General features: G+C 29.0%; 4 protein-coding genes across 7 annotated transcripts; 1 reads left to right on the forward strand and 3 right to left on the reverse strand.

Annotated features, from left to right (window-relative positions):
* Positions 1–16473: 16473 nt before the first annotated feature.
* Positions 16474–17905, forward strand: LOC111034865. The gene is made up of 2 exons (XM_022316267.1): positions 16474–17064; positions 17148–17905. Exons 1-2 carry the CDS (start codon positions 16956–16958, stop codon positions 17393–17395), a joined length of 357 nt encoding a protein of 118 aa, XP_022171959.1. The 5' UTR covers positions 16474–16955; the 3' UTR covers positions 17396–17905.
* Positions 17906–23875: 5970 nt separating this feature from the next.
* On the reverse strand, positions 23876–42184 carry LOC111034829 (contactin). 2 transcript variants are annotated; one of them, XR_002604590.1, is made up of 22 exons: positions 41737–42184; positions 39248–39477; positions 38885–39124; positions 38641–38794; positions 38388–38565; positions 38114–38314; positions 37942–38044; positions 36911–37092; positions 36274–36564; positions 35674–35811; positions 35223–35363; positions 34970–35139; positions 33969–34107; positions 33746–33883; positions 33236–33471; positions 32999–33175; positions 32746–32931; positions 32186–32360; positions 31142–31275; positions 30891–31074; positions 30051–30168; positions 23876–25727 (listed from the first exon to the last, which is right to left on the reverse strand). XR_002604590.1 is itself a non-coding variant. In XM_022316214.1 (21 exons), the coding sequence occupies exons 1-21, from the start codon at positions 41923–41925 to the stop codon at positions 25633–25635; spliced, it is 3681 nt and encodes a 1226-aa protein (XP_022171906.1). In that variant the 5' UTR covers positions 41926–42184; the 3' UTR covers positions 23876–25632. The 2 variants fall into 2 exon arrangements, 1 of the variants encoding a protein (XP_022171906.1); XM_022316214.1 differs by lacking the exon at positions 30051–30168.
* Positions 42185–45937: 3753 nt separating this feature from the next.
* Positions 45938–50049, reverse strand: LOC111034824 (52 kDa repressor of the inhibitor of the protein kinase-like). Of its 3 annotated transcripts, XM_022316205.1 has the most exons (12): positions 49608–50049; positions 49160–49249; positions 48968–49048; positions 48591–48836; positions 48339–48457; positions 48160–48275; positions 47707–48066; positions 47146–47639; positions 46925–47083; positions 46657–46846; positions 46171–46490; positions 45938–46081 (listed from the first exon to the last, which is right to left on the reverse strand). In XM_022316205.1, the coding sequence occupies exons 1-12, from the start codon at positions 49683–49685 to the stop codon at positions 45968–45970; spliced, it is 2367 nt and encodes a 788-aa protein (XP_022171897.1). In that variant the 5' UTR covers positions 49686–50049; the 3' UTR covers positions 45938–45967. The 3 variants fall into 3 exon arrangements, with proteins under 3 accessions (XP_022171897.1, XP_022171899.1, XP_022171898.1); XM_022316207.1 differs by lacking the exon at positions 48968–49048 and having other exon boundaries at positions 48591–48752; XM_022316206.1 differs by lacking the exon at positions 48968–49048 and having other exon boundaries at positions 49608–50048.
* A 2077-nt stretch (positions 50050–52126) lies between these two features.
* On the reverse strand, positions 52127–59246 carry LOC111034858 (SAC3 family protein 1-like). Its single transcript, XM_022316260.1, has 3 exons — positions 59019–59246; positions 57473–57562; positions 52127–56482 (listed from the first exon to the last, which is right to left on the reverse strand). Exon 3 carries the CDS (start codon positions 56351–56353, stop codon positions 52931–52933), a length of 3423 nt encoding a protein of 1140 aa, XP_022171952.1. The 5' UTR covers positions 56354–56482; positions 57473–57562; positions 59019–59246; the 3' UTR covers positions 52127–52930.
* Between the last annotated feature and the right edge of the window lie 1702 nt (positions 59247–60948).

Here is a 60948-nt window from a genome sequence, read left to right on the forward strand (position 1 = left end):
GTATAAGTTATGAATCGTAACTCGTACTGATCACAATAACAACAATTCACGGGTGATGACCGGGGTTTTTGAGCAAAAATTGGAAAATATTATGAACAAACGCATGTATGGCACGCGGGTAAGCTCGCGGGGGATGGTACGTGAACAATCGCATGTTTAAAGTACAAAATGCATTATTTATCCATACTGATGAATACAAGAATGACGAAAGTCAATGTTTTAAGGTTTTTTTTTTTGTATATAATTGTTAGCAGTGTATTATGACTTTCCAGACTATGTATTTTCAGTGTTTTTTTTTTGTATTGATACACGGTAAGTAGTCGAAACATAGCTTCGAATGTCAACTACAGTATTTTTTCTGGTGGGGAAGTGAATTGAGTTGGTGTTTAAGAGAAATCAAAATGGACAATTCCCAGGAGTTATCAAAAGCGGTGGGAAAAACGGAAATGTTTATGCGAAACTAGTTTTTGACAAACTCTATTTAGTTTTTTGATGTACTTAATTAAAAACCAATAACTTTAGGTAGATACTTTACATTTTTATCGGAAGTTTATATTACCACTGTCTATACACTATTAAATTTTCTCTATTTTTGAGCTATTTATAGGCATAAGAAAATTTCAATTTTTATAAGTTTTTTTAATAAATAATGTCTATAAAAAAGGTTCGCTTGTCAAAATGCTTAAAAATGTATTTTAAGGTTCCTCAAAAGTTGTTTTTAATGAAGATAAAGATAAAAAAAAGTCGATCGTAATTCCACGGTCATTTTTTATGATCTTCTAAAGTTAAAATTTCAACGAAATTCATCGAAATCACGAAAATTTGCAAATTATATTGATTTAGAGACTCATAAAAATTGTATACTTATACACTTGAGATTTAAAAATTGAATACAAGACTTTACATACTTTTTCCTACCTTAAACAAAAAATTACCGGGAGTTAAATTAATTTTTATGAGCATCCGACACTTGCGCAGGAGCTTAGTTGGAGCTCAAAAAAAGGGGAGGCTATTTAAATACTATATTATTGTATTAGGTACCTATAAAAGATATAACCGTAAATTACCACCCATCGCCAACCCCTCAGCTACCCAACCGAGTGTGCATAATTTCAACATTGGATTTTTAGGCTTAAATTAACTAATTCTCTTCAAACGATTTTCTTATTTTGTTGTAGTTTAAGAACATACAACCGTAGATTAATATTTTCAGCAAATGTTTATTTTATAATTTGTTATATATTATGATAACATTTTAAAAATATTTCGACTTGTTTAGTGCATACATTTTCAAATTCCATTTTTTTTCTATTATTGTCAATAAACCAATATTTTCATTAGGTCAAAATGCTTGAAAATATAAAAAAAGTACTCCATTAGTTGTTATAATAGCAGTTTAGAAACATCAAACATCCATACACATATTTTTTTTCTTATAAATATTTAAAGTTAAAATTTTGTTAAAATTCATTACAATTTTCAAAAATGTTCTTATTAGTTTGTAGTTTAGATTTTTGATGAATTCTTGATGAATAACTTTGTATCATTCATAGGTATACCTTTACAGAGTTATACTGCACAAAGCGACATTTTGACCATTAGATCCAATTTATAACCCTGCCAGTCGGTAAGTACTGCAGATAATTATATTATTCTCCGAATGGAAACAATAATATTAATAGTTTACTTTAATGGGAGGAAATGGTCATTCTTCCACCGATCGAATTTAGTGCTTTTCAATTTACTAAACGATAATCGGATGCAACAGTAATTTAGTATCATATTGTATTTATTGTTATTATTCACAAAACATTTCCAACACAGACATATTGTGCATCTACATTTGTTGATATAATATTCACATTTGCAGTTTTGGCTATATAAGAACAACAATTTTATATTATGTGTGGGTATGCTTTTATTTCTTAACGGAAACGTATCATACAACTTATGCTCAATAGAAGGAAATGAATCACTCGTTGCTTGTACAAACTATACAATTAATATTCACTGCGTCACATTCGATTTAGACCGACAGCAATTATCGATTGTCATTGCTTGAAAAAGAATTCCAAGAATTCTTTAAAGTAGGTGCTATTAAGTCTTATACTATATATATATATATATATATACTACACTATGAATAATAGCTTTTTTCGGAAACGGAAATATGGTGAAAAACCGATAATGGGCAGCATATTATTATGTTTATATGTTATAAAGCCATTATATAGGTATAGTGGGAAAATATACGATAAATTGTGTTTAATTAAATGACAACAGAAGACTGTACAACTACGCCGCAGCACATAATCATGTGACCCGATCTTTTGATAGAGCTAGATAATAAATTAATTCAACAACATTCCACCCCAACCCCATTCAGAGTTTTATCGAGTGAAGATATATTATCATCCTTTACAAAAAATATATACTGTTATATCGCGTTGAATAAATGTACATTTTATATCAAAATTTAGCCTTTTACTCTCGTCGGAGGTTGTTGTTGTATTTATTAGAATTCAGAATGAATAATAATTTGTGTATTGTGTGTTGCATTATACAAATTAATACAATTATACGGATGACTCGAGATGAGGAAAATGCGTAAAATAATATTATTTTTTGTCGGTGAAAATTTTAAGCTGAAGAACAATTCATTTAATTTTAGATTATATTATGTAAATCGACGGGAAACAGAAAAAATTACAAAATCAAAAATTAACCCAAATAAATAACCAATACATTCAGAGCCACTTACGGAATAACTTTTATTTTGTTATAAGTAGGGCTAGGGACTTCTGGAAGTTTTTATGTTTTTTTAATAATCATTAAAAACATAGCTAAGTAAAATGTAAACTGTTTCATGGCAATACGAATTTATATTTAAAATATATAGTTGCATATTTTGCATATTTGACCATTTTTCATTTATTGTGTATACAATAAATATTTTAAAATTTGTGTTTTCCTCGCTGGCAAAATGAATCTATGGACAGATATTAGTAGTAGTGATTTATATTTTTTTTAAGTTTGCGCCAATAAGTTCTGTAGACGTGTGCAACGTTCCTTTTCCAAATATAAAATTATTTTGGTTTATAACAGGAGGTCATCCATTCATTATTAAACCGATGATTATAATAAATTGTTATAATGTTTGTTAATTATGTAGTTTTATTTAAATTCATGAAATAATTAAATTTTTTTTTAACGAATAATAACTTCTTACAAATAAACTATGCGATATAAACCACAATATAAACCATTTTGAAAGCTATGGATTAAAAATAAACTTAAACCAAATTTTTACTCTAAAAACTCAGCAAAGCATACGTAGTTTACATATCATACGTATTTAACGAGGGTTATACATTTCCTTTAAACGTTTCTATTATTTTATTATTTATTATTCTAGAATATTACATTCATATTTCTCCAAACGTAATATAAACTTATTATTTATTGTAGAAAATTAACACGTACATAATATGCGGTAGATTTACTTGCGGTCAACATGTTTATTTTGGTTTCATTAATTTAATCACAACATACGACTTAGCGCTATATGATTTCTCTTTTTATATTAAAATATTAAGTTGATATAAGATATTCCTCGATGTAAGAAATCAATTTATTATAGTGTTTAACACTCACTCGTCGTATACGAAATATTACCTGAACATCACTGACCTATTAGTCTTGTACATTTGTGTAATTATAAATAAATAGCTATATATTAAGAAAGCAAAAAATTCGGGAAATTCACTCTGAAGTATACGAATCGATAGTAGGTACTTATCGTCATCGATTAGGCCACTGAAATAAATGTGTTAAGCTTGAACTCAATGATAAATTATTCTACACGAAAAACAATTATTAGAGAAGGAGACTGTAGTGGATCACCATATAATATAAATTACAGTATTATTATTTATTATTTTATATAGATAAATTCCCAGCCTAAAAATCCCCCCTTTCAAAAAAAAAAAACTGTAAATATTAATTAAAATTATACTTTACATTAGAAACACCCGTTCGTAAAGGTCTGTAAAGATAACATTTTCGTTTTTAAAGAAAAAAAATATTTTATACGCATATCTTTATGAGGAGCTGGGGAAGAGGGTAAATTTTTAAAACACCCAATTTTTTCAGCTCAATCGGTTTGAAGCAGTAAAATAAAAGTGTTCATTTGTAAACAAAACTAAAAACATAGTTTTGTAGCGAAAATAAATTATTACAATTCTATATAACAGACATATTATTATGTTATGATTTATGACTAAGACTAGGACTTGACTACGCTTAAAAACCTTAAAATATGCATTTATTTATTCCCTAAAAAATCACTACATTTAAGTAAGTCCTTGAAATATGCGTAATAACTTAAATATGCTTGAAATATACCCTAAAAACCTTAACATTTTGACTACACTATATATTATAAAACTACTAATAAAACTTTTATAGCTTATCGAGAAAAAAAAACGAAAATTCCATTTATTAATTTTATATTTATATTTTCTTATAATTCAAGAAGCTGACGGTTTATTTTTGGATTTTATATTCGGTTTACTGACCTAATATGCTATTCAATTGTAAAATTAGAACATGTTTTTTCAGCACTAACTCTAACTTCACAATGTCTACAAAACAATATTAATTTAAAACACAGATTTTGGTTACACTGACGAGAGAATAACATGATCCACACTAATTTCATTGAATATTCTTTTAGGTACGTATCTATACGTATCTCTTTTTTTTCCTATTTAAGTATAAGTATTATGTATGTTCAGAGTATTTATCAAAGGCGTTATCAAAGATATTGAAAATACCTATTTAAATGTCAGACTGATAACTGCAAACGGAAGATATACTCCTATAATTTTGGCTTTAACCCTTTCACTGCTCAATTCATTTTTTAACGACGAAAAAAAAATATATAACCGCCTTACGTTTGCTGTACAGTTGGAAAGCTGCCCACAGGTACTAAATTCACTATGCATACCAAATTCGAATGGGCTTAAAAATTCCATACCTACATTTACCTTCGTTTTCAGTTATATAATATGTTGGGTGGTCAATGCTAAAATCAATTTTATACACCAATATTAATAATTGTTGTTGGACAGGAAACTCCTTTTACATCTTTTCTTTATGTCAACTATCTATTTAGTCTTTATACGCAAAATTGTAAAACTGGTATTTTTAACATTTTCAAGTTAGGCATATTTTGAGTCTATAATGAAAACAGTATTACATACCTGATAGTTTAAGTCTATTTTATCACTCATAAAATATATTGTAAACTGTACAGTATATTGTGTAGTACAATTTTCCATGTTACATAATCATGTATAGGACGCAAATGATATTCCTACTTTTTCCAAGTGAGAGCAATCGAAACAAACAAATGCAATACACTGCAATAGTATTATCCTGTGGGCGTACAAAGACGTTTCGAATCAGAGTGCAGGAGTATCATGTTGGTATATATGACTTACAACAACATTTTCACGGTTTACATAGTGAATAAACTAAGGGTCGCGGGGGGGGGGGTGTAGGTTCCACCCCATGTGCACACATGCACCAAAGAACTCACCGGGAACTATCCCGTTAAAACCTGTAAAACTCTCGATCACACACTTAATCGAATGCATAATATCATTATTACCTATACCTATATTGAGTGCATGGGCTTAATTCATTTGTTTTTATACTTTATAGTTGTAGACATATACTTATACGTACACCTATCTACATTTACGATTCACCGCAAAGAGTACATAAGAATTTTAGAACCTTCGTTCTATGATATATATATATATATATATATATATATATCGTCTGTACATAGTATACATACTCAATTAATATATGATACATGGTATGCACGTATATAATATATACAACTGATACAGTGGAACTCAAATAGTTGACGATTTATAAAAGGACATAGCGAACCAGACAACGGTATACACAGGTATACATATACTTTAGTAATTTATATAATTTATATATATACGAGTGAACGAGTATAGTTGGTAAAGTTACGATACGTGCGTACATTATGTTCGTGTAATTTATTATATAGGCTTTTTTATATTAATTTTGTTGAAACGTTTTTTTTTTTTTTTTTTTATTAATTCTATGAAGATTCAAGTCGGTATTTTTCACCAGTTACTTTTTTGGACAACTCTCCGGCTGACCTCAGACACACGACACACATATACGTTTCCGTTAAACAGTTGTCCTCACGGAAACGTGTATGAATGTATAAATATGTAATGTGATGGTATAACAAAGAAAACGAAAATCCTGTGACGACGGAGAGGTCGAACCCGAGGAGTACTCATTTCCCTTCTGTCGACGACCCGCCCAACTATACTATAATACAAACTTTTCGGGTTATAAAAATGGACATTGAAAAACAATATTTATATACATTTTGAACTCTAAAAATCAATGAATAAAATAACGATATTATATACGATTTAAATTCCAAAAATCAATTGAAGTCCCATGTCTGGTTTTTACTTCTATTTTATCAACTAGTATAGATACGCCCATCTTTTAAATCAAATACTTGGATTGTAATATTTTGACGCAATACAATTTTCAGAAAAATATTTTGCTCCTGAATTTGAAATTAAAATCATCCAAAAATGAAAGGAAACTATAATGATCAAAAAATGAAAAAATATTATTTTGTTTCAAAAATGTTGTTTTGTAATGAAACCAGTCATGTAAAAAAAGGATTTCTATTAACATTAACAGCTTTAGAAAAAATAATCATCCTGGATTTTATACAAATAGGTATGCAGCATCTATTATAAATCGTCACAAAACGATTAATCAAATAATTTTGTCTGATATTATTAATTATTTTTAAGTATTATGTTCTCGGTGAATAATGTTAACCTAGGTTTAATTGATTATATTGTAACCCCAATGACTTTATAAAAAAATGTAAGAGTTAGGAACAAAACCAAGGAAAAATCAAAAGAAAATTTACCGAAAATAATTTTCATATTGCCTATACCGTCTAAACTAACGGAAGATGTTATTATTTATACCTGTAAAAGTGTAAACTAACGTTTGTATTTTGCATCTAATGTAAAAAATAATAATGTGGATAGCCGTTTAGTGATATCAATAAATTTAGTTTATTCTGTTGTATTAATATCTATACACCAAATTGATTGATTTTTACAAGTAACAGTTTTTTCTTTTATTGGAATGAATCGTATTCGAATAGTATTACGTCGAAATAGGTTACAAGCTCGTAGACTATACATAATTTTATCAATATAATAAAATCCGAAAAACTCAGCACACATATTATTATGTGAACGAGTGAATGAGATCTCCCCCTCTCCTCAGGGGATAGTATTGTATGCGTTACGATGTGTAACTGTGTAAGTACCTAAATAATATTATAATAATAATATATTAACGAAAACGAAATAGCGTTATATTATTATCATGTTCGTCGTTTACGAATACAACCGGATAAAAACGGTCCCGGGGACATTATACCGATGACGGTGGATTTATTGAAAAGAAAAAAAAACATCGCGTCATTGATATGATGTTATATTATATTATATTATATTTTTTCCTGCAGCAGGAATACCGAGTGCACTCGCCCGCCCGCATATTATAATACGTAATAAATGCGCTTTGTCGCGGTGGCGACAACGATATTATTATTGTACAATCCGTCCGTTTGAGATAAACAACAGCGAAAAAATCCAAAACAAAACGCCGTTTGCCCGTCATCAGATGTGTTACTATTTACTAAATTATCAATTCTCATGGCCACCAGTTTCGTAGGTTTGTCCGCCCGTATCGAATCGTCTTGGCGTAATATTAATTACGGAAACAACGGATCGCGGTGCCGTTACAAATATTAAAACATATTATTACTATATAATAAATGCATTTCAAGCCATCAGTTGAAAAACAAATTCGCTTATTTATATAGCATCATATTTATTATACAATATTATGGACGCAGTCGCATACGCAGACTGCTGTATCTCAACCGCGATCGGCATTGGTGAGGGGTAGGTTCTTCGATATTCTTGTAGGTATATAATAATAACGTACGATAAGAGCGTATATTATATTTAAGTACTTCTATAATATTAATATCTATATTATGTTAATTCGAATGCCGGTATCGGATTACCCACCGCACGAATTCGCTAGACGGCGTTGATTATTACATTACAACAATAATAATAATAATAATAATTTTACTGTCGTGGACAAATATTCAAACGATTATATTGTGTGGTGTGAACACAGTAAAATTATAATATTAAACACTCTGCCGAGGTGGGCATATATTGTACAGGCGGACATCTTCTATACTACGGTCCGGCCGGACAATTTCCACTCGACTCGTTCGAGGGATGGTTTTTTTTGCCGTTTCCCTGCTCCGTGTTCTCGTCGAAAATCACTGCGGACGATTCGAAAAATAGCTTCAAAGCATATTGTAATGTGATACAGGCGTGTTATTATTTTCACATAACTTGTGCGCTCAATTTCCAATCCGCACATCGTGCAAGCCCGCAATGTACTTCCTATTATATTATATAGACTTTCAAATTCTGACCACTTTTACTTACTGCCACGGGCGTAACTGTACAATGTAGGCCTTTCGATCAGAAGGAGATTAAGTCTCACCTAAAATCATTTTCACTTAGTTACATTTTTTTTTTTTTTTGCTCATTTTCACAATATCAATAAAGCTAGTTTAAATTAAATGCGATCGAATATAAACAAATCGACGAGATGTTTATATTTTATGACAATCGCGAAAGTATAATGCACTTAAGTAATATAATCGAGTATACTTATTGTACTCAGTTCAATGGCAATATATAAATATATGTATATGGTAAGTATTCATTGCCTATGTTTGATTCCTCGAAGCCCCCTCACTATAGTTACACGAACGTTTTCTCGGGAAAAGTGTCGACGCTCAATCAACGGAAAGTGCGTATCAACGAAAGGCCCAAAGCGTGCACCGACTGGTCGACATATTATATCGCAGTACCTATAAGAATTACAATATTAAACAAACGGCAACTTTGCCCTCTGGAGAAATAATTAGGCGACGGCGTTTCACACCAGTGTCGGTGTCGGAACTTTGAGGTTTAAACACACAGCTGTCGGCCATCCCGTGCAGGTCTATATCATAACATGTAGTATATTACTGTATGTATAGACCATATATCATTTCACTAACCCGTGGGAAGTTTGTATATTATGCATCATGACGGTTAGGACTGTTTGGAGGGTCGGGCCCCCCTGCCAACATATTAATAATAATAATAATATATATAACACACCATGTGCACGGTGTTTAATTTATAAAATAATCAAATATGGAATGAAAATAACTTTTAAACAATAACTATAACATGCACACAATGATTGTTGGGTAGGTGTACGACAATCAGAGATAGAAAAAAAAAATATTTTTGACAAAAAAAAACGGTGAAAGTGGACTCAACTGTTGTTGAGGTGACACAAACACACGCGTACGGCGTCCACCCCTGGCGCCACCTGTTGCTCTGTTTCACGCGTGCAGGGGAATAGCATCGCACCTACTGCAGCGGCTATAAAAGCGCCGACGTTCGAGTCATATCAACGGAATCTGGCCAGATGGTCATATACGCACCTACACAACACAATATAGACCGTAAATGCCTATATTGCATTATGCTATTTTAGATAAGGGAAAAATGTTATTCACCCCTCTCGCAACAGTCTCGAGAGAACAACAAGCCGCACGCCACCACCACTGTATATTCACTACTACGCCTTACATGCAAGAACAATACGTCCGTTTTAATTTGTAATTCGAATCGGACGCAATCAACCACTGAACGCCGCCACCCATCGTGTATAATATTCAGAGACGGGGCGGATATAATGCGGCGTGGTCCGCAATACAACAATAGTGTGTGTAGCCGTTGCAGAATAATATAGATCTATATCAAGTCGATAATAAAATATATTATATTATACCGTATTTATTATATACCAGTGCACGTCTGCGGACCGCCGTTATTTCAGTATGTGTGTATGAGCACCTTATTTTATCGGCACTTCACATCACAAATACAAATCCAGAAACGCACCGTAACGAAATATTCGCTTTAAAACCGTTAATTATAATTTGCCTAATATCATTAATGAGACCCTCGAATGTTGAAAATAATATATAATACGTATATATAGGGGTCAGTGAGCAATTGACGTTCCGTGGTTATATATATATATATATATATATATATATACGACACATGCGCACTAGTTATATATATATATATATATATATAATATATTGTTATAATAATTCATGGTTAACATATATTTTATCAAACGTCAACGGCCAATATTTTAACGGCTACACATATCTCAGGACTATCTGCAGATGTATGTATATCCTGTATTTCCTAACGGCGCGACTGTTGCACTGCCATCCACTAAACTTCCAAAGGGTTCTCTAAAAATCATTATGTCGGGAAAGCGACACAATAAAATTTAAAATGTAAGTAAGCACGACATATTTCATAATTTTTTTTTTTTAATGTACCATATATCGTTGTGAAATTGACTAACCAACAAAAAGTCTAAGTATAATATAATGGGCTTATACACATACAATTTTGCATAGAACAAAACGGTCTAAAACTATAAAATACAATAGCCAGTTATACCCATGTCCGTTTTGTACTGAAGATAGGTTCTGTGTTTTGCTTTAATTATTACTACTTAGTTTTAACTAAGTATACTGCACAGGAGTACTAATACATATATAGTGTGTGGTCTTAACCTACTAAAAGTGTGGGGTCATGTCCTGTATTTGATCACAACTCACAAGTGTGCAGTTTTCGGAGTCAGCGACTTAAATATAGATGCACAAACTGTTGTTTTTAGGATCGTCAGTGTGGTCGTAGTACCGATAACTATCGAATCATTTGGTCCGAATGTGTAGGTACCAGTGAATTTTTAGTTTTTACAAACAATACTCGCATCGTTCAACACATCAAATACTATATTTTATTTAAAAAAAATTATGAATCATGTTTTATGGTAATTTGTTATGCTTTGCAGCACGTAAAGTTTCTTTAAAAAAGGAATCAAGTTCAATTCCTGTTCCGACAGAAAAATAATTTCCTAAAGAAGTTTAAACTAAGCTCTGTAAATCTAATTGAATATTGTGTCTATACCTTTTATCTCGGTGTTTCCGCAGAAACTCACATCCATAATAATATAATACTTTATATTATAGTGGGTTATTAATTAAATAATAAACAATCATCAGCTCAAAAACTAAAAAAAAAACATTACATTCTGAACATTTCAATGTATAAAATCGAATTTATATACAAGAACTATTCGATATCAATATTTTAAAGTTATAAGTATTTTTTAGACTTCAACCTAGTTAATTAATTAAAAATATTTTTCTAAAATTAAATGTTTTACGATGATGTCAAATTATGCAGAGAGAATAAAATGTTCATGAACGTTAATAGTTTCCTAGGTATAATAATATAAGTGTTGGCTGTTAAGATAATCATTCTGTATATATAATAGAAACAAGTAAATATTACATAGGTGAGCGTTACGCACTATTTATGTTCTATACATTATTATATTATGCTGTGACGTAAACAACATGCCTACCTATTTTCGTTTTGACATCAACTACCTGTAATGTGGCGTGACCGCGAGCATTCTTGTCGTCTCTGCACCGCGGAGAGAAGTATATACCACGCTACGGACAGGCGATCGGATGGGTAATACTATAACAGTATTCTGAATGCTGTATAGGTACTTAATATTTGGATACTCCAGAGAGTATTTTTTCATCTTCTGAATGAGTATATTGTTTCATTCAACGCCGGTCACCGGGCACTTGAATACACGTGTAGTATATGGACGCAACGCATACAGGACCGTCTTGAATAATATTCTCAACCTTCAATTACGTACCTACCTCCTACCTGTGTAATATTATGCTAAACAGACGTCTCTTTTCTAATCGTCGTATGCCGTGTGTGTAGCGGACAGTTACAATTTCAACACCGTTTATTGTACGTAGGTACTGCGCAATACATATATTATAGTTACCACTTACCCGGTATATATGTGCAAATGTGCGTACATGCGCGTATACTGCAAACTCGTGTCCCGCTCTCGACAATATTCGGTATCCCCTCATTTATACGCATGTCTGGACGTAATACTTGAAACATTTTAATGGCATTCAATTTTACGTCATACGAATAATATATTTATAGATTACCATAAAGTACCCATCAGACACTGTATAATATATTCCGAATACTAATTTCGTCTAAATACTATATCGATACTAGGTACCCATTATACTTGCCTACGCGAGCATGCTCTATATTTATGGTACCTATGTGACTTTAATATTATACCAATATTGCGTTCCCTATGTTCTACGGTCAGTACACCGATATTGAGAGGCTCGATACAAAAACAAGAAAAAATGCACTTTTTCGAGGAGCAAAACAATAAAATAATTGCCGGCAAATGGGTGTAACGACCGGGTTAGTTCGTTATATACATAATACAAATACTAGCCTTTTTCCACTGCTTCACTCGCATATTATGGTAATTTGTTTTATGGTCAGTGTTGATGAGTAAAGAAGCGGGTTTAGGCTAACCGAGTTTCAAGAAATAATATGACTGTAAGAATATTATTTCCAATACACAATTTGCCACCCCATTTCACCCCAATAATAAGGGTTGAATTCCTAAAAAACCCATCTTAAATGAATTCTATGATAAAATCAATAAATAATATCTTCTATGAATTTCAAATTTCTATTCACACAGTTGACTTCAATCACATTAGACACTAGAGTGGTTACTTACATAATATATTTAATTTAAATGGCCAACGGATACTATTTCACGCAATAATTTATTGGTTTATCAGCCCTGAAGATGACGGAGCGAAATTGGTCTATATCAAAGCTGAATATGACTGGACACAATATTGGTCTATCAACCTTGAAAGGAGCTATAGTCTTATCGGCCTTAAACATTTTGCGAGCAATTCCAGTTAAAAGGTCATCTTAAGTGCGATTGGTAAACTCACTATTATACTTTTGAAGACCACGATTTATACCCGCCATATCAGCCCGTCGTGATAATAAAAATAACACACAAATTAAAATACGACAATTGAAAATAAAGGCATCTAACAATGATTAAAACTTATGTGGGTACCAGCTAGGTCACTCATTACTCATTAGTCGAAGGTAACGAAAAAGTCGACGTACACGCCAAGGATATTAATATTAATACACTGCAGCATCCTCAAGTCTCAACCACCATAAATAACACTTCGCTCATCGCTCATCAAGGAAACTGAGATCAACAGACTTTGAATAGGTCCTACTAAACTCGCCCACGGTTATAACTTGGTATCTCGTGAGTCGTATAATATGTAAGTCGTGCGATGTCATACTCTCCACCGAACAAATATATTGCACTTGCCAAATGTGTGTCAGCTACATCGAATCAATCGACAAAAACCGAATATCCGAAACCCTTGGACTTGACACCTGAACTTCCGATACTCGGCTCGGTATATCTTTCCCGCATCAGTATGGATTGGGCAAATTAATATGACAAAGCCGCTGTAAGTTTATAATTATTTTATTAAAATTCACTTAAAAAAAAAACGTCATCTTCCATTAAAAATGTAAAAATATTAATAAAAAAAAAAAAAATATAAGGACTTCAAATAGCCACGATACCGGAGGACATTTCATTGAATAAAAAAAAAAACCATGATTCCCAACACAATAGGCGGGCTATAGCGCATAATATCTGGTACCTAAGTATATTATGTAAAGTAGGCACATAATATAATAATATGTAGATAGGTCATAGGCGCATCGCATTTACCGTATGGTGTGTAATAGTAAAATACCGAAATGTGATGTACAAATGATAAAACATATTGTGACAGCCATAATGGCCGTGTTTGCCGCGGCTTTTTCGAAGTATATAGGTATATGAAAAAAAAAAAAAAAATACATACAACATAATATTATATCATATTGTATTATTTTAGACCATCGTCCGTCGCGCATCCGTCGTCGCCGGATGAATTACACCTCGCGCACAACAATAATATTATAAGAACATCGTGACGTAGGCCGTAGGAATATAATACAGATAACAATAATAATAATAATAATAATAATAATAATATATGCAATATGCGGGAAACACAAAACGAAACGAATATTATTATAATGATCATAATAATAATAATTATTATTATAATATGACAAGACCTCGGGCCGGTCTGCGGTGGATGTGTGCGCGCGCCGTGTGATTTTTAATTTTTTTTCGCGTGCACTCGAACCCCGCGAAATCACAGCGGCGTGGTACCTGTTTATAATATATATATATATATATATATATAAGACATTGATGGTAATAATAATATAATATAATAATGCGCGTAAAATATTGTCGTTTTCTTTGTGAGGTGAAAAGAGACGGACAATAATGATAATAATAATAATAATAATAATAATAATATTGTGTACATGATATATGAATGCGCTCGTACAGGTGTGTGTATACGGTTTACATAAATAGGTACCGCCGCTGTCGGAGGAGGTGGCGCCAATACGCACAGACAATACACGCACACACACGCAGTAAATATACAATCAACAGTCGTGTGTGTGTGTGTGTGTGTGTGTGTGTGTGCAGTGTGCGACCAAATTATATGTATTATGGTGGTCGGCGCGGGGGCGGGGGTGGGACGGCCGAATATTATTATCCGTGTGAAGCCGCGCGACGGTCCGTTGTTTCTGCCCGCGCCGACCGAACCCTGTTGCACCGGAGCCGCCGCACAGTGCAGCAGTGTTGATTTCTTTCTTTTTTTTTTTTTTTTTGTAATCGGCGGTTCGATCCGTTTATTGTGGAAGGGGAGTTCCCTTTATCCTACGAAATATGATTTATTCGATATCGTCTTTTATTATTGTTGTTATTTTTTTTTTTTTATACATTTTCTGGGAACTTGATGAATAAATAAAAATACAAAAAAAAATGTTTGTTTCCTTAATACCCACCTACCCATGTAATGTACATATTGTATACCTATAACATGTCATATATTATCATTTATTCTGCACTCTGCACTCTGCACTATAGTGCAGTTGGAAACAAAGGGTTGAAAATGGCAATGGCTGAACAAAAAAGGAAAAATATGAAATTTAAGATTTTAAATTGTCTTTCAAACAGTTTAACTTCATTATGTAGTAGCCAGTACATTGTATATTTAAGAGAATCGCCGAAAAAAACCACAAAAAAAAGCCCCCTCAAAAAAATTAAGTATAAAAATGTGAACATCACTTGTGCACTCTACTCCTAATTAGTAATTAGTATTTACCGTGTAGAGTAAGTATACCCATAACAAAATATAATATATTATAATGAAAATAGTGTCATCAATTATTATCATGTATAATTTTTTTATAAATGTAGTATGTATATATCTAAGATGTTATACTTATACCTCTGATGATTTTGACTTATAAGTATAACCTATAACACTGTATATTATTTATAGATGTGTTCACATTTATATTTAATTTTTTTTTACTATTTCAGGTTGTTTTTTGTACAGTGAAACTTCCATATAACGAAGTAAAATAAGCAGCAAAAAAAATCGTACTATGGAGGAATTCGTTAAATAGAATTACGTACTCTTTTCAACTTTTTTTTAAAACTTTATTGTATGTAAATTAGGGTGGTCTTTGTCTAGAGGGCAAAAAAAAATGACAATTTTTTTGAAATTAAAATACCCAAATTTGGTCGAATATAGGTAGAGATCATATGTACAAAGTTTCAGGTCAATCGGTTGAAGTTAACTCGTGCCGCGAGAGGGTTGAAAGTTCGACTGGGAGGGTAGTTTTTTGGTTATTTCTATTTATCTCGAAAACTGTGAAAATGACAAAAAATATGTCACAATTTTATTTGTTTATCTTTTTATATTCTATAAAAGTTATTCTTACATAAAAAGTCAAAAATCTAATATTTAAATGCAAAAATAGGAAAGAATACATATTTTTATGTTTTTCGGCAAAATCGAAATATTTTATTAATTTTTATATTTTAGACGAACTGTTTGTGTTGTACAAAAATGTGTCGTATAAATGTTGTAGATTGTTTATTTTCGTAATAAAGTAATCAAATTTATAATCTTACAACTAGTTATCTACAGGTAATAACTGCAAGTATACCTATATTTACTATACATATTTTATGAAAAGATAAACTTATCGTACATTTGATAATAACAGCAATAGTGCTTATACTGTATTAATAAATGTGGCAATCGAATATATTTTGTAGTAGTGCACTCAACCGACAACAGTATAATACATCCTCGAATATCGATGGATTTTTTTATATTTAAAATGGTGTCAAAAAGTTGTCTACGTGATTCTAATTTTATTTATTTAATTGGTTATCCAACTTCTCAAATAGTCGATAGTAAATTACCATCAATTAAACAAGTATTATCAGTGCTTTTTTTAACATGCGAAAAGTCAAAATAAATTTGAAAGAAAGTTCAAAATTAGTAGTACAGGAAGTAGTAATTTTTGGCAGAAGGCTCGTATTCCAATCAGTGCTGAACGATATTGTATGAATAAGTGACAACATTTGTATTTTGAATGGAGAGAACTACAGAAATCACAACATAGAGACGTACAGAAACACAAACGAAAAAAATTGAATTATTTTACTCGAAATTGGAAGATATATTTGATATAGAGGTTGTTAATGCCTTAGATTTAATTAGAAGTCAAGAAGATAGGGATTTTTCAGTATCCCAGAGACAACATGGTCCCCCCGGAAGCATGCTTGGAATTGATTTAAATACTTATTATAAAGAAAAAAGATTTGATGAACGGATAAGAATGAATAGCGAAAGAAAAAAAAGAACATATGAAGAATTGGAAATTACTCGTAAGTGATATTAATAACATTACACAAATTTAAATTTTAACTATACATAGATAACACAATACGTTTTACATTTTACATTTTAGATGAATTTGTAAATAATGACGTGATCTCAGATGACGAATCAAGTGAAAAAGATGATTTTGAAAAGCCAGGTCCGTCTCGGCAGAATGAAAGTTTAACAGGGAGAAAAAAAGGTAATGTTGAAATAATGACACCAAAACTTGCCGATGCACTAGACCAATGTAAAATTAGCGATAGGAACGCAGTGCATATTTTAATTGCCTGTGCTGAAGCGTTGGGTAACGATGCTAATGAATTAATTATTAATTGAAACCTCAATAAGAATTTCCCGTTTATCATTTCGAAAAGCGCGGGCAGATAACATACGTAAAGAGTATACATTATCTCGCGGTGATTCAGTAATTGTTCATTGGGACGGGAAACTATTACCAGCATTGATATAGGTAAAAAACATATAGACAGGCTCCCTGTCATTGCATCTTGGTAATGGTAATGAACAATTACCTACTTGGAGTGCCAGCTGCAGATTCTGGAACAGCAATAGAACAGGCTAATGGAATATTTTATTTACCAAATGATTGGTGTACCACGGCAAAAGTTCAAGCTTTTTGCTGTGATACTATGGCTTCTAAGTTTCTAACACTGGCGTATTTAAGGGAACGCGTGTTCTAAAATTTTATACCTACCCTGCCGGCGTCACATGTATGAAATCGTTCTAAAAAGCATTTTTGATGCAAAATTCGGGTCAACTTCTGGACCAGAAGTACCAATTTTTAGACGGTTTAAACTATTTTGGGATAACGTAAGCACTGCAAATTTTGAGCCGGGTATTGAGAACAAAATTATTTTAATTTTAACATTTCTCATATTGAATTTTAAGTACCACCCTAATGTATATATATATATATACTTCTATGTTGTACACTTGTATATAATGTTGTGTAAAAAACATGTACACGCAGATTTTCATTCGTTTTCTATTGCTGAGGAGAGAAGAATTTGGCATTTACTTGCAGGTAATGTTTTCGCGGTTTTTCAAAATGGTTGATAAAGAACTTGTTGGAATACCATATTTTTCGGCAATATCTTTTTTTTAACACCTTTATCGACTTCGTTTAAAATTTCAAATTTATCGGCGATGGATAAACATTTACGTTTTGACATTTTTTTGTACGGACGAAGAGAAAAATAATTCGTATGTGCACTAGTTTGCATCTGCAATATCGGAACTGAAATACTGCAGTAAAATTAATCAGTTTGCCTACCTTCGGTGTCTAATTTTTATCGGATACATTGTTCATGTACAATTTTAGAACTATGTTTAAAATTCGTTATATGGAAGTTTTACTGTATATAATGAATAGTTGTATAAACCATATTCAGACATAAAATTATTTATATTTTAAATTTTGTATTGAATAAATAGGAAAAAATAAATGTTTCCTATTAATTAAGTATCCGCGTATAAAATTGCCTACATTGACTGTAATAATTTATGAATTATTAATTAATAATTAGGAGCAGAGTATATAGGTGAATGTGTTCACATTTATATTTAATTATTTTTTTCCGGGCTTTTTTTCGTGGACTTTTTTCCGCCTACCATATTTAAGGATAATGCTATGTTATGTACAACACAATTTACAATAGGTACCAATTATTATAGCTTACTAGCTACGGCCAGAAGAAGAAGTACGTTTAACATAATATAAATATATAGTTGGTATCAGGCATGTACTGCAAGCATGTAATGGGCGCATAAAAATTCATGCCAAAAAAAAAATTCGAATTTCATGCCATCTCTTAAGGGGGTTTGTCCGAATTGCATGCCATGTACCCATACATTCATTTATGATGCACGTATGAGGACAACTTCATTTTTTTTTTACAAGTTTTTCGCAGCTGATTAGTTTCTAGATTGAAATAGTATTATATCCAAGTGAGAATTTCACCAAACTGAACCTATTGTAGTGAAATGAATAGAATTATGTGTGCAGAAAAGTTAGCATTATTATTAAATGGCATTGCCGACAACATTTTAAATAAAACAATACCTACCTAATTATATTGACAATATTATATGTAATCAATTTGAGCATATATTCTAATATGGTCAATTTTTTCACTTATTTTTTTTCATTATTATTTTATGTTGTGTCGGCATGGAATTTAGGCCGGCTGTTCCGGCTTCAACTGAATTTGCATTTGGTTTTGTTAGCACTATCTCTAAATCATCTTCTGTTTGAAGTTTTGGTAAAACGTTTTTTGGGAATAATAAACTGAACTTGCTAATCTCATTATTATACAATGGGTCTGGATATATCAATCGACCTTCATTCCCATAATAGATATGGTAAATATTATGATAAATTAAGTTGTCTATACAACAGCAGAGTGTAAATTGTTAAGTAGGTATGAACAAATTGTATCACATACTTACCTTTTTGGATATTTTATTGATTGTATGAGTAGGTACGCCAGTAGCGCCGAAGTTTTTAAACTGTGCCACTGTGGTCGGGCAATTTCAAAACTTTAATAATATTAACTTCAATATCTTAATTACATAATGTAAATTTAGGTGCTTATAATCATGTCTCAAATATACTCATGCTCATAATAAAGTTATGACATTAACATGGACTTCCGCGCCACTAAGGTACACGTACCAAGATCAACTTTCTTAATAATAATTTATATTACTGTCAAAATAAAAATTCCCAGTCACAGTAAACTTGCTGCATATAATAATTTCAATTCTTGCAGAAGTATTCAATAATAATATAAATTTGTAGTCATAACAATAATAATTTATACTTTACTAGGTATTCACCTTATACACCTACCTCAATAATTTTTTTTTGGAAAATTAATAAATAATATTATTGTATAAAACCTGGAAAAATATCACACTAATTTTTTTTAATTTTTAGGCTTTCTAAGTGTTATCAGACCAAACTATTTTTTGTATTCTAAGTTTTACCTATTAACGACAGTAGTCAGGAAATTTTAGGATTTACCGATAAATCCTAGGTTTCCCTGAAATTTGTATTTTTCCTAAACACGTTAGCCATAGGGGTCTCCAAACTTTTTTACGGCGTGCCAAATCTGTGATCGGCATAGCCGGCCAACAGTTTTTAGGTAGAGACAAAGTGGTAATTAAGTTGAGTATATATAAGAATTATTTTTAATAATCAATATATTAAAAACAATAAAAACTAATATATTTTCAAAACATAAGTATAAATGAGCTTTACGGTCTGGAACCGGCGGAACTCAGCCCGTAGGTCAGAGATCCCTTCAGTAACACATTATATAATATACCTAGTGAAAGGATGGAAAACAGGAATAAAGTGTGTATAATGTGTGGGAAGTGGAAACTTATATGACTTAGGTCTAAAAGGAAGAAAAATATAAACGGAGATCGGGAGAATATTAGGGTGGTTTAAATATTCTAAAACAAAATATAGTCATAGGGGTTTTGCTCCCATACTCCTAACATATTAACCAATACAAACAATCCAACAAAAACCATACATATTACATATAAGTACCAACATGCTTAGTACATAAGTAGTGATTTATTACAAGTTTATACATTTAATAAATCAGTTATTTGATTGAAAATATTAAATGATACTAAACGCATTTATTAGTAATGGTACCTATATTGTAAGAGACGCGTTATATTATCAAGACAAAATTCTGCTGTTTATCAATGATGCCATGTCATGTATGGCAAAAACTAGAGGCGCATTAAAAAAATTGTATTCTAATATGATTCATATAACGTGCGTTTCCCATGGCCGTGTGGGCGAAAAGTTAGAGACATCTCCCCAGGTATAAGCTAGTAAATAATGGGGAAAAAAATGTTTTTAAAAGCTCCTCACCGTATTACTGCTTATAACACATACAATTGAGAACGAAAAGGGACGAATAAAAAAATTGAAAAAATTCAAATCAGTATTTGATAAAAATCCAGGATACAATATTTTAAATCTACACAAAGACACAATAAATTGAAATCATCTAGATTTAAAAGAAGATCCTGCTATTATAAGCCCGATTACAAGTGTCGACGTAGAACCTTGTGTTTTCACAGTTAAAACACATATTAAGTGGCAGAAGTCATAATTTCATAGAAAAAACTTGGAAATTTACATGATAATGAATTTAAATCAAACATTGTAAATCAGTTTATTTTTAATTTATACAAAATGTATTATTATTATACAAATTAATAGCATTAAAAATAAAATTTGAAGTATCTATAGTGAAAATTTGGTTTTTGCACGATTTTGAACATTTCAGCATTTTAATTGAACGTTTTATGTGTTAGCTGCACAAAAAAAAATCCGGTCTTTAACTATAACATAATACACATTTCTAGTTTATAAAGTTGCCCACTACTTTAAGATAATATTTTTTAAGTGAAAAGGTTATTATTTTATCAGCAGACTAACCTCTCCGATTTGCTCCGACAGTCTGCAAGTCATTTGTGCCTAGTTTTATTAGTATAGTGGATAAATGTCTGTAATTAAAATTGGACGTAAAATATTATTTTAATAATCAACAATCAAAATGTATTCTGTACAAAAATATTTTGACTATCGATAAAATATAAAAGTGGGAAAGTAGGTAACCACTCTATATAATTGTACAGTACGTTTCGATAGTACCTACACATCGTCATAGAGTAGGTCATTATGATCGATTCATTAAATGTGTATTCAATGATAAACCGTTTTGCCAATTACGAGAAACCATTCTGAACGGACACGTTATCCTATATTTCGAATTACTATACAACTGTAGTAGTACCTACTATGTATATTTTACTACAATATATTTATATTAATATTATTGTACTGTTAGAAATGCAGATTAGATAGTAACTTTTTTTTAGATATTTGAGTTTCAATAAGATGTACTAATAGGAAACCTTATAATAAATATGTTCAAGTTTAAGGTATACAAAAAAGGTTTTTACAAAATAATATGTGAATTATGACCAATTTTGACGACGTTTGAAATTCAAATTCTTGTCGAAAGATGGTAAGTATTATGTATTTTAAATACTTTAAAATTACCAAAAGAAAACTTGTGTGGAATCTTGTAATATAATTTCAAGATACCTAACTTGACTTAAAGAATGTAATCAACATTAAAAAAAATATTTAAACCTCTTTAAGGGTGAATTTTTTAAAAATGTATCTGAATATAGAAAAAGAATATTTTTTATTTACCATAAAATAATTGAAATTGTTGTTTTTCGTTTAAATATCTAATTTTGTTCAAATTTAAACTTTAAATATCTATAGAAAAAAAATTCTTGGTAGGTATACCCATACCTATAAATATAAAAAAGTGGAAAAGTATGTAATATGCAGCTCTCTGCAGCTAACAGAAGGTGTTCAGTGAACGGGTGAATTCTCGTCATTGAGTAAAAACTGTAATATATGTGAGGAATTTGAATTTAAAAATAAATTATTGTAAGTATTTGAGTAGTGGCCCGCCATTTAAAAATCGAAATCGAGAAATAAGATAGTAATTTGGAGTAGAATAATTATTATTTATTAGACTTCCTAACTCGTTTACTGTAGAATAATTTTTGTATAGCAACTAATAAGAAGTCAAGTAAGATTTATCTTAAAAAAATGTAAATAGTGTTAAAACTTGAGTCTCTATGGAAAAGCTTTTTTTAACGTACCATCGCGACGATGTTGTGTAACACGCAAGTCGCAATGCACAGTGGGCACTCATTATGAGTAACACGAATCAGTCTTGTATTATTGTGTATTTTATAAAATGATGACTACAGAATAGTCAATATAGTTTCGTGATTTTAAGGAAAATATATAAACGAACGATTTTTTTTTTTAAACTGTTTATATCTATATGTTGTAAAATAATTATAAATGTTTTCAATACATAAATGATTCCCTAATTTTTCCATATCGGGAAAAATCTTGGATGCCAATTTTTTTAATTCACCATACTGATTGGGAAAAAATCATTATAAAATCTCAATATTGATTAGAAGTTAAAAAAAATATTTTCAGCCATGACTATGACTGGCATGTGTGTTAAATAAATCATTAACATTTTAATTTCAACAAAAACGTTTGATTAAGTATAAACTTAAATAAATAATATTTCATTAAATTGTACATAATGTATATCTACCTACCAGTTAATAATAATAAAAGTACATAAAATATAAATTAAATATAATATGACTTTAGTTTAAGTTAATTATTTAGTTTATTTAAAAACCCAGATGGCTAGAATGCTAGATGTCACAAGAATTATAAGATGAATAAATAAATTGATAAAATAGTTTCTGAAGGGTTCTGTCATTGGATGGCCTCCCTTATCCTGTCATTATGTCATTATATTATATTGTTTGTTGTACATATTATCACATTTACTTATTGTGTTTTTAAAATACAGATTGTACATTTCCAAAATAAAAAAAAATAAAAATAGTTTGACACATTTTTTTTTTGCTATTGGTTACCCTACTAATTTTAATTTTAATGCACTTATTATGGAAACGATAAATTTACAAGCAGTTATAATTTCGATTTTCGGAAAAAAATCAAAAACCTCTAGACATTCCATCACTTTGCAAACAATTGAAAATCTCTTGACATTTTCCGGTTTTTCGTGTTGTCCAGGTGTGGTGGCAACCACAAGGATTGGTACAAGAAATCTGTTCAGATTTCCCAAACGCTAAACGCATCTAATAGACGACAAGGAATGATAATATTGTAAAACAAAAAAGTGCATATATATTGTGAATACTTTTAATAATATAATGTCTAAACAAAAAATATGTGGACGTTACACATTGCCAATAAAGTCACAAAGTTTCATAAGTTTAATGTATACAATATATATAAAAAGGTATATATAGTAAATATATTATTGTTGTTCTATGCGCTACATAACAATGTTTATCAATATAAGTTATAAAAGAGATATAAACGACAATTGGTACAAATCGGTACGTCATTACTGTGCACTAATAAATATCACTAGGTAGGTTATATAATATGGACGGTATAGATTCACTTAAATTATAAAACGAATATTACATGGTATCTAATACGCATTATGTATACATGGAAAAATAAATAAATATATAAGCAATTAATATAAAAGATACAATATATACCTATAAGAATAAAATACCGAGAACTAACTTACATTTCGTAAACACGAGTACAAAAATAAAACAATATACATTATGAAAATATATCAATGTTGCAAGGTGTTGTGGACGGATTATGATATTATGGTTATTTTACAAATTATAATATAATATATTTATGTACCTAAAAGACGTGACTTTGTTTAAATATTTCCCTTCGGAAATATTTTATTATGATTTTTAAGAAATATTGGAAGAATATTTTCAACTTTTTAAGAGAATATTAGCATCTTATTTTGGCTATTTTAAAAGAATATAATTCCGGCCCCTAATTATATCCAATAGAAAAGAATTCGTTTTTTATTCATTGACGTCGTTCAAAATGAAATTCGTTTAAGTGTCGTACACCATTATAAAAAGCACTGTATGTCTTACACTTTATTTAATTTAACATAAGTAGGTAGGTTCCGTATTTTTAAATTGTATGTTAAAAAAGTTTTTGTTTTGTTATTGTAATATAATATATTTTATTTATAGTCTGTTTTAAATAGCCCTCGCACTTTATCTTTTGATAAAATAGTAAATTAGAATTGTTAAGTTTTATTAGTTATATTGATATTTACCTACATTAAAACTACTAATGGCTATTATTTTGGCCGCAAGTACATAATATACTAATACATACTAATGGATTAATTATTATAATGGGGATTTTTTGCCCGAAATTCATTATTTGAAAACAGTTTGTTGGTATAGACATTAATCACTATAAACACATTATCGTACACTGTATTATTTTGGGTGGATATATTCGTGTAAAGCTTACACTTGAAACATTTAAAACAAGTATTTTTACAACTTTGAAAATTGTACTTACACGTACATTGTATAGTATTTATATTAAACACCTCACTTATTTCTACAGAATAGTAAGAAATCACAATTATATTAAATAAAATAATGGCTGTCATTTATATTTTGAACACAGGCGAGAGTTTTTGATTCATTCGTATGGTAAAAAAAATATTTAATAAACTATTATAGATTTATATTATTAATAATATTCCAAGGCACTACTTATGTATATACGTTCGGTACATAATGCGGCATATCGCATTAACCCAAAACATACATATTTTGATATTTTACTTGCATGAACAATTGTATTGAGTTTACCGTTACAGGTTTATATTCTTATAAATTTAAAAAAGTCCATCATGATTTATTGACAATCATCACAAAAAATTAATCAAACGTGAATTATTTTTGTTAACTTACAACTATATACGTTTAAAATAGTAAAAAATGTAAAATTGTAAAAAAATGTGTTGAAAAATATAATAATTGAGATTATTACATATGTGCGCGTGCGCGTTATATAAGATCTATGAGTTCTAAATGATATTGTACAACCTCAATAGCAACACGAACGACAGGCAGACAGCCGAGTTTCTGGTGGCAGTGTTGGTTAAGTATAGTTCTGGATTACCTGGAAAAAAAATAGACAAATATTTTAGACAGGAGTTTGATATTATGAAACATTCGTGTCAGGAATGGTGCCCATTAATGCAAGACAAAACAATTTAATCGTACAAAGACATAATAGGCAACGATCGAAATAATTAGCGTACGTACTCCCATTCAAACGAAACACAAACCCACAACTTAAAATTAAATATTAAATATTTAGGTACACAACCGCAAACATATCGCTATAATTAAATGGTATTTTTATACACATATGTAAATACATGTGTAGATACCCACACATTTATGTTGATACTTGCAGGTAGACCATTGTTTTAGGAGGGACATCATGTAATGTGACGGACGCATCAGTTAATATTATAAAACGATTGTCGTTCCACTCGAATAATAGTCGTGAAGTCTTGGACAGTCATATTCTTACCTTTACATTTTATAAGAGGTCAACTCACTCTAATTATTTAACTGACAGAGCTAAAAGTGGATCTGCCGAGAGTAAAATTTACTACTAAGTAAAGCACTTGTTAGACGAGGACATCGTACGAGGGTGCTACGTCCTCTTAAGCGCAAATATAATTAGTATACCAATAACATGGCGTTATCAAACTATATTTATTCTTGTCAACAAGGCCCAAACGTATATGGGCAAATATGTATAAATATTTTTCCAATTTTAAATCCATAAAAAACTAATTCCCAATGAAATTGCGTGCCGTACAAATACTTTAAAACTTTATACGATTTCGTGTTTTTCTATAAACGCATCCACGTTTTTACTAGATATTGTACATTATTATTCAATCTTTATTGAACGTCGAACATATAAAAAATGTTTATCATAGTTTATAGTTACACGCACACAGTAGTTTTGACTTAATATTATGATACATATTATTATTAGGTACCTATACGAATTTTCTGTTTAAACAGTTTTTGATAAATATTTAAGATTTGAATTATTGCTGTTTGAAATTTATAAATCATCATATTAACTCTATATAAAGCAAAAACTGTTGCATGTACCTAACCCTGCGAGGTACTAGTACATAATATTAGGGGCATACACCTTTCTTTAAAATTATTTCCCATATTTTTAATAAATACATAAATATATATTTTTTATAGTATATCGTATACGTAAGTAATACAATATATTTATGCTGGTAATGTATGATTTGGAACACTTTTGTAAATTTAGTATACAATTATAATTTAATCGTAAATATGCAATAACAGCATGTATGATATAATAATATAATCTATCAGCAAACTATTACGGCCATACTTTTTATTATTATTTATCAAGTATAAAAAATAAAATAAAAAAGTCCAATAATTTATACATTCATACAACACTCGCGTGTTTTTATTTTTTAATGCGATATTAGAATGTCTTGACGCGTATTGTTAATTGAGTAATGCACAACAATCTCAAAAAATGTAATCGTTTAAATATTTAATATTTTAGCCGACGCGCGACGGTAAATAAAATGCGTGCGGTTAACAAACCCCAACCATTTTACCCACACGGGAAATGGTTTGGGTTTAGTGTTCAGCTATGATGAAAATTTAGAAATAAAACATTATTTAAGATTTTTTTTAAATATAATGTTTTATTAAACTTTGATTGTTTTGAAAGTTTGAAACCGTGATTTAGAAAAAAATATGTTTTCGTATTTCACATATTATTGTGAAATAACTTGTAAAGGTAGGTTACTAGAATATATGTATATTTTTCATCGTGTTTAAATTAAGTTTAAAAAATGTAATTATGACACTTTTGATTTACAATTGCAGTAATAAGACGAAAAAGACAAACAGTATCCAGAAGTCAATAGTTAGGTGTACCGAGATCATAATTGGTGCCTCTATACAACATCATATATTTTGATATAATTTCTAGAAAAGGCATAGATTTTACCTACATTTTTTAAACCTGTACGAAAATTGCTACACGAATAACTCCTTCATCGACGGAATACGATATCCTCCCTAAGTTATTCATGCCATAATTTTATATATTCTAATAAATTAATCAGGTAACACATTTTCTATAGCTGTACAAGTAATTTATACATTTTTTAATCACATAAATTGTTTTGAAAAATAATTATTTTCAGTTTAATAATTTCTAAATAAAAGAGATAAATATTCTTTAATACGTTATGTAAAATCTAGACTTGTTCAATTTATATTCTTGGCAACTTCGTCTTCAACATATAATATCGATTGAGCTGATAATCTGGTAGCTGGCTAATAACAATGATTATAAATAGTTGTAGAAAAATAGCTTTCTCACTTGCATGATGATAATGCATTCGAATTAATATTTTTAAAACGTCGACATTAGGGAATGCAGTGTTTAAGAACGCATTATTTATCGAGGTATTTTCATGTGTTGTTTTGTTAGAAAAATATTTTTTTTAATTTAATGACTTCCTCTTCGAATTCTACCTCCAAATCATTTCAATTTACATTATTATATTCACTAATGATGATGGCTTCGTTTTTAAAATTCTTTACAAGTAGGCAACGGACAATTAATTATTAAATGTATGTTAACAGTTCGATTTAGCTATCGATAGCACATTATGATTAATGGTGAATGGCGGTTTGACAATGATGGTCACAAAGCGTGATTAAAAGGATCCCACACTCGCATATCTTGTCTAAGAACAACGTACAAACTTGAAAACTTACAAACATACAACCACGGTGTTATCTAGGTACGTGTAGTAATAACTGTGCGTACTTTACAGCAAATTTACGTTCGACCGAACCAATTTCGTGTCGTTAGATTTAATGAGTGAAATGACGTATATTATGATTAAACTTAAAGATAACCTTCTCTGTGTTTTTACGTTTTTACGATATCTCAAATTTTAAGCGAGTAATTATACTTATGAGTAGGGCTGTGAATTTGTAGAAAAGAGCATTTTTTTTTGGCGATTACGTAGCTTTGTTAGTACATAATTTGAATTATGTAACTACGAATCCATTTAAGCAACTTTTATTTTGAATTTTTTGACATTTTTAATGGTTTAGATCATTTTTGTGCATTTTTAGGTCATATTTTCCTTTTTTAGTAAATTTTACCGTATTTTTAATCAAATTCCGTCAATTGATAGAAAAAATGTTTGAAAATGAATTTGTTATTGTACACGGGCGTATATACGTCGATAAAATAAGGCAATTGCTAGATAACTACATAAGTTATTTGTGAGTTATCTATTCCTAAAATGTTTAAAAAAAATTTCAGGAGAATAGCATTAAGTATAGAAAATTCAAATTTAATCAACATTTTTACTATTTTTTTTTTTATTAAATAAACACTTTTTATGCATGTAATGTACCAGTGTATAATATCCTGTACCTAATATTAGTATAAATATAAATATAAAAATTAAATTAAAAACCATTTTAAATAAATTTTATATTATAACTTTTGGCATTTTAGGTTACATTTTTGTATTTTAAGTGTATATTTTATTGCATTTTTTTGACATTTTTAATGCATTTTTTAAGGTTCCTTAGTGCATTAAATTCACTGCCCTGCTTATGAGTTATGTTTACATAAAATATGAAATATTATTGCAATCTAATAATGATCACAGCTCGCTTAAAAATTAAAATACTCCATAAAATCGAAAAACATTGATGTCTACGTATGTAAGACGGAGACAATGCATGCAGGCACGCCTTGGCGTGGTGTCCTTTTAATAACTATCGTTACGAATAGCGACAAATTAGACAATCTTGTGCGGTCGCGTAAACGTGTAAAGCAGACCTAACTCCTTCTCCGTGAAATTGTCGAAAACCAAAATATTTGAGAAAACAAACAGTCGGCAGCACTGTTGTGTAGAAACGTGCGAGAAGCGAAAAAAAAAATCCAATCAATGAAAAACAAATATGGAAACAACTAAGAATTAAACCTAACTACTCTTTAAGATTTATCTAGTATTGACTTGTGATACACGTTGCGCACTTATGTTGAAAAATGCATTCGTCATTATTTTAATCGCTTTAATATAACTTTGTAAAATGAGTGAAAAACAAAATTACGGAAATAAATTTGTTTTTATACATTACAGAACTTAAACGTAATCGAAGTGGGCTAAAAATTTTCGATAAAATGTGATTGGGTATATAATATATATAAAAATGTAATGTGTCAAATTATATGTCAAATTAAATGACTTGTCCCATATTAAACTCCGAATAAGATGCATGCAAAAATGTAACTTGAACAATATTCTAGGTTTGGAACAACACAATTATCCACATGCGAAATTATTTTATTTCATTGACATAATTTTATGTTACTTACATATTGTGATAAATAGAAGAGTAAGCTTGTATGTTCAGCATAACTACATAAATATGTGTATTTATTTATATAATATGCTGCACATAGGTAACTTACTTTCACTATCAAGTAAAACTTCCTGTAATTATACATTAGTAAAATTAAACCAATTGTGTAAACAAATGGATGGGCATTTGTAGAGCCTATTTAAGAAGTATAGTTACACATTTAAGGTAACACATAAAAAAACAGTAGATTACTAATTGGACATATTGGAACTATGAACATTTGATTGGATTCACAACAAAATCAAATGATTTTTTTCTATAACAATAGGTGTACTAAATTTATAAAAAGAAAAAAAATACTGAATTGTTTTAGTAATAAATACTAGTTATGCTAGTATTATATAATATACTTAATGAATATAAAGTACAACAATTTGAACTATTAGAAATTGTAAATTAAAAATTACAAGTAAAAATAGATGTTCTTGACATTATCAACACATATCAGGCAATGTACCTACTGATTAACTAACAATGGAAAAAATTAAACTGTCTATACATAAACAAACTGAGTATAACACTTGAAGCATATAGAACCAAAATAGCTTAACCCTCAAAAAATGATTTTTTCAAAACTTTTATGGCCCAACCCTAGCAAAAAAATATTCTGTTGATGGCAGTACTTACTTTGTTTTGGCATTGATACTTAACTTATTATTTTCAAAACTTTAGTTGCCTGTCTTATGTAAAAACACTTTTGTGGGTTAAGCTGTTTTGGTTCTACCCGATTCAATTTTAAATTTTATATAAATATTGATGCAAAGATAAATGTATAATAGTAATTAAATCTTACCCATTTGGAAAGTTTTAGCGGGTGATGACATCCGCCCATCTCCGCCATTAGAATATGCCAACACTCGAAGTTTGTAGACTTTACCAGGTGTTAACTTAGTAATGTGGGCTTCTAATGTGCTTCCAATTTCAACAATAGTATCGTTTGCAGTACTCATATCTTGATCATATTCCCAAACTCGCACCTATTAATTGACATTATGTAAATCAAAGACTATGTATAAACTGTATTAGTTTTATTAATCTACAAACCTTGTAGCCTTTGATTGGTTCTTCTTCAAGTGTTGGTTGTACATATCGCCAAGTTACTTGTATGGTATCTGGGTTTAAGCCATTAATTAGAACCGATGATGGTGGTTTTTGAGGTGCTTTTCTGTATGTTCGCTCTGTAAAAAGAATATGATTTGTAGTTTTGGCCACTCTTTGTAGAATAACTCATATTTTATTAAAATTTATTAAATATTATTTGATTCTATTTTTATTAAACAGTACTATTTAATAATCTATGCTAAATTAATCGAGTTTAATATATAACCTACCAAAACAAAACCTATATGTGGTGACACATGACAATATTTAGTAGTAATATACTTATATTGTATATTATTATGTATGGACTAATGTGTACTTGCTTAATTTAATATTTATTTCTTTTATTTTTTTTTTTTAATTTACAGGTAATCGTTATCATACTTTATACTGTTTGCTAATAATATCACAGGCTATATGAAAACACTAAATAGTATAATTTAGAATACATCAAAATGTTTAATCTTCAAAATAAATTGTAAAATATAATGTTGTTTATTTGATTAATTTAAAATATAATTCAATGATTTAAATAACTTTAAAAATATTTGAATTTAATGCAACTATCTGTAAGATAACTTTAATTTCTATACTCAATTCTGCAGTAAATAAAAGTATACTTTCATCCTGTGATGATATTATTATGCTCATTATCGGAAATAATTATTTGTGTTAGGGCGTTGTGTGTAAAACAAAATAAACAGTATGTTGGTAGTTGAATAAAATAACATTAATATACAAAAAAAACAAAACCGATGGTCCACAAGTTAAAATTTCTTGGTCACCATTTCAAATACGAGTAGATAATATAGCCTTGTAGGTCAATATTAAATGATTACCAGTTCATTAATGTTTTATTATTAATAATTTAATATAATAAAAGTTGATGATCAAAATAAAAAATCAAATAATATTCAAAATTATGAGTTTTTAAAAATATAACTGTAGTTAATAAGACTTGTTATTATAATTTATTTGAGATCTCACCAATATATCGTTCACTCTCCGGACCTTCCCCAGCTGAATTGAAAGCCATTACTTTTACATAATATTCTGTATCTGGTTGCAATCCAACAATAAGTGCCCAAGGCTTAACAGATCTACTTAAATAGTATACAGCATCTTCTTCTCTTTCACTTGCATCTTTTTTCCAATACTTTAACTGAAGAAAAAAAATTAATTAATATTAATATTATTAGAACAATTTAACAAGTTCAATGTTCAATGCCAATTTCGATTAAGCTCAGACACTGGATAAGGTCGCACCTGTGGTGAGGGTATCTGAAATTTGTTTTAAGAATTTGTATGGTTTTAAAATATTGGCTGATGATAATGTATGACTATAAAAGTTATAACACAAATCATTAAAAATATTTTTTTTTAATTAAATTGGTTTAGTTGGTTCTTATTTTTTGCTATTTTTGTGATGACAATAAGATCACAGTGTCCATAATACCATCGACATTGAACATGTTGATAACACATTGGGTACTAACAGAAGCACTTAGAATAATTTTAATATTTTATATATTATGAAATATACTTACTCTGTGACCGATTAATTTACCACGTAACATTTCCCGTGATTGATCAATTGGTACCCAACTTACATTAATGGCAGTTGAATTGTAAGAAATAGCAAACACTTGTTGAGGAGATACTTGTGGCATATCTTCAGCGCTGTATATCACTTTAACATCTGATATAGGACCAGCACCAATTGAATTAAAGGACTGTTGATACATAAAATTAGTTATGCAAATAGAAGCTATTTTGATAAATAAAACTAAAATCTCTTACTTGAACTTTGACTTCATATTCAGTGTAATAAAATTCTGACTTAATGTGCACTACTACCATCCCAATATTACCGCTTTCTTTAAGATCGTCATACTGAAAATCTGTATCGTGACCCTTACGTTTCCAATATACTTTATAATAGATATCTGGTCCATTTTGATCTTGAGAAGATAGAGGCTATATGGTAAAAATATATATTTAAACCAATTCATAGAAAATAAAGTCACAATAACTTACTTTCCACACAATTGTTAAATCTCCAATTTTTCCACCACCCCCAGTGATATTTGAAGGTGCTTTATATGGGCGATCAGCTGGTGTATTAACTTGAGGTGAAGGTAGAGATACTTCACCATATCCAATATCATTTCCTGCTACCATTCTAAATTCATACTTGGACCAGGGTTGCAGAACATTTTCTAAAAATGCTTCTTTACGTCCATTATACCTATCAACTTCCTTGGTCACAATATCTGTAACATTAAATAACAGTTTTAAATAAGGAAAAAAAGGTAAGTGGATGTTGCTCTGCTGCACAGTAGGTTACAAGTGGGTCACTGTAATGGATGGTGTTAAATTCATTGTATACGAAAAACGATTCTGAGCAAATATGGTCAGTCAGTCTTTAATATTATTTAGTAATTTAGTATATTTGATGATATTATTGTGATTTAAGTAATTTATTTTACTAATAAGCATTAGTACTACACTGCAGATTAAATTCATTTTGTAATAATTCAAAATTACCTGAGGCAATTGTATACCAAGTACTGTTCCATTGTGAACGGGCGCTCACTATATAATGTGTAATTTGACGTCCATTTGCCGCACCATCAGTCCATTGGAGTTTGGCAGATGTCTTTAAGACTTCAACTTGTACTCCACCTATACAAAAAATAATTTAATGAACTATTGTAACTAAATTTTCATACACATATTGTATGCAATGTTTAGGTAAATATAATATTACCTGGAGGTCCTGGAGGTCCATCAACAAATAAAGTAGTTGTTGATGATATTTCTCCAACTACACTGTGTACAAAACATTTGTATTCACCAGAATCTTCTAACGTCATGTTATGAATGTACAGCTCTCCACCATTTATGCTCTTTAACATAAAATTGTTAATTATTTAATACACATAAAAATTAATTAAATGCTAAGAAATAATGTATGCTTAATAATTGTTGGTACTTAATGGTTATCGTGACTACCTAATTGTGCAATGGACTATAGCCCAATACGTCATAATTCTGTCCGTGACTACTTTATTATGTGAACATAATTTTATTATACATATGATAATTTATTATAACACATAAGGTATATAGAAATCAAAAGTTCATAAAAAATGTTTTTATAGGTTGTGTTTGAGAAAGAAATTTTAATGTTTTGGCTTTTTAAGCTTTGAACGGCTTTGTAAATGTATGTTTAGCAGAACCAACCATGCATAGTTTTACTTTTAATATTAGTTTAAATTATTAAAACTATTATTAAAACTTCAAATTAAGAAAATTACCTGTGTCCCTATGAGCTTGTACATTATTATAATTAAAAAATTCCTATAAAATGTATAAAACTTAAAATAATGGTAATTCTGTTAATATTGACTTTGATTTTTTTCTTTGACACACATTATAATTATTGTTGTATTGCTAATTTTTTTCTTGTTCCATTTGATGTAATTTATAGGACCAAATTAAGTTATTTTGTGATTTCTAATTACTGACTACTGAACTTATATTTGGTACCTAGACTTATGTCCATAACCAATTAAATAAATATGTACGTGCCAGTAACCTGTATTCATTAAAAATGATAGGTCAATTGAAATATTAGAAAATAACTATGATAAAAAAACAATTTAAATGTTACCTATAATATAATATTTATAGATAAAAATTAATAATATAAAATAGGTCGAAACGAATAATATACAACTTGAGGTGACTTATAAGACTAATACTTACAACATGTCCCACGAGTTCAGAATTAGAATTAAGCAATGGCATATTGTTGTGGGTCCAAACATATGCAATGTCTAAGAGTTCATCAGAAACAGCTTGGCACCGTAATAGTAAATCATGTTTAATAATAGATCTAATTTGAGGATTTAGTTGTTCAACGAATACAGGACCACCTACAGTAGTAATAATAATTACAAAAATGTTAAATAAAAACTTTCATGGTATAATACAATTACAGAACAAAACTTTAACTTACGCATAACAATAAGTTTTCCATGACTTTCTTCGGTTCCAAAAACATTTTCAGCAATACAAATGTACATACCCTCATCGTCTCTTCCAATTGGATTAATTATCAAATTTCCATTTTCTAATATGCGACGCCTACCTCCAGACCCTAGACAAAAATTAATGCAATTTTATTAAGAAAATGTAATGTATACAAGCACAGTTAACAAAAGTTTTTGAAATATTTCAAATCAGTAAAACAATTTTCAAGTAAATCTAGTATGTAAATATATACATATAATATTAAACAAATACAATTATATATTAATAGTTTAAATAAGAAAACTAGTTTTTTGCCATTTATAAATTAAGATGTAAGTTAAATAAAGAAAAATATATCAAAATTAATTAAAATGTTTTATAAATTACTTAGACTAAATATTAATTTATTTAAAAACAAATAAGGCATAATAACAAACCTATTATGTATCCATCTTTTTTCCATGTAAATTTAGGTCTAGGTGCAGCTTCAGGGTTACATTCAATTGTTACATTTTTGCCTTCAGCCCCATATATTTCAGGCTGTAACGGTTTCTTTTTAAATGATGGACGTAAAGCTAAAAAAAAAAACATACTATGAATTTTCACTATAGTTTTGTGTACATTAAGAGGACGTGGTACACAACATGTTTTGTCTCCATCTAACATACAATACAGCACATTGCATTAACAATAATCCATTTTACTCTATTGTCTTTAAAATTAGGATGAATTGACAAATTATTATTTTTAAATAAATTAAGAATTTATGATCATTTTAAAATGTAAAACAATTGTACAGTTTAAAAAAGGTCATAACTTGCTCCTTAACAAAAACATCAGTAAAAGCATTCATTGTACCATAAATAATAATCAAAATTTTACCCTTCAATCTTAAAATGGGTCAATTCACTCTTAATTCAAAAATAACAAATTAAATTCGATTATCATTAACATAAGATTTAATATGTTGTATGGTTTGTAAGACGGAGACAACACACGCGGTTGCCACATCCTCTGAAAAAATGTAATCAACTTACATAGCACTCTTAATTGTGCAGATGAATAACGGGTTTTTAAAGTATTGCGAGCTTGACATTGATACATTCCTGAATCTTTATCATGTTCTAAAACTTTAATACTCAATACGTTGTCCTGTATCAAATACCGCTTTTGATTTTCTGGAGATAGATTCTCAATTTCTAGTGGTTCACCATTTTTAAACCACTTATATGTTACATCTGGAACGCCAAAAGCTTCGCATGTCCAAGTCAAATCTGACTGGTGGTCCATGTGCTTATCCTCTAATGGGATTGTGAAGTTTGGTTCAGCTAAAAGAATATATAGTTATAAAATAAAATTGCATACAATATCTTACACTCCACAACATTGTAAAATAGCAATATTTATAATAAATACTCCCAATCACCTTCAGTGTACCAATAGTTTATTTGTAAAACAATCAGCAAATGGACGATTACTGAAGAAAAAATTATTTTGGGAACAATTGCTAATATTAAAATGGAATAAATCTAGATATTATGTAGGACATAAATTGAGGTTGTATAATGCATTAACCCTAAATGGTCTCCACTGATAAATCATAACAGCAATACAAAAATGGTCCATCAACTTGTCTGGCAAAAACTGTTTACTGTAGCAATTGTTTATAATTACCTTGTATTGTTAGAGTAACACTCTTCTCTTTACTGTCCCGATCGTTAAAAACATGGCAATTATATTCTCCTTGATCTTCCACTTGAACTTCAGGAATTACCAACACACGGTTGTAGCTCGTCAAATAAGCACCTTTAGGTAACGGAGAACCTTTTCTAGTCCAATTGTATGAAGGTACAGGACTAAAAGTAAAATGAAACAAAAGTAATTGTTATTAATTGGAAAACAATATCACTTAGTAATTTAATACCTAATGGATTATATTTAAATTAAATTTTGTTCAAATTACTGAGTTATAATGTATATTATAAATGTTACAGGAAATAATGATAATAATTATTAATAATTGTTCAGGAAATAACTGCATTTCTTAGGAAATGTCTTAAAAGCCTTGAGTTGTTATCCAATAACTAAACTGTATCGTTTGTCGTGTAAGTTGTGTAAACCTTTACAATATCTATGTAAATTTTATATACTAAAATATATATATATCTTTGATGAGATAGAGTTTGGAGTCGACTGGTTCACCTCTTGCACACACCTATGTTTACACATATTACGTATACAATTTGTTAGGTAAAAAAGTAGATAAATCAGTGAAAAGAAGCAAGTTTATAATATAGTATCACTCGACCACATGAGTTTTTAATGATAAATATATAAAAATAAAATGTAAGACTATAAAGCGACATAGTAGTTTGCCTTGCAAAAATGAAGGTAATTGAATAAATTTAGTTGGTATAAAAAAAAAAAATTTATAATTAATTATTAATTACTTAATCATGACTTTGTCTAAAAGGAATCAGTAATTGATTATAATTCTTAGTCAATATTCATATTTTTATAAATCTTAGTATCTTATTTTTCTACATTCATTAGACATTGTCAAAACTAGGAAATAACACCCATTTCTACATAAAACAGATTATTTCATTGATCAATAGTTATAACATATATAGAAGATATATTTTTTTTGATAAATATTAGTTAATTATGTATGAAAAAAAAAATCTGAGATAAAATAATCTTACTATGCAAATGCAACACATTCAAGTCTAACTTCTTGACCAGCAATAGGTGCTTCTGGAAAAGCTTTAGGGAAGTTATTAGGTAGTATAAGTTGTTGATAGTCAGCTAAAAAAATAAAAACAAATAATTAAATTAGTATTTATATTAAAATAACAATAAAAATATGATACATACAATGTGTCACTACATGTAATTGGAACAAGGGCCCATTCTTGCCGGTTTTTGAAACTTCGCTTTGTACATTACAGCTGTAGTTACCAGCGTCACTTTCTTCCAAAGAGGAAAAATACAAGTATCCATCATACGAGACAAACACTCTCCTATCTTCTTGAACCATGTTAGGAAATGATTCCCTGACCCAAAAATACCTCACCTCTAAAAACAGTCAAAATTAATAGACAATTCATTTGAAAGTGCAGAATAAAAGTATTTAAAAATTATTTCTCACCAGGAAAATATTGAGGAGGATCACAAAATATTGTTTTACCCCAATTTTTATTACCACGTTCAAGAGGTCGTTGTAAATTAAATTCACCAATAAATCCAAATGAAAGTTGTATACTTTCAGAAACTACAGAACCAAACATATTTGATGCTTTACAGTGATATCGACCTCTGTCTTCATCCTATTATAACCAATAATATTTGTTTAATTAATTTGATAACCACTTTAAATATAAAATTAATTTTATTAATTTTACCCTCTTAGGAGCATAAATAATAAGGGTTCCACCACTTAATGTGAATCTCTTATTACTTAGTGGATCAATTTTTAAAGATAATAATTGATCTTGATTATCATAATCTTCTTTGAACCATTCATATGTTGGTGTTGGATACCCTCCAGCAACACAACTAAAATATATATTTTTTATTAGTAGAATATTAAACCGATTAATATTTTATTAATATTATTATTAATACCTAACAATTGTATATACATACCTCAGAGATACATCGTTGGTAATTGAGGATCCAGAACTATCAAATACTACATCAGTTGGTTCTTTAATAAAGTAAGGACCTCGGGGCACTTTCTGCTGATCATCAATATTATAGCCATACTTATAGGAACGTTCTTCAACTATTAAATGCTGTTTATTAAGAGGTATTTCACAAATATAAAGCAAATATCGGTCTCCTGGAACTTTTTCAAATCCCCATTTTTGCAATTGAACTGAATACCTGAAAAAATGAATTGTTGTATGGTATTTTCTATTAATTTAGGAGAACACATTTTTATAAATTAAATTAGAATAGTTTCATAAAATTTAGGTATAATTTTTTCAAGATATATTTACAACTTACGTGTATGCTATGTAATCTCTATTTAATGTGGTGTGTTGTTCAGGTAAGAGTGCACTTTCTACATCAATAAGTGGAACATTGTTTTCCACATCATTTATCCACACTCCAGGGCTTGTTTGCTTACCACCTACATACCACTGTCTATGTTGTGGGTCTTGTTGCAAGAGTTGATTTATGAGAAAACCATGTTCATCTAAGGTATTGACACTAGCTAAATCAGCTCCAAAAGCCTAGAAAAAAACCCAGTTCAAAATCAAGCTATTTAAGTATAAAATAAATAATGAACACTATTCACAGATATAAATGATTTTTTAGTTATATAAATTATTAGGAATTAAATAAAACTTCATTAAATAGGTTTAAATAAATTATTCTATTAAAACGATATTAATTAAAGTTAATATTTTAAATCCTTCATACATTTGAAGCACGTGAAGTATAAATTAAAAACTATTAAGAATTTGATTCACTAACTTCACAGTTATTTTACTTATCGGTGACTTTAACCATCTACGTCTTAATGCCACAATAATATCATATATTTATACTTAATGGTAACTAACTTAGTAACTTGAGCATAATAGTATTATACTAGTCTTTAAAATATTAATGTTTTAAAGTAATGATTTAATATATTGCAAAACAAAATACTTGATAGGTACTTCTTATAACTGTATCAGGATACACGTATTTGAAGTCAAAAATAATGCACAACTCTGGCTATAAGTAATCAGTTTATTTCATACACTGATCACAATGGTAGGTGTAACACCAAGTTAACACTGCCTAACAGAAATAATTGAATTTGTATGATATTGAATTCATCTAATTTTGGTGCATCTAATAGAATGTTGAACAAGATGGTTCACAGTACTGGGATTGATGGTAAAACTTGTGTGTAGTAGATATTGTTTATAGAAATGCCATACAATGGGTGGACAAGGTGGGAACCGACAAATCTTTTTTTTATGGACAGTGAAAGTATATCCGAAAATATATACAAAGTGTACTCATAAAGTATATACAAAAAAAATGGAAGACATATTAATGGAAACTAATCTACAAAATTATGGTTCACAGATACAGAGACCATGAATATTACCAATAAAGACCAAATGCACTAACACCAATCCCAGGATGAACTTTTGAAGCACTTTATTTTCTTTCCAATTATTTAAAGGGTAGATTAACTAAGAACAATAATTCAGTGATCAGTGGAGATTATACACCACATTAAATGAATACAGGCTTATACAACTTAAAAACAAGATAGCAAATCATAGCCAAAATTGTATCGAACCAAATATAAGAACACATAATCAGTATATTGCGTATTATAAGTGTATTTTGAAATAAGTTATTATAATGTAAAAATTAATGGAGCTTCAAATTCACTTGAAAGGTATTTGAAGGGAGAGTGGTAAAAGATAATCACACCTGTAGATATAATATAGGACGATTTCTTTACAGGCTTGAAATTGACCTTTTTTAGTTAAAAGTACAAAATATGTGAATATTAATCTATCTGTTTATATTAATTTGTTTATTGCTCCATTATTTATGCTCTGCAATCTGTCAATGTTAAATATAATAAAATATATTTAATACATTTTTTTTAAAATGTTATTATTGAAATCTGTATGATCTAATTATTTGAGTTTAAAATTATGTGGGCTAGGATTTATTAAAAATGTTCTATTGTCGACAAATAGTTATATTTTAAAATAAAGGAATATAGTGAATTATGTAAATGTTTTAGACGTAAAATTACGGTCGGAGGACTGAAAGGGTTAATTCACAGTTTATCAACATTCTTACTCATTCAGAGGAAAAATAACTTTTTTAATACATTTTGTATATATTTAATTTTGGGTGTTCCAAAGTTTTACTTTTACTAATATATTTAATTAAACAATAGGTATATTATTTTATTATTTAGTACAGCAGAAAGTATATAAGAAATACTTCAAACGTATTAAAATGCACTAATAATACTTGATTAAGGTATTAATTAATAATAAATAATAGTAATATGTTAGTTCGATACAATTTTAGGATAGATTACGTACAGCTTACCAACCAGGTTAGTAAATTGCATACAAAATTGCAACTAAAAGGGCAAGAATACTTTGAGCTAGTTAAACATATTATTAATTTAAATTGAATTATTTCTTTGCTTTCAAAAGTTATACTATACCTACACTCTTATTGGGTATTGGGTAGGTATTTAGTATACTCCAACTTAAATAACCCTCGTATGGCATTATAAACAATGTTTGATGGATATATTGTTAAACAACCGATTTCGTTCGGACAAATTACATGCATTTATGAAACTAATTTATAACTTATGCCCAACACAAAAATCTACTGCCGCATCACATATTATAACTTATATCTAATAATGAATACTGCATTTCACAAGTAAAACAATTGATTCTAAATAGAAAACCTAAAAAAAAACACATTTGTTTTTTGACAATACATACTAGACAGTTTCTGTGAGCTTCACTTCTCGGTCGGAACGGCGATTTGACAAACTTATAACAAGAGTTTCCGTACTGGACCCAGTACTGCGGACAATGCCAGCTGGTTTCCACGTCGTTGAATTGCGACAAAGTCGACGGTGTCGAGCACCACAGGACGGCCAAAACGCACAGATAGCTGGGCTTGATCATTTTGAAAAGCGAAATAAAAAAACCACCTACTGTGCCTCGTTCACTGCTGATTTACTATGCTGGTTTGTGGCCGTTCATCGCGATCTGACGAGAACGTGAAAAGCAAATGAATACCGCGCAACGATTAATAACAAAAACAATAGACGGTGTAAATTACGAACACCAATTATGAGTAGGTAATGACAAAATACGACAAGAAAATGTTTACAGTCGTGTTATCACCGTCGCAAACCGGAACACGCCCGCCCGATGATCGTCTGGAACAATGAGCAAGGTGGTTTTTTTTTTATTCATTATCATCAGTTTCGTTCAATGGAATGTTGCGTCCGTTGGTGTTCGTGCACGCCCATCGTTAGTCATTATGGAGGCAAAATTTTCAAATATTTAATTACGTATTTGTTTGGACCACAAGGTGCATATATTTATTTTAGTGACGAAAATCTGTGAAGCGAACACCTATTAGCTACTTATCCAATATAATATTTGAAAATCAAATAATAATAACTCGGTCAGTATAACATAACTGATTGATATATGCATATATTATCCATTTACCTAGGTATTATACATAGTTTAGAAATTTAGAATAGTTTGGTACGTGAATAGTGTAATTGCTCAACTATTATATTTCACCTTTATAATGACGTGATTCTGGATTCATACTATTATATCATTATTATTGGTTATTACTCGCGTTTTAGTGTTAAACTATTATGTTCCGAGCGGAGCGCACATTACGTAGGTACCCATCAATTATTTTATTATTTACCGTGGTATAGCCACACATTTGAAACGGCTATAACTTCTAAAATAATAGTTTCCGGAAAACGAATTTTTACACACCATCGTTTAAAGCGTAACTGCGTAAGAAACAAGTCGGAATGTTTTTTTGAATATCATGAGGGGCTGGTAAAGTGCATCGTGCACGTAGAATGATGTGTAAGGCTTACGTAATGCCAATGTAATATTTTTTTGAGTACCTATTCGATTTGTCTCAACAATACGAGATCATAAAAAATGTATCAAAATATATTAAATATTATTTTTAAATAAAATATGTGATAAATACAAATTTATAATAATTGTGATAATATTGCATATTCGTAGTATATATATAATAAATTATATTATTTATTATAAACAAAAAGTAGTGTTAGGTGTAAGGTGTAACCGTTTCACTGAGAAAAGAAAAACATAACTATTTATTGGGTAAGCATATGCATAAAAATAATCTTGTTAAAGTATATGTATAAGTACTTACAGCAATCCCTTTAGTATACATTTATTTAAAACTAAGTCCTCAATTAAATGACTATGTTATTTGTTAGCTTTAAAAAAAGTATAGTCTTTGAATTGTAGGTACTATATGAAACAAAGTAGCTGATTTTTAATTTAGTTAACATGTAACTTTTACAAGTTAAAAAAAAAAAAAACCTAATTAACTTGCTCAGCATTGGGAATGTATATAAAATATTCTGTAGCATTTCTGGGCGCTTTAGCCCAGTGGGTATGTAGATATCTAAATAAAGTTTTGTGTAATAATTAATGGGTACTTGATTTTAATCCTGTAACTTGTAAGACATAAGAAGATTATTAATTTTCATGATTAATATTTTATCTTTTCCTTGACCAACCTAATATGATTATTACATTATGAATAGCAAATTAAATTATATTTGTACTAGGTACCGAGGTACCTATTTATAAATTGTATAAGATAAATCATTTAAATAAGAACTAAGTAACTAAAAACAACTTGCTAAGTAATAAGTAGAATAATTACAGTGACTTCAAGATGTGACACAGAACAAAAAATAAAATTACACATGACTTATTATTTCACACAGTTGGATATCATCTGTTGTAATGTCTCTGCTTAAGCACTTGAAATCGAAGTGTGAAATGAATTATAATAATATCAAATGTCATTATGGATTAATAAGTACAAGCTCTGTCTGTGTATCGTCTGAGACTTCTCCAAGCTCCTGTAGGCTGTGACTCCTATTTATGTTAATCATAATCATCTTGTTATGATCACACCATCACTAGATCAGGTATTGTTTTATTACTTGCATTAACCTATGTCCTATAATCTATGCTTGTTGTTTCCTATAATATGGAAACTGTGAATGTCAATATTTACATCAGTAAAATATTTTAAAATATTCTATTAATGAGAATCATTACCAATTAGGTACCTAATTATATTTGAAAAATAATCACTTTTATAGTCTTATCATGTCTAAACCCATTAAAATGTTATTATTTATCTTGAAATTGGTGAATCGATTCCAATAACAAATTTGTTAAATATGAAAATCATCTATCATCTATGTTATGCAAATTCACGGCCTTGCATTCTGCATATCACTTCCCTGTATGGTAGCCATTTCAAATAATAAATAAGTAACAATTATACAATTTTTTTTTTCATTTTCTGCAGTCTGTTTGGAGACATATTAAACATTCTGGGCTTAAACAAATACCTAGTTGACAACAAAAGTATATTAAAGATTCTGGTTTCATCTTTAAATCCAAATGATGATCACCCTCCATACTTATTAATAATGTTAAACAAGCTTTTATTGATTTAATGAATACTAATTATTTTATAATAAATGAAGACATTTTAACAACTATTATGAACTATTTTGAAACTACTTTGGTTGGTTAATTTTTTTAGTATTTTAAATAAAACTTGAAAGTTTATTAATACTGGATCATAGTAAATAAGTGATAGAGCACGAATGAACCTTTTTAAAATGAAAATAATATACAGTGTGTTTCTTTTTAAAAACAACAGTAAATAATTCTGTCCAGTGACATCAGATGGTCAGTGTTACATCTAAAAATAAACACACTGTATACTATTTAATAATGTAAGAGTTAAGAAATACCTAATATAGGTAGTAATACATAACCAATTACTATTCACATTTCTCAAAATTAATACTATTATCATTCTTCCAAAAAATATACTTTTCATTTATGTTTATATTGAGGTATTGATACAATCATTTAAAAAACAAATACACTTAAGATACAAAATCAAATCATCATTTAATTTTGTTGGTGAATAAAACAATGTTTTATTGAAAATGAAAAACCATATTTGCATAGTAAACAAAAAAAAAGAAATATTTAATTTATTTAGATAGATGGTTGGTATTCAATGGGTTAAACAATTGTTCTAAAATAATGTTATTATTTTAAGTATAATGTGTAATGATACAAGACCCAAAAAAATTTTTGAAAAAATTAAAAAATGACTTATTAAATTTGTGTAAAAAATTTATTTGAAGGAAAGTATTAAAAATATTGGAAATAAATAATAAGTAATAATTATGGAAAATATGACATATAAGTCCACGAGACCTAAAAAATCAAGAATCTGAAAGTAAAAATTTCAAAATTTATTCTGTTGCTACCTAATTGAAACGAAATGTTGAGAAGTCTAAGTCTGTGTATTAGAATACCTAGACAAAGGCAAAATACATTATTTTACAAATTCACAGCCTTAAGTAATTCTGTACTAAAAAAATATAAATTAAATATATTATATCATTATAATATTAAATGGTTTGTTCAATATGTTATCATTATTAAAGTATATAGAATAATATAAAAATGTATAATCAATAATTTGTATTGACAAGATGGTTGGGGTAACAAAAATGTAAAATATAAAAACCATGTTAGGAACATTTTATAAATCAAGTTATTAAGAAGCAATAATATGTTGCTTTAGTTCACATTTATATTACCATATCATCCTACCCTCCAATCTGTCATTGTTCCAGTATACAGTAGTGTGTACGCTATGTCTACGAACAATGTGAACCAGTGGCGTAACTGAGAATGTTTGATGGGGGGGGATCAAAATAAATTTGTAGGGTAAACTTGTGGGGGCCTTTGCCCCCACGGCCCACACCCCCCTTATCTATATTTTGTATAATTTAATAACTCAACACATGTAAATATAATCATTCTATATTACATAACATTATACATTTACAAATATGTTATAAAATGTTTTAATATTTTACAATATTATGTCCAGATTCCTAGGCTTTTTGGCAAGTTCATCAATGACCTCTTCATTTGAAAATGTAATATCATTATGAATTGCCAACATTGCCAGACCATTAAGTCTTTTCTACAAAAAAAATTGAAACATTTTTCTCATTAGATATTATGAAAATGTATTTTATTAAGCACAGGTGCACAGCTATTATAATTACTAACCTCGGACATACTGTTTCGAAGATACGTTTTTATCCTTTTAAGACTGGAAAACATTCTTTCAGGCGTACTTGTAGACACAGGAAGTGTGCATAGTATTTTTAAAATAAAATGCACATTCGGATAAATATTGGCATTACACACATGTAATGCTTCAATTGCAGTTTTCGGAATATTGTTTATTCGCTCAAGTTTTATTTTCCACAATTTCAATTCTGCAATTGAGTTGTTCACATCCAAAGAAGGTGAATAAAATTCAAGTAATTTTCTAAATGATACCTCCTCATTAGAAGAGAATGTATAGGAAAATAGACTTTGAAATCCTATAAAATATGACATATATACATTATACATAAACCATTAAAGGTTGATTTTAATAATATAGATTGATTATATGAATATTTTATTTCAGTGATTTGTTTTTAATTTTATAGAAACTAGGTACCAATTTAATTAAAAATGATAATAATGATTTAATTTAATAGGTACCTATAAAAATTTCAGAATGGATTGAAAATCTTTCTCCTAGTTGTTGTATAAAAAAGTCCAGGTAGGGTATAAATACTGACACTTTGTGGTATTCTTCAACACTTAAATTGGGATCTGGATTTGCTCGATTTACTTGTCGTTTAGATATTCTTTTAGTACTCAAGTCTATATCTATAATTACTGACATCTCCTATTACAAATGTCAAATATAAACATAATTCTTTTCATATAATTCATATAATAATATACTTTATTTTAGTATACTTACTTTTGCAAGCAAAAACAATTTGTGGAATTCAGTATCACAATTTAATCTGATATTTTTTAATACATTTATAATATCTTCAGCAAGGCTTACTGCTTCTCTCAAATCAATTTGTTCTTTTTGTAGCAACTTACACAATGGTAAACCAAAAGAAAAAACCAACTGAAAAAATATTTTATTATAAAATAAAATAAAATAAATTATATTTATTAATTACTATTTACTTGTATAACTTGTAAGGATATAAGAAATTCTGAATCAATAGCTTTTAATAGTATATTAGCTTCCGTTGCTGTGGAATCGTTCCAATTAGAAATATTTTCTAATGATTCAACTACAAATGCAAATAGTTCAATGAAATCTGTAACCGCGTCATAACGCTGCACCCATCGTGTAGCACATAATCTTTTTAAAGTTTTAACCTTAGGATCCTCATTACTATTTTCAATGCTGGTTAAAAGAACATTTTGGCGTTTTGGTGTATTAAAGAAAACATAGTACTTTTCGATAATATTTAAGCAGTTTCTAACTGGTTGAATTCCACTTGCAGTTGATACTGCTAAGTTTAGAGCGTGTGCTGCACAGTGCACATATATAGCTTTAGGATATTTTTTTTTGATAATTGCCTGAACACCTTTATATTGGCCAGACATGTTGCTTGCACCATCATATCCTTGACCATATAAGTATTCTAAATTAATTTCACAACTATTCAGACCTATTTACAAAATATAATAACCATACAATTATTAATTTATTAAAAACATAATATCATTTTAATTTACCGTTGAGTATTGATTCAGCTAAATCACAACCAGTTAAACTGTTAATAGTAATAAATTTCAGGAATCTCTCATGGATACAATCGTTATCGTCAACATATCGAACACACATAGCCATTTGTTCAATAGTAGAAATATCAGTAGTCTCGTCAACTAAAACTGAGAAACATTTTGAAGCATTTACATCCTTAACTATTTTTCGCAGCATAATGTCCCCACATGCCGTTATGATTTCATTTTGGATTTGAGGAGTTAGGTATTTGTTTCGTCCTTCACTTGTAATGATATGCTTTAACATCTCATCACCACATGCTCTATACTTTAATATGGCTCTAAAGTTGCCTTGATTTAATGAACATTCCACTATAATATGAAAAATTTATATTAAGGTTGAGTTGAATGGTAGCATTATTATATAATATGTAATGCTATAACATTATTTAATTTTAAACATACTATCAATTTTTCCATAATCTTTATGCCCTCGTAGAGCAATCTCTTGACGACCACAAAGTATGACACAATCAACGATTGGAATGAGTCGCTCTCTATTCGCCTTGATTTGTTTAATTCTTTAACAAAAAAAAATATCAAAGTACATACTTGCAGACTTAAGCTAATAAATAATTAAATACCTATCTGTATCCAGTCTTTCTACTATTGTTGGCTCTTTTTTTAAATATATTTTTAAAAATTCATCAGATTTCAAAACAGAAAATGTGTGGTACTCTAATGCAGAATGATTTCGAAATACCTATAATTTAATTAAAATTATAACAATATAATAACATCAATTAACATGTATTCACAGGGAAATAAAATTAAAATTAAAATAATATTAAATTATAGGGGATTAAAAGTTAAAACATTAATATATTCAATTATACCTCTTTAGCTTTTTTCCAACTATCAAATACTTCAGTAACCAAATATTTTAAAGGTTGATTTCCTATTCCACCGGTTTTTGCAAAAACAACACAATGCTTACAAAAAGCTCCACCTTCAACTTCCGAATAAACAAGCCAATTGAATTCGTTCAGCCATTTATGCTGAAATTTTAAACCTCTTTTTTTGTTTTTTTCATTTAATGGAAATACATAATTATGATTTGGTAACCATAAATTGGTAAGTACCTACAGGTTTTAAACAAAAAATAATAAAAAAAAATTACAGTGTAATTTATATTATATTATGATATATTGGTAGGTTTTAACTATAGTTCAGACTAAATCCGACATAAGGCATTAGCATTCGAAAAGCTTACGGTATTTTTTTCTTCGTCTGATAACAAATCACGTTTAATAAACAAAGCAATGTCATTTTTACGAGCATCAAAATGTTCTCTCTAAAAAATTACGAAGCACAATCTAATTTATTAATTTTAATGCAATGTTAGCAGGCAGGAGTCAAGCTACAGGTATAATACCATAGAACGATAGAACAATAGCTACCGTACCTTATTTGTTTCTTGGACAGCTTGAATCAAATTTTTATTTTCAACATGATATTTTTCACGTGATACATCATCAGATTTCTCTATGTTTTCCTTAAATAATAAACAAGAAATTGTATAGGTAAAATCGAATTAAATTGTTATTAAATATTAGGTAGGAATTATTATTATAAGATTATCATAAATTATTAAATTCTATTTTTTTTTTTAATAAACTCATTTAAATGTTTTATAATAATTAATATGACATAATTAATAGTTATTGAATAAAATGCAGTGACTGCAATTATATTTTTAATAGGTACTTTTTTTAACTGGTGTTAATTTAATTTTGCATAATTTTAGCGCGAGTTGTAATGCTAATTATAATAAGTTGAATACGTCATACATAATATTTAAACATTTAATTCCGGGTCTAATAATGTTTAGTATTTTAAATTGTAATACTTACGTCAGGCCCAGGCTTCTTTTTAAAAAAATTCAATAAAGTACTGCTAGTTGCTGGTAATTTTCTTTTTTTTTGCTCCATTTTGCTTTTGGCTTATAAAAATGTAACTGACACTGTGAATATGAGAGAATGACACGGTGTCACGGTGTGTATACCTACTGTGTAGTGTTTACTGTTTATATGTGATCGCAATAATCAATGTAGATACTTTGTGTCGGCGCACGTTCTTAGTACCTACTATCTATGGCTATTATTCGTTCTACGAAATGTAAATCTTGAAGTTACATTTTTATTATTATATTATTATGTTTATGGAATGGAGGTTTTTCTTATAATCGGATTACTTACCATCTATAATCTATTCAAAATTAGGTACAGTGTGTGGCAAGGCACCCAATGTTTATTAATAAATAAGAATTAAAATGAATCGGACCATTTATTTTGAAATCATGCTTATCGTTAACGGGTAAATATTTATATACGGGTAATATTTAAGTACACACAACTTCTAAACTTTTTTTTTTTTAGTTTCGTAATAATTTATAAGTTTTTATTTGAACTATTTGTAGGTATAAGACAATATTACAGCTCATGGGGGGGGATCTATCCCCCATATCCCCCCCCGTAATTACGCCCCTGATGTGAACAATTCATTTTATAATCATTCATGACACACCAGGACCCTAATAAATACTTCTAAATTATAATAATTATAGTCACCACATTATTTTTACTACTTAATCGTTTAATTTGTATTTCAATTCAATGTTTTACAATGTTTTTTACAATGCATTAATAGTAGGTGTGTTGTACAAGTTTTACAATTCAGGCTCTTAATAGCTAACACCAATAATAATAATAATAATAATAACAATATATTAATATATATGTTAAGAAAATAGTTATTTATATAATTTGTAATTTGATAAAAATAAGAAGTATAATGTACTTCTAAAAACTTTGTATATTTTTTAACTTATCAGCTTACCCTTAAAACTTTAAATTTTGTTTTAAAAAAAATAAAAATTATGAAACGTATTTTAAATGTTTTGAATCAACTTATTTCATATTCTAGTTATATAGCAACAATGGCAAACCTGTAATTTAATGGTAAGCAAAAATATATTTTTTTTCATTGTTAAATCTTACATAGTTGCATTTATTAAAAAAAAAAATTCTTTTTACATTTAATATTCTCATTTCCATATCAAATGTGAAAGTTTGTGTTTCACAGTTAATGGTTGAAGCTAATGTTGCTTAATGTATTTTAATAAAACATTTAAAACAACAAAATAAACACTTCATATTGAAAAAATAATAATAAGCACATACAATTTTTTTGAAACTGATTACAAAATGTTTGTAAATTGTACTTGATCAGAAAAAGGTTTGCTACCCCTGTTATATAGAAAACATAGTTATGAATAAATTATGTAGTATACAGTGGTCGAAGTGGCTTAAAATAAGAGGAGGGATGCCTTTCATATTTTAAACAGTTCTCGTATAATACAGCTTAAACAGTCATACATCATATGGATTGGGAGGCGGATAAGTTAAGCTCCTTACACATTTTTTTATGATACAATTTTATGTATAGTATATATTTTTGGTTTTTTGTTTGGTGTCTCTTTTTCATTTTTCACATTTAAGTATAAAAGTACCTACATTTGCATTACACAATATTATGCAGAAGGTATAAAAAAAATTATGAAATTGCTAAACTTTTTATAATGACAAATTTTATTTATTTTATTTATTAACTTTTGTAAAATTAATCAAAAAAGTTATGACTCTGAACTCAAGAATCAAATGAATAGATACAATTATATAGGGCAGGGGCTGGCAACTGGAGGCCCGCGATCCGTTTTTATCTGCCCAAGATACATTTTAAAATTACATTATAAACAAAATAAATGCTGATTAAAACGTATATTTGAATGACCCGCTTTTTTTTGCTTTCTATGCTCTGGCCCGCTAGATTTTAATTTTCTAAAAATTGGCCTCTAGTAACTTTGAGTTTCTTATCCCTGATATAGGGCTAGAGACTATATAATATATATTGTCTCCATGCTATAAAAAACCTTAAAAAATGCATATATGAGATGTGCCTTAAATATTTACCATGTATGCTGTATTGATATGCAAAAATGCTTAAAAAGGTATGCTCTCACAAAAAATTATTTCATCATTAAAAACCCAAAAAATTAAAATGTTTTTTTTTGACATGTATAATGTATACATTATTTATATTTATTTATTATTTTCTTCCTCAATTTTTCTACTTTTTAAGATTGTCTTAAAACAAAACAAAAAAGGTTAGTTATTAATGCATACTGTGTTAATGATTTATTATTACCGATTAAACAGTTGTAAATACCTATACATTTCGTAATAAATTATCAAATAATATTTTAATCATTTTACTCAATTTCTTGAAAATGCATATTAAATATTGTATTATAGGTAGTATCTATGTAAAAGATCTACTTAAAATACAAATATAAAAAAACATACATCATTGTTAAAATGTAAAATCAATATATTCGTCACTCCACTCAGTATCTAAATAATATGCATTTTTATGGAAAAAAGAGTTAATTTAAAAAAATTTAAATGATTGCCTTAAACTCCTAGTACCTATTATGAAACAAATTTATACATCACTTAGCAATGTTTATCGATAATATTTGTAGACAATTATAAGGCAGATGAATTATTTTTGACAAAATAAGTGATGGGATGGAAAATGTGAATTGTTAAACGTTGAGGGATGCCATCCCACCGTACCCCCCACTTCAATCACTGTATATATAGTCAATATACATAAAACAGAAAACTTTAACAACAAAAATACCAATGTGCCAAGTCATATTATATTATAATGGTTATACAAGTAAAAAAGTTTAAAATTATAATAAGTCTTGTTGAGTTATTAGTAACTATAAATTATTTTTAGTATCTTAGTATCAAACAATTGGTAGTTTTCATTTACTATACTAAACAATACTTGAAGTATGAATTAATCATAATATAAATTTCTTAATTGTAAAGAAACAAAATTATAATGTTGCAACTTAAATAAGAGTTAATCTGTAAATCTGTATTTTAGCAAAAAAAAGCATTTGTCAGCTTAACACAATGAAAACAATTTAAATTGACTACTCAAACAATTGTATTTACAAATATACATTTAATAATGCAAATATTGATAGTTAAGACTAGCTATATATAAATATAGAAGCATATAATATACCAGTTATGAAAAATTATCAATTAACAATAATTAAGGGTCATTTTTAATTAATAAAAGCTGAATATATTTACTGTCAGTCTGGAAATATCATATTCAGTACATCCTTGATCGGATCACCATTGTAAAATACGGTGAAATCATTCTGTGCAGCAGAACACTTTTCTAATGTACCTTCAATCCACATTTCGATTGGTTCGTACCAACTAGCATTCAATAAACAGTGTTCTAAATCGGCTTTTCTATGTAATTGGAGCATTTGCAATATGTCTAAACACCAAGATCTACGGTTTGAAAGTTTACACATATTTTTTACATAGTCCATTAAATCATCAACATTTTTAGGTGGCCATGATTCAAATGGCAATAGATGTGCAATATTTAGCAAATTTTCAAAATATTTTAGATTCAAGTTTGAATATTCTTTTGAAAACTCATCTGGATTTTGAGTATAATATGGAACCAAGTCGGGTGCCAAATCTGTTAATATTTGATTACTTCTACCCAAGCGTTCAATGTAAGCATCCAAGCATTGATTGTATTTTTCGATAATAGTGTTTGGATCATCACTAGGTAATAAACTACGTACTTTTACGAAGAAATGTTGAGAAAAATTGAGTAAATTATAATATAATTTTTCTGTACACGTACCAGGGGTAAAGTCTACATAATTTTTGGAAAAAAATTCAATGGATTCTAGAACAGTTTTTGGTCCATCCCACATGTAAACAGTGTAATTGTTAATGTACTCATTTTCTTTGTACCCGTCTAATACATATTCGTAATGTTTAATACTATCTTTATCTGACCTTGAAGAAAATATCATGACCAAAGGTATTGCTGTTGGAGTTGACTGCAAAATTGAATCCACACGTTTAAATAACGTCTCAACGTCTTCTTTATCCGTATTTGTGAAAATAAGAGCTGCGTTCAAACCGTTGTTTGTCCAGTTGAATTGCCCAATACAACTATGCACTGTCTTTATGAAATATGCATTACAATCAGTATGGATGGTTTGTATTTGATTGTTACTAAATCCTAATTTACCATAAAGAATAGTCAATACTTTTTTTTCTATACAATAGGGTTCTGGTGTGTTTCCATAATTAACTGCCAATTTCCAAAATATCTTTTTCCCAACAAATCCATCTTTTTTCATCTCTTTTACATTTTGAACAAATATATTAGCCATTTGAAGGCTAATATCATAATCTGTAGAATTATTGCTACTTAATGGATGATGTATAGGAATTTTTAACTGTCTCTTCAACTTTAAATCTTTAATCGTAACTGGTAATGTCTCTTTTGGTGTGCCATGTACTTGCATAAATACTGACCATGGCAAACTGCATACAGGATCTATTTCAATCTTTCTTCTTCTACGTAAAACTTTTCGCAGCCAAATATAGAAATACTTTTCTGCCAGAATGTACTGTTTATTTAACCATTCTTTTGGTTCTTCTTGTATTTCAATAACTTCATCAACATAACTCAGAGACTTCGTTGATGATGGAGATGAAGACAATGATGAAATACACTCTGAATGAAATAGATCACCATATGCAAACATCTCTTCAATATACATAGATTTCTTACAATTAACATAATTCTGCCATTTGCGGAAGTATTTTTTGGTCAGATTAGTTTGATGTTCAATTGATTGTGCAACATCTAGTTTTTCCTTTAAATTAATTTTAGGATGTGACTGAATAGGACTTATATTTGTCGGACTTTGACATGGGGGTTTCATAAATACATCTTGAGCAATTGTTACTGGAATGTTTGTTATATTGCTTGTTGGAAGTGAATTCGATGATAAATTTGATTGGTCCGAGCTAGAGACATCTTGGAAAATAGATAATTTTGGGGGTGGGTTCCATTGTATTTCAAATTTGGCAAGTGGTTTTTGAACTTGTGTAGGTAATGAAAACTTAGGCAAATTAAAAGTGAAAGTAGGTATTTCTACAGCTGGGGTTTGTATTGGAGTGGTTGATAATAATTGTCTGTTTGTATCATCATCTTTTGAATTTATTAAGGAATAAGTGTCTACTACCATCTGAGAATCTGATATTTCATTGTTCAGATCTTTATTTACTTCAATATTAGCATCATCACAAAAACGATCATTATCATCAAAGCTTGAATGAACTGGGGTGATAACAACATCAGGCATGTTCTCTATTCCAGATATTAGATATGTCAAATTTTGTCTTTTTTCAGAGATTATAAACTCTTGTTTTTGTCTTCTAAGCTCAGGCGCACGTATGCCTGTATTACGCGAAAGATCAACATACATTTCATCATATTGTAACTGAATATCAGAAAAAAACTCTTGAGCTAATTGTGTATCGTCAAAACATAGTTTTTCCATAAAATGTTCCATTTCAAGTTTATAAACTCTTTTGACAGTTGTATACGACATATTCATCATTCTTATATTATTATATCTAATACTTGGAATAACTCTTTGTAGTATACAACAATTCATAAAAGTCGTACTTTTCAGTAAGTTGAAAAATTCTTTACAGTCACTTGACTGTAAATAAGTTGTGTTAGCATTAATACAGAATCTCACTTGAGGTGATTGTTTTATATGGATTGGTAATAAATCATATGCTGTATGAAATTGTGGGTTTCCTAAATGCATAAGCAACTCATAGGACACAAACTCTGGTTCATTTGGACATGGTTGTTCTGAATCTCTATACATAGGCATCAACATTTGAATACAATTGTTTAAGTTTTCCGTGTTTAACTTGATATCAAAGCCTGTATAACCAAGCATTAAATCATAACAAGCAATATGAAAACGGCCAATTTGTTCAAGTATTGTCACAACCTCCGAGTTCTGTAAATTTTGTTGAACAATATCTTTTCTTATTGCACGTAACCGATCCCAACAAAAATCATACCAACTAGCCAAATCTTGTTCAATATTAGATTCAATTGGGAATATTATATTTTTAAGCATATAATGCATGGTCTTAACAAGTATAGGTGTCGGTCTCAGTTCTTGAGACAACGGATTGGCTTGATCAGCAGAACTTCTAGCGTACTGTTTTACCATCATTTCAAAAACTGGTTCCAATTTTGTATCAATAACTTTACATTCAAACTGTGAAACCATATTACCATGTATACGCAGTAGACGTTCTTTTTCTGGGCACATATCTTGACAAGTACCTTCCATTGGTTTAATTTCATCAACATTAATTTCTTTAACTGGCAGCATAGTAGATGCACGTAAAAGTTTATCCCTGATTTCCAATACCTGTAGTTTTTTATAAACAGTTGTAGCTGAAATTCTATCATAATTGTGTTCAGTAACTTCAGTATTTTCAAACTGTGAATCAGTTGGACCTTGAAAATGTTGATCATCATTAAACAGTTGATATAAACGCTGTGATTTAAAAGGTGGTTCATCTTTGACAGCTTTATCTTCATCATAGGTAGCTCTCTTCATACGTGAAATGGTACCATTATATTTTCCATCGCCCATTTTATTGGTACAACATTAATTCTATGTAAACTGATACTTAAATATAAATTTTATTGATATCATTTTGATCCATATTAGACCTTACCGTTTTAATTTTTGATAGAATTACCAGTATTTAAAATGACATAGCTGAAAAGAAAAAAAAATAGTTAAGACGATGCAATTATTTATATACCTACATTTGTAACATTAATAGGATATGAATAAAAATGTTAAACGCTTTATTTTTTTCTAACATTTAAACTAAATAGTTAACTTTTTATGATGAATTAATAGATCAGTTTAATAATAATAATACTACTATAAGTATAGATTTATGTTTAAAAAAATGTTCCATGTAAATGTCATTTAATTTTTAACACAAAATGTTTTGCAGAATGCCATGTAAACATTTTAGATTATATTATCATAAAGGTAGACAAATATAATTGTTTGTAGCACGGATAGAAAATATTTTTGAATACAAATATATCAAATATTATTTTTAATTAATATTTAAAAAAAAGTTATTATTATAATAGGATGTCATTTACAAATAATACATTATTTTGAAATTTCTTTTTTATTCCAAACGCATTTAAACTTACAAATTAATCAAATATAAGAATAAAATAGATATACCAACATTTTACCAAGATAATAATAGATAGTCAAAATAAATTATTCTCAAATTTAAAGTTTTAATTAAAAGCCTTAACATTTTAAAAGTTCATACCTACATAGATTATTAATTAATTTATAGTTAATAATCACAAAATGTTTATTAAGACTTTTGTTATCCTTCAATAACAGAACAATAAATTATTATAATATATAAATAATTTTTTTTTAAATTTGCTTCATCAATTGAGAAAATAGGGATTATTAAAAAAAAATTGGCATACCTAGTGGATATTATCATACAAAATGTATAGTTAATATCCATTTTTTTTTATTTCTAACCAGTTGAACAGCTAACCAGTATTTTTTTTCTAGCTTTAAATTTGTTTTCATTTAATAACGGTTTTTTTTTTAAACATTTTCTATTCCTAGTTTATAGGACCCACAGAAATATTAAGGCTCTAGGTCTTATCAGAACTATAATAAATTGAATTTATACTAAAATATGTATATACTTACTTTTTAAAAATCAGGAATGAACAGGATTGCATCACAGAATTAACCTTTCATACAGTTGTTGAACAATTGATTCTCTCTAGTTATTCAGATCTATAAAAGTAAAATAAATTACTAACAAAATACATTTTTAAACATTTACCTAATTTAGTAATTAACAAAGATATTTATAGTCATTGTTTACATGATAATTGATAAGTAATTAATGAGTGTTCTAAAATTGAACGTTTCTGGAATAACTGAGAAAAATCAAAAATATAAAACAGAAAAATATACAATCATATAAAAGACCTATAGTTATGATCAAGGATAGTTGTAGGTAATAGCATTTATTTTTTTTTTTTTTGATAAATTTTAGAATATCAATAATAAAATTAATTTAATTTTAATAATATTTCTTTCTTAATTTTAGCATATTTAAGATGTATTCATCTATTTTAGTAATTTAGAATTGAATTTGCTATTTTTAGGCAATTTCTCAAACATTATGTTGTGTGCAAAATATTAAAAACCAAAACTAGAATTGGGTGATGAATGATAATTATCATTCATTGTTAATTATTTAACATTTTTTTTATTCATGTTATAAAAATAATGATTTTTTCAAATCTAAATAAATATTTCAATATAAACTAATAACTGAAAAACTGTTTTAATATTATTATTTTATTTAAAAAGATAAGGTAAAAATATAAAGACACTGCCTTACATTTGGATTACTTGTAATCAAATTATTAATATAAAATAATTCAATTAATTAATAAAATTAAATAATTTGATGAGTGTCAAAGTAAATAAAGAACGGAATCAATCGGTAACAGAACCTCAAAATAGTAGCTTATTAGGTAGTTACTAGAATTTTAAGAGGTGCATCTTAAGGTAATGGATTAAAAGACTCGTATAAGACGAATGTTGGCTGGTGTGGCCAGGATGTCAGGCTCTTTATTTGAATATTATATGATACTATGATCATACTAATTTGATGATTGATTTGTAAATAAGTATTTTATTCTTGAAACTTGCTGGATTGATGAAATTTTTTAACAGAGATGAGAGTTTAGATTCTTACGTATTTGCTTGGTGTTGTTTGACCAAGTAATGGTTTATGAAGTTATTTAGTTTTCATGTAGGACATTTGTTTCTTTTAGGGTAAAGTGTACCATTGAGCAGATTTTTTTTCATCAATTTTAATTTTCAGTTTTTTCCTAGTGTTATAATTTAAATATTAAATTAATAAGTAGCCTTTAGTGGTATAACCTCATATTGATGTAAGTTGAACCACAGACACACTATGGCAGGAGGCAAGTTAAAATAAGACATGGTCGGTAACATTTAACAGCATCGTAGCTCCGGCTCACATCATATTTTTTATTGATACTTCTCTATTTATATTATTTCTTAGGCAGTGGGTAACGCAATCGCTATTCAGTGGAAAAGCATGTAAGAAAACAGTACGCTTTCTGTTCAGCTTCATCGAATTTCTAGTTTTGAAAACGTAAGCATTATATTGAACTGTTGATAAACAAACACTCGGCGTGCTGCGACTTACCTTTTTCCTTTGCGACAGCGATTGTACTTGGCCTGCCCGTGGAGAAAACTATTGGGAAATCCGACTAAACAAAACTTCAGTGAAATGGACGGAAAAAAACTAAATTGTTGGACAAAGAATTCGTAACGACGTTTGGTAATTTTCTAGCCGGGTGAGAAGGCCGCCAAATTGATAACGTTCGACGGCGCGCACGAACGTATTCGAAGCCGGAGTGCCGATGCGGAACGTTTTCTACTTTCCACGCACCGTTGCGACATGAAATTACGACTGTCCCTTTGGCCACCACCAAAATATACTGTGCCTCTGTACCATAGAGTAATTTACCTAATAGATAACGTATAAATCTCAATGTAATATTATCTACATACTACTATGATAACCATACTACATTTTCGTGGAGATAATTTGTAAACCACTAAACTAGAACTTTTAGTATTACCTCTCCTCGATTTTTGTTCTTAATCATCAATAATCATAGCGTTTGAATTTTTTTTTTTTTAATTTTTCAGTACAACATATTTGATAGTTATAATTAAGTTATCAAAAAAAGCCGACGAGAGAATAGATAATAATTAAAGTTCTGGTCTTTTTAACGGTGTAAAAATATTTTCTCTTCGAATTATACGCGAATGCGCGATGAGCCACACAGTTTGGCTATGGACATGTCTTAGCCTATATTTTTGGAGGTTGTAGCGTAAGTATTTGTCGCCGCTGAGCAATCGACACTCGACTTCGATGCCCGCCTTCAATAGTCTATAACTGTATTGTAACTACCGAGGTCTGAAACACAAATTATTGGTCACTGATATAACATCATAATTCATAGATAGAGATTTTGTTTACGGCCGTAGTATAATGGTTATCTACAGCAGGCTAATGTTTTTTTATAGTCAGGCCACATTTTCTTCATCGTTGTAAATTGGTAGTTACATTCATTGTGACATTGTGTGTATGGCACTCGTAAGCAGTGACTTCTGTAGGGTTGGTCGGTTCTATTCTAGTTCGGTTTCTTAAGACAGAAAATAATCGGTTTTTGTTCTTTAAATTACAAAATTAAAGTATTTTGGTTGCTTTCGATTCCAAAACATGCATTTTTTGAAACATTACCTATTATTGCTTATAAGGGAGGAATTATAAATAGGTACCTAACAAAACATAGTTATTCCGCCCGTGTTTGCAGGTATTTCGTAAACATTTGTAGACAAACACATTACTCCTTCGATCATTCTCCCAATATTGCAAATAAAAAATGCAACCCATATGCCTGTAAATTAAACATTGTCCGTCATGTAATATGATTAATTAGAGTTAAAATGTCTGTAGTTTATGTAACAAAAATATTACTATATGAAAAATAATCATTTGTTTAACATCAAAACCCAATTTCAATAAAATGTAGTTATTTCTTAGAATCGGAAAACGTATTGCTTATTAGAATGGTTTCGGTTCTAAGCATTATAAAATATGAGTTCCAACCTTAGTTCTGGTTCTAGTCCCTGCTTGTAAGAGGTTGTAGGGTTATATATTTAGGTAATGCTTTTATAAATTAAAAAAAAATTGGAGTTAGAAATTGCCTTTTTCATGCATACTTACCAATATTATTGGTAAATAATAAATTACATTACTTTCATACATATTATATTATCATGTGAAATTAATAATTATAATATATTTCAACTCTATGTGTCAGCCACCAGCGCTGTTTGCACATTATACAGCGATTGGTTTAAAAAAATGATGAACACTTTTGATGATTTTGGCAGAATATAACAGAATTGTCAGAATGTTCATAGCGCAGAGATAAAATTATCTATAGTACCATCTACAATTTCAGACATTTACTTCATCCATTATCCCAAATCGGCAACTTAGATTATTAGATATATTATATTACACAAACTATATTCCGTACTGTTACCTATATATTTTA

This window comes from Myzus persicae, unplaced genomic scaffold, assembly GCF_001856785.1.
Source record: "Myzus persicae strain clone G006 unplaced genomic scaffold, MPER_G0061.0, whole genome shotgun sequence".
NCBI classification, from domain to species: domain Eukaryota; kingdom Metazoa; phylum Arthropoda; class Insecta; order Hemiptera; family Aphididae; genus Myzus; species Myzus persicae.

Bases quoted from the DNA above. Each gene is read 5' to 3' on its own strand.
- LOC111034829 (XM_022316214.1), bottom strand. From the start codon at position 41,925: ATGATCAAGCCCAGCTATCTGTGCGTTTTGGCCGTCCTGTGGTGCTCG. The intron at 37,093-37,941 runs GTAAGATTATTT...TTTTACTTTTAG, and splicing joins GAATGTGTTGCATTTGCATA to TCCTGTACCTTCATACAATT. The intron at 36,565-36,910 runs GTAATTATAAAC...ATATTCTTTTAG, and splicing joins TGTTACTCTAACAATACAAG to CTGAACCAAACTTCACAATC.
- LOC111034865 (XM_022316267.1), top strand. From the start codon at position 16,956: ATGCTTGGAATTGATTTAAATACTTATTATAAAGAAAAAAGATTTGAT. The intron at 17,065-17,147 runs GTAAGTGATATT...TTTACATTTTAG, and splicing joins TGAAGAATTGGAAATTACTC to ATGAATTTGTAAATAATGAC.
- LOC111034824 (XM_022316205.1), bottom strand. From the start codon at position 49,685: ATGGAGCAAAAAAAAAGAAAATTACCAGCAACTAGCAGTACTTTATTG. The intron at 47,640-47,706 runs GTAAATTAAAAT...TTTTGTAAATAG, and splicing joins AGCTGAATCAATACTCAACG to GTCTGAATAGTTGTGAAATT. The intron at 46,847-46,924 runs GTAAGTATACTA...CATTTGTAATAG, and splicing joins AATTGTTTTTGCTTGCAAAA to GAGATGTCAGTAATTATAGA.
- LOC111034858 (XM_022316260.1), bottom strand. From the start codon at position 56,353: ATGGGCGATGGAAAATATAATGGTACCATTTCACGTATGAAGAGAGCT.